This window comes from Balaenoptera physalus (assembly GCF_965194825.1).
Source record: "Balaenoptera physalus genome assembly, chromosome: 2".
Lineage (NCBI taxonomy): Eukaryota > Metazoa > Chordata > Mammalia > Artiodactyla > Balaenopteridae > Balaenoptera > Balaenoptera physalus.
In genome coordinates, this window is record NC_138883.1 from 73,625,602 (window position 1) to 73,691,760 (window position 66,159).

At 53.9% G+C, this 66,159-nt stretch overlaps 8 protein-coding genes and 1 long non-coding RNA gene across 23 annotated transcripts in view; 5 read left to right on the top strand and 4 right to left on the bottom strand.

Annotated features, from left to right (window-relative positions):
* The first annotated feature begins 363 nt into the window (after positions 1–363).
* Positions 364–4,810, top strand: RIPK3 (receptor interacting serine/threonine kinase 3). Its single transcript, XM_082450051.1, is given in 10 exon segments — positions 364–572; positions 807–1,404; positions 1,905–2,050; positions 2,176–2,222; positions 2,425–2,511; positions 2,514–2,591; positions 2,702–2,787; positions 3,023–3,382; positions 3,526–3,586; positions 4,142–4,810. Coding segments are annotated over 10 exon segments (1,707 nt in total). The 5' UTR covers positions 364–552; the 3' UTR covers positions 4,366–4,810.
* Positions 4,811–5,456: 646 nt separating this feature from the next.
* On the top strand, positions 5,457–21,027 carry ADCY4 (adenylate cyclase 4). Of its 4 annotated transcripts, none has more exons than XM_082449981.1 (26): positions 5,461–5,570; positions 5,863–6,067; positions 7,746–7,943; positions 8,057–8,218; positions 8,737–8,982; positions 9,426–9,574; positions 9,651–9,762; positions 10,492–10,619; positions 10,755–10,913; positions 11,091–11,301; positions 11,499–11,672; positions 14,188–14,231; positions 14,367–14,453; positions 14,632–14,701; positions 15,026–15,123; positions 15,795–15,879; positions 15,989–16,126; positions 16,775–16,885; positions 17,159–17,343; positions 17,543–17,627; positions 18,101–18,259; positions 19,178–19,324; positions 19,615–19,722; positions 19,840–19,954; positions 20,276–20,400; positions 20,485–21,027. In XM_082449981.1, the coding sequence occupies exons 2-26, from the start codon at positions 5,909–5,911 to the stop codon at positions 20,635–20,637; spliced, it is 3,408 nt and encodes a 1,135-aa protein (XP_082306107.1). In that variant the 5' UTR covers positions 5,461–5,570; positions 5,863–5,908; the 3' UTR covers positions 20,638–21,027. The 4 variants fall into 4 exon arrangements, with proteins under 4 accessions (XP_082306110.1, XP_082306107.1, XP_082306108.1 ...); XM_082449982.1 differs by having other exon boundaries at positions 11,169–11,301; XM_082449983.1 differs by having other exon boundaries at positions 5,462–5,570; positions 8,833–8,982; positions 11,169–11,301.
* Positions 21,028–22,250: 1,223 nt separating this feature from the next.
* Positions 22,251–31,975, bottom strand: LTB4R (leukotriene B4 receptor). Its single transcript, XM_082450004.1, is given in 5 exon segments — positions 22,251–22,999; positions 23,002–23,421; positions 23,424–23,768; positions 23,771–23,816; positions 31,914–31,975. Coding segments are annotated over 4 exon segments (1,062 nt in total). The 5' UTR covers positions 23,808–23,816; positions 31,914–31,975; the 3' UTR covers positions 22,251–22,739.
* NOP9 (NOP9 nucleolar protein) lies at positions 27,146–40,679 on the bottom strand. Of its 2 annotated transcripts, none has more exons than XM_082449992.1 (10): positions 40,424–40,679; positions 39,766–40,209; positions 38,597–38,707; positions 37,878–38,019; positions 36,937–37,129; positions 36,158–36,298; positions 35,622–35,747; positions 35,220–35,456; positions 34,901–35,006; positions 27,146–27,461 (listed from the first exon to the last, which is right to left on the bottom strand). In XM_082449992.1, the coding sequence occupies exons 1-10, from the start codon at positions 40,668–40,670 to the stop codon at positions 27,292–27,294; spliced, it is 1,917 nt and encodes a 638-aa protein (XP_082306118.1). In that variant the 5' UTR covers positions 40,671–40,679; the 3' UTR covers positions 27,146–27,291. The 2 variants fall into 2 exon arrangements, with proteins under 2 accessions (XP_082306118.1, XP_082306119.1); XM_082449993.1 differs by lacking the exon at positions 27,146–27,461 and adding an exon at positions 34,268–34,551.
* Positions 27,455–29,029, bottom strand: LTB4R2 (leukotriene B4 receptor 2; the record flags this gene model as incomplete). Its single annotated transcript, XM_082450005.1, has 1 exon — positions 27,455–29,029. The coding sequence occupies one exon, from the start codon at positions 29,027–29,029 to the stop codon at positions 27,962–27,964; it is 1,068 nt and encodes a 355-aa protein (XP_082306131.1). The 3' UTR covers positions 27,455–27,961.
* Positions 28,943–34,864, top strand: CIDEB (cell death inducing DFFA like effector b). 6 transcript variants are annotated; one of them, XM_082450041.1, is made up of 7 exons: positions 29,083–29,355; positions 29,609–29,681; positions 30,750–30,869; positions 31,956–32,100; positions 33,017–33,166; positions 33,405–33,595; positions 33,744–34,110. In XM_082450041.1, exons 4-7 carry the CDS (start codon positions 31,969–31,971, stop codon positions 33,874–33,876), a joined length of 606 nt encoding a protein of 201 aa, XP_082306167.1. In that variant the 5' UTR covers positions 29,083–29,355; positions 29,609–29,681; positions 30,750–30,869; positions 31,956–31,968; the 3' UTR covers positions 33,877–34,110. The 6 variants fall into 6 exon arrangements, with proteins under 6 accessions (XP_082306168.1, XP_082306165.1, XP_082306167.1 ...); XM_082450042.1 differs by lacking the exons at positions 29,083–29,355; positions 29,609–29,681 and adding an exon at positions 28,943–29,076; XM_082450040.1 differs by lacking the exon at positions 30,750–30,869.
* Positions 40,680–40,813: 134 nt separating the features above from the next.
* Positions 40,814–48,770, top strand: DHRS1 (dehydrogenase/reductase 1). The gene is made up of 9 exons (XM_082450010.1): positions 40,814–41,097; positions 41,553–41,726; positions 43,310–43,453; positions 43,597–43,676; positions 46,576–46,708; positions 47,022–47,168; positions 47,713–47,782; positions 48,117–48,197; positions 48,381–48,770. Exons 2-9 carry the CDS (start codon positions 41,577–41,579, stop codon positions 48,515–48,517), a joined length of 942 nt encoding a protein of 313 aa, XP_082306136.1. The 5' UTR covers positions 40,814–41,097; positions 41,553–41,576; the 3' UTR covers positions 48,518–48,770.
* A 1,692-nt stretch (positions 48,771–50,462) lies between these two features.
* LOC309655145 lies at positions 50,463–65,224 on the bottom strand. 3 transcript variants are annotated; one of them, XR_014260632.1, is made up of 3 exons: positions 58,419–65,224; positions 53,397–56,144; positions 50,463–52,662 (listed from the first exon to the last, which is right to left on the bottom strand). It is a non-coding gene; the product is annotated as an uncharacterized lncRNA (long non-coding RNA). The 3 variants fall into 3 exon arrangements; XR_014260633.1 differs by having other exon boundaries at positions 57,637–65,224; XR_014260634.1 differs by lacking the exon at positions 58,419–65,224 and having other exon boundaries at positions 53,397–57,624.
* A 140-nt stretch (positions 65,225–65,364) lies between these two features.
* Positions 65,365–66,159, top strand: part of RABGGTA (Rab geranylgeranyltransferase subunit alpha) — a 5,921-nt gene continuing 5,126 nt past the window's right edge. For 3 of the 4 annotated variants that reach the window (XR_014260630.1, XM_082449995.1, XM_082449997.1), the window contains exons 1-3: positions 65,365–65,464; positions 65,779–65,833; positions 66,012–66,122. Coding sequence is in view for 3 of the 4 variants with exons in the window: in XM_082449995.1 (XP_082306121.1) it covers positions 65,831–65,833; positions 66,012–66,122 (114 nt within the window). In the remaining variant the exon portion in view is untranslated. Of the gene's footprint in view, positions 65,465–65,489; positions 65,631–65,778; positions 65,834–66,011; positions 66,123–66,159 lie in introns of those variants that run through there. The other variant, XM_082449996.1, reaches the window with a different exon arrangement.

Below are 66,159 nucleotides of genomic sequence, written 5' to 3' on the forward strand. Positions count from 1 at the left end.
ATCTCCTTAGGGTTGATGTGAGAATTACATAAGCTAATCTATAATATGTACCTCCTACATGGTGAGCTTTAGACACGTGTTAGCTATGATCTTAAGGCAGCTGTGGGAGAGCGGAAGCTTAGGACCATAATGTCCTCCTCAGCACCATCTCCCCCCAATCCTCACCATCCCAGGCTTGGCGGTGGAGCTGGGAATCCTGTGGGAGAAGGGAGAGACGCCAGCTTAGAAGGCGGTTAGTTGTGGGTTCTAGAAGGTGAGGACTCCTTCCATGGCGCCCTGCATACCCAGTGACAATGAACCCGGCCTCGGCACCCGAGGAACAGCACTAGCTTCCGTTCTGCACTCCACCGGCACCCCCTTCCCCCTGCCCCCGAGGGCGGGACTGCAGAGGCTTCCGTCAAAGAAGGAAGTGGTTCAGGCAGTGTAGAGAAAGCAACCCGGGAAGCGGAATCCGTGCAGTGGCCTGGAGACTGACCCCTCTCCCGGCCCCCAACCCCTCTTCCATCCGTGTGGGCTCGCAACTTCCAGAAGCTTCTCGCACCTTCCAACCTGATGTCTTGTGTTAAGTTATGGTGAGTGGAGAGTGAGATATGGTTCCGCAGCCACACACACACACACACACACACACACACACATGGCACCCACTCACAGAACGTGCCAAGGCCAGGGCACAGTGGGGCTCATGGGGGAGGCTGGGGATTGAACTGACCAAGACGAGCTGAGTCACGGGGCCTGGGGGGTGGGCGGTGCAGGGAGCCGCCGGCCTTGGGGCCCTGGCCAGCGGGTGATGAGGCCCCCTCCCTCAGGCACAGCGGTACCTCAGCCCCGCTGGTGCCCATCGAGGAAGTGGAGAACCCGGAGTTCATGGGCAAAGGCGGATTTGGCGCTGTCTTCCGGGCACAGCACAGGACTTGGAGTTTGGAAGTAGCGGTGAAGATCGTGAACTCGTGTGAGTGCCCCGAGCTGCTTGCGGGCGGGTGTCTGGTCTGGGAGGCTGGGCGGAGGAGGAGGGGCCGCTGCGTGGCAGGGCCTGAGTGCGGAAGGGAAGGATCTTCCCAGGAGGGAGCTCGGCTCCAACCCTCTCCTGAGTGCCAGCCGGCGATATCCAGGGAGGTGAAGGCCATGGCAAGCCTGTGTAACAATCATGTGCTGCCCCTGCTGGGGGTCACAAAGAAACTGGAGTGGGAGTATGTGTCTGGGCCGGCTCTGGTGACTCAATTCATGGAGAACGGTTCCCTGGCGGTGCTGCTACAGGCCCAGTGCCCAAGGCCGGGGCCGCTCCTCTGCCGCCTGCTACAGGAGCTGGTGCTCGGGATGTGCTACCTGAACCGCCAGAACCCCATGCTTCTACACCGGGACCTCAAGCCCCCCAACATCCTATTGGACTCAGAGCTGCATGCCAAGGTCAGCGCATCCATTACGCAGCCCAACCCCTGGACGAGGTCCTGCCCCAGAGCTGCTCCAGCCCCACCCACTGGACAGAGGACCTGCTGCAGCCCTGTCTTCTGAATACCCTCAGCATCTCCCTCTGGACACAGGGCTGCCCAAGTGTCAAGGCTCATCCAGGAGCTTTAGCCCCTGCCATACCAGGTGATAGAGGCCTTGGCCAACATGGTCAGTTCCATGGGTCCACCCAACGGGGCCCTCCAAAGACCCGTGGCTGACCTAGTCCAGGAGACTCAGACCTTGACCCAGCCCCATGGAGCGGGGACCCAGACCTCCAACCAGGAGCCCCACTGGTCCTACCATTCCGCTAACCCTCCACACCCCCTTTACAAGGCTGGGACCATAATATCTGTGCAGGCACGGAAGGGCCTGCACCTTCTGTGGGGGAGAGGAAAGGATTCTGGAGGCTGCTAGGCCCTGTCCATCCCCTATCTCCCCCTTCTTATCTCCTTTTGCAGCTGGCCGATTTGGGCCTGTCCACGTTTCTGGGAGGCTCACAGTCAGGGGCAGGATCTGGGGAGTCAGGGTGCACCCCAGCTTACTCGGCCCCAGAACTGTTGGCTGATATAAACTGGAAGGCCTCCATGGCCAGTGATGTCTACAGGTAAGGCACCCACTCCAAACATACATCCCCAGTTTCTACACCTCTCTGGGTCCTTCTAAGGGATGGTATATGGAAAGGAGTCTTGTCAGCAGTTGGGTCAGGCCTCAGCTTTATGTCTCCTGCAGCTTCGGGATCCTAATGTGGGCAGTGCTAGCCGCAAGAGAAGCTGAGAGTAAAACTCTAGGCAGACTCTGGGATCCTTCACCTCAGGTGCCCCCTCCCCCAAACCCCCAATCCCCAAGCCCTCCTCTTCCTGTTTACCTGCTCAGATGGCCGTACTCCCTCCTCACATCTCCTACACTCCCTGCCCCTTTCCGTGATGGTGCAGGTGGCCTTCACACTCTGATTGCCTTCTCCTCACACCCACACCCCAGTAGTGGGCCATAAATCATTGCTGCGGGAAGCAGTGTGTGAGAGGCAGATCCGGCCTGCATTGACTGAGCTGCCCCAGTCTGGCCCTGAGATCCTGGCTTGGAAGTACTGAAGGATTTAATGCAGCACTGCTGGAGCCACGAGCCCCAGAAGAGGCCCTCCTTCCAAGGTGCGCTGGCCATTTAGCTGGCAGTTGAGGTAGGCCTGGATCTGTCAGCAGGGGCTTTTCGCTGGAAAAGAAGTTTTGCTCACCTGCCACCCACTCTGCCTTCTCTCCAGAATGTCGACCAAACACCCAGAAAGTCCTCGATCTGGTAAAGAAAGGAGATATATCCGGTAAAAAGATGAATGCTGCAGTCTCCACAGTGAATGCCCAACACCCTCACCCCACCTAGGAGCTGGGCAGGATGGCACAACGTGGCTCCCTTGGCCACCCAATGACTCCCCACTGACCACTGTTCTCTAAGCCTTGACTCTCGTCCCCAGTGTCCCCACCCCATCCCTGAGTTCCCAGGCAACAGATAGGGCCCAAGAGACTCCTCCCTTGGGTTTGCTCTGGCTCTCCCACCTCCATGCCCAGCCAGCTCCCCATCCTTGCAGGTAAAGGAGTTCCTGTCTGAGCACAGGGGCAGCAACAGGTTGTTGTCTGTCCTCAAGCCAGGCCTGGAAAGTACAGAAATGGATGGCCCTGGGGGAACCACAGGAAGCCATGATTCCATGGTTTCTGAAATGATGAACCTGAATCTGGAGGGGTACCCCAGGTCTGTTCCTGAAAAATGTACAAACCTTCCTGAGAGCATCAGGACCCAGAGAGGGCAGGTTCAGCCTGCCTGGACAGCAGAGACCTCTTCAGATTCAACAGCCCAACCTCCTCAAAATCCAGAGACCTTACCTGTCAAAAACCAGAAGCCCAGCCCCACCTCAGCTTGGACCCCAGGTCCTGGACCCCAAGGGTATCAGGTGAGACATTGGTAGGACTAGGGGATGCACTAAGACTCCTGTGAATCCTGTCCCCTTGCTAGGGGAGACTTGGGGCTGAGGGGGTCTGCAGTAGGGGAACAAGGCCCAGGACAGGGGGCCTGAGAGCCCTGTGTTGTTTGCAGGGGGCTGAGAGACGTGACACCAACTGGCCTCCCAGGGCGCCAGGGCCAAATCCAGTACCAGGTACTCACTCCCCACTCCTTCCTCCTTCCTTTCCCCTGCTCAATTCTTCCACCAGCTTCTTCCTCAAGACCGAATATAGATCCAGGGTACTTGGGGAGGGGAATGAGAAAGGGCTAGAGGCCACCTAACCCAACTTTCTCATTTTATAAATGAAGAAACTGACATCTACTGAGGTCACACAGCAAAGCCTGGATTTGCCCCTGAGCCTTCTGACTTTCCCCAACACCAGCTCTGTGAACCCCTGAATTCCATTCCATTGTTGCCATGTATGCCCAGAGGGTTTCCCATCAGAAAAGACCCCAAATATCAGAGTCTCAGATGTTAGTTGCCACTCCTCTTGAGCTTCTGCAAACCCAATTCTGAAGGTGCAGCCTGAAGAGGAAGGCTGAAGGCACACCTTGACCCAGTCACTGGCAGGCCCAGAGACCCCATACTTGCATTTCCCCAGGGTGAACACGAGGTGCCACTGCCTCTCCACCCTGCTGCTCCTCCTCACTTTGAGTCTCAAGAGCGCTTAACCCTCCCATCCCATCGTCATCACTCTTTCTCTTAAAGGGCCACGGTTTCCTACCATACTTCATAGCCAAGGGGTACAGATTGGAAACAACAACCATATGATTATACAAGGAAGAACTGCCTCATCCGTGCAGGGCCTGGCACCTCGGGGCATGGATAGGGGCCCCCAGCGCACCCCCCAAGGAATAGGTTCAAAAGAAGGACGGCAAGAACCCGAACCCTGGAGTGGACCACAGGGCTGGTATCATAATAGCAGGAATTGAAGCAGCTTCTAAACTGCCTCCTGGACTTGAGGCAGCTAGCCTAGACTTTCTCTGAGGGCCATCAGGCCTGCACCCGAACTGTCTTTGTGGCCCCAGGAGTCAATAAATGGGTGGAATTTTAACCAAAGCACCACGAATGAGGCTAAAGCTTCAGCCAGGGATGGGAAGGGACGTAGATGAGAGGCGAGGGAGCTGACATCGAGGGAGTAGAAGGCACTGCGGTGTCTGGCTAGGGCCGGAAGCGGGATGCTGAGGGCTGTAGGTGGGCAGAGTTGTGGCACACAAGGTCAGGGCCCAGCTGGCCGCGGCAGGAAGGAATCCTGGAGGTCTGGCTCCTGGGCAGCTCTAATCTCAGGGCAGAGCACTTCCTGTAGAGCAGGCCCAGACCCCACCCTAAACCAAACCCTGAGGACAGAGGCTGTGGTCCTGCCACCACATTTTCTCTGGTCTGTGGAGACTTGGCAGTGGAGGCCTGGGGAGGGGGCTCGCCATGGGAATTCACAGACCCCAGCACACCTTTGCCCTGCATGATGCCCCTAGTCTCTCGTAGGTCAGCCCCCATACTACCACCTCCCTCCGCTGCATACACCCATGCACACATTGCTTCCGTGGAGGCACTGGAACCCTTTGATTCTCAGCTGGTGTCTGGGAGTGGACAGCGACGGCTCCACAAAGCTACACGCAGATGTGCCCCTCTTCTGGAGCTGGACACCACTGGAGTATGGACCACTCAGATATGGCCACAGCGCTGCCATCTAGGCTGGAGGGGCAGGGAATGATCGCCTCCCATCCTGACCTACAACCTAGCCCCCAAATGGCACCATGTTCTTCTTGCCTGCATCTTTGCCAGCCTTCGCTCCAGCCCACCCTCAGTCTCCCCACATCCAAGGTTCTGAACCCATTTTGACATTTGACGCTTGGCTCAGCCCATCCCACCCCTTACGTCTCCCCCGTGGTCCGCATTCCTCTTCCTTGAGGGGGCAGATGTGGGGAGGCTGTGGAGTCAGGAGAGACAATCAGAGCGGGGGAGGAGGCCTGCGGAGTCCGGCTAGGGCACAGGAAGGGCCGGGCTGTCCCACCGGGGAAGTGGGAGGACGCCGAGGCGCCGGGAGGGAAGTGCCTGTTGCCCGGGGCTCAGAGCTAATAGCCTAGCAGCCCGTGTGACTCCAAAACCTGCCCTGGGGTTAGCCCGTTCAGCTGCGGCAGTGAGTTGGGGGAAAGGGGGTAGCCGGGGCTCCTTTGCTTCAACCCTAAATCCTGTGCCCCTGGCTTTTGCTAGAGCACCTCTGCAGTCTGGGTTTGAGGAAGGAGGAGCAAAGGATTGAGCAGTCCCTTCACTGCCAACTGGGAGAAGGCAGGGAGGCCACAGGGAGTGCCTGGGAGGAGGTGGGATAGGGAGGTTGGGAGATCCGGGCGCAAGTGGCTTGGACCCGACGAGAACGGCACAGCTGGGGCTGGCTGGGGCCTCAGACAGTAACCCACCGTGGCCCTCCTCAGCCCCAGGGGTCACCCCAAGGCGGTGTAGCTCTGGGCGGGGGAGACCATGGCCCGCCTCTTCAGTCCGCGGCCGCCTCCCAGCGAAGACCTCTTCTACGAGACCTACTACAGCCTGAGCCAGCAGTACCCACTGCTGCTACTGCTGCTGGTGATCGTGCTCTTCGGGCTATTGGCGCTGCTCGCTGTTGCCTGGGCCAGCGGCAGGGTGAGTCGGCGTTGGGGGAGGGAGTGGGGCTCTGGTGCAGGGTGCCTCCTCGGGGACAGCGGGAGGGTCACTGCCTCAGGGGCATTTTCAGGGTTGGGACTTGTGGGTCTTCTTTTCTTTTTTTTCCGGCTGCGCCTTGCAGTGTGTGGGATCTTAGTTCCTGACCAGGGATCAAACCCACGGTCCCTGCATTGGAAGCACGGAGTCTTAACCACTGGACACCACCAGGGTAGTCCCACGTGGATCTTCTTTTCAATGTGCTTTCTTGGCTGGGACCCGGGAAACAAGTGCTAGACCTTGCTAGGAACTGCAGTGACCCTGCACAAGTCACTCTGCCTCTCTGGGCCACAGTCTCCGGTTCTACACAAGGAGATAGCTGAGCCCTCGATGCTTCTAATTTCTCTGCAGGTACTGACAGACCTCAGACCTTACAAGCTTCTGTGATCTACTGGTCCTAGAATAAATCCAACACCGGAATTTCCAGTTTTCCGGCGCGGGGTGGGGGAATTACACTGGGCCCCGTGGGAATCTGCTTCCTGGTTTTCTTTCCCTCTTAGGGGCCGTGGGGCAGTTGTACCCACAGAGTCCCAGAAGACACTTTACATCCCACTCTCATTTAGTTCCAAAATGAACCCGTTTCCAGTTTCTTTTGTGGGGGGAAAGGGGACCTTCAATTCCACTTCTGGAAGTATCCTGCTCCAAGTTTTCTTTTCACATTTCGGAGGCAAGGTGGGAAAACCACTGGATGTGACCAATCCTTGCCCGTCCTCCTCCAACTCCAGGAAGAGGTGGGGACAAACGGTGGAGACCGGGGTGGGAGTGGGGGGCTTCTACGCCTTGAGGTGATGGCGGGATCCAGCTCCCAGGCAGGCGAGGGAGGTTCGGACGCCCCCCTGCCCAAGCTCTGCTGTTGGTGGGGGGGGCGGGCAGGGCCTGAAACTCCGAGCCTTGGCCCCAGGCAGGGAATCTCCCCAGCAAATTGGCCAGATTTGGATACACTCATGCCTAAGTGCCTTCTGTGAGCTGGAATTTCTCACTTGCTTTGGGATCCCAGGTGGGGGTGGGAGGGGTGCTTTAGTTCCGATTTGACAGGTGAGAAAACTGAGGCTCAGAAAGCTCCTGGATTCACAAATGGCCAATATGAGGTTGGAGCCAGGTCTTCTGGGTAGATGGCCCAAGGTTCAGTCCCCCTGCAGCATGCCAGTGAGATAGTAGGTTGAATCACAGGAGACTGCTGGCTCTCATAGCACAGGGAGATCAGCTCGGTGCTTTGTGACCACCTAGAGGGGTGGGATAGGGAAGGTGGGAGGGAGATGCAAGAGGGAGGGGATATGGGGATATACGTATGCCTATAGCTGACTCACTTTGTTATACAGCAGAAACTAACACAACATTGTAAAGCAGTTATACTCCAATAAAGATGTTAAAAAAGAAAAAAGAGAGAGCGGGAGAAGGCAGCATCTTAAACTCAAAAAAAAAAAAAAAAAACAGATTATCAGCAATTTCATGTGGTTCAACCTAATATGAATGGCAAGTGAAGGTGCCCTACCTGCTTTTCTTACTTGGGTTTGAAACAGTTTTCAGAACGGGTCTGAGGGACTACCCACTCCTCCTCTCCTTGGACAAGCTCCCGAAACTCCACACCCCAATCTTGCCTCATGTACCCCCTCCCCCGCAGGAGCTGGCCTCAGACCCGGGCTTCCTGACCACTATGCTGTGTGGGCTGGGCGGCTTCTCGCTGCTGCTGGGCCTGGCTTCCCGAGAGCAGCGACTGCAGCGCTGGACGCGTCCCCTGTCGGGCCTCGTGTGGGCAGCGCTGCTCGCGCTAGGCCACGGCTTCCTCTTCACCGGGGGCGTGGTGAGCGCCTGGGACCAGGTGAGGCAGGCCGAGCAGTGGGGAGGGGACTCCCGGGCCTCCAACGCGCACCCAGGCCCCGAGGAGCAGCGCAGCAGTGTAAGCGTGCAACTTCCCGCGCCCGTCTCCCCTAGGTGTCCTTTTTCCTTTTTGTCATCTTCACCGTGTATGCCATGTTGCCCTTGGGCATGCGGGACGCCGCCGCCGCGGGTCTCGCCTCTTCACTCTCACACCTGCTGGTCCTCGGGCTGTATCTTGGGCCTCAGCCGGACTCACAGCCCGCGCTGCTGCCGCAGGTGAGCACGCACGGAACACAGGCTGCGTCCGCGGCTGGCTCCGCTGGGCGCTACTTGCTACCTCTGGGCATTCACCAACCGTTTGATGATCTGTGACTCCAAGGCAGGGCGCAATGCTGGGCGCAGGGCACAAACACAGGCCCCGACCGTGCCCTCGTGGAGCTGGTACACAGCGCAGCGCGATGCCTGCAAACGCCAGAAGAGGGCTCTGGGCCCACGGGGAAGGGAGTTCGCCAGGGGACCGGGGTGGTGGGGACAGATGGGGATGACGGAACCATCACAGAGAATGTAAAAATTGGAGCTTGAGTAGTGTTGTGCTGCGGCGCGGGTGGGGATGGTGGAGTGGTATTCCCAGCAGAGGAAACGTACGTGCAAAGGTTTCTAGACCTAAGAGGCCGTGTTGGTGCAGCAGCCAAGAGTCTGCTTGGGGCGGGGGCGGAGAGGGAGGAGAAGTGCCCCCTATGGGTCCCACAGTGTGGCACCCGTCGCCTCGAAATACTTCGGTCTCTTAACTGCAGAGTCCTCCTCAGCCCTCTCAGAGACCAATCCAGCTACTCACAATAGCTCCCCGACCCCGGGGTCCAGCGCCCTCTGAGGCTGACCCTTCCGCACAGCTGGCGGCAAACGCGGTGTTGTTCCTGTGCGGGAACGTGGCCGGAGCATACCACAAGGCGCTGATGGAGCGCGCCCTGCGCGCCACGTTCCGGGAGGCGCTTAGTTCCCTGCACTCCCGCCGGAGACTCGACACCGAGAAGAAGCACCAGGTCCGCCGGGCCCGGGAGGCCGGGAGAGACCGGGGCTCGGGGAGAGGAGTTGTTTAGATCACACAGCCGGGCTCTGGAAGCTGAATGACTTTGGGCGGGTCGCTTGACCTTCTGTTTCCTCCTTTGTAAAATGTGGCTATCACCCACCTTGGAAGGCCGCTGTGAGGCTCAAGCAACCTGAAGCTTGTGAAAGCATTTTAGAACGTTGTGATACTAAACGAAGGGCTCTAATTCCGGTATTGGTGCTGGAAGTTCAGTCCCTAAAGGTGATCACTGCAGGGCAGGGGTGGAGCCCGGCTGTAGGTGGTGGGGAGGACCTGGGCCAGCGCCCTGGGGAACACCTCTGGGGCTGGGGAAGTCTGTGGGCTCCTAAGGGTTTGGGGGGGCTGAGGCTCCTGGTTTGGGGGGGTAGGAGTGTCGGTGCTCATAGTCACCTCCCCCAGGAACACCTTCTCTTGTCCATCCTTCCTGCCTACCTGGCCCGAGAGATGAAGGCGGAGATCATGGCACGGCTGCAGGCCGGACAGGGGTCACGGCCAGAGAGCACCAACAACTTCCACAGCCTCTATGTCAAGAGGCACCAGGGAGTGAGGTATAAGGAAGGATGGCAGACGGGAGGGAACGCGGGCAGAGACGCCAGCCCCACTGATGCGGTCTGCCCTGCCCAGCGTGCTGTATGCTGACATCGTGGGCTTCACGCGGCTGGCCAGTGAGTGCTCCCCTAAGGAGTTGGTGCTCATGCTCAACGAGCTCTTTGGCAAGTTCGACCAGATCGCCAAGGTCAGAGGGGGCTTCCTTCCCCACCTTCAAACTCCCCACCCTGGAGAGCCCCTTCCGAGGGAAAGTCCTGCCTTATAAGATCCCAGTCCCACTTCCAAGTCCTTGTGGGCTCCCAGATACTCCACTGCAGGTAGGAGACCCTCTCAAATATCCCCAGGTATGGAACTGCTCACTGCACATCTCAAACCTGGAGGGACCTTTCAACATCCTCACAGATGCCCCAACCACAACACCCCCAAACAGGCTCTGAGCCCCAGCATAGGTGTCTCTGGACACTGCAACCAAATCTAGATAGATTTTTCTGATGCACTAACATTAGGAGGCCCTTCCAAGGGAAATCTCTGTCCTCTGCATCCTCAGCCCAGCTACCTTCTCAGTCCCCAGGGATGCCCCTAAGCAACTTAATCTTGGGTGTCCCCCCCAAAAAAAATCCCCTCAATCCTGAGGTGACTTTCATACGCTCAAATCTGGATACACGCTACACATGCCAAAGCTGGAGAGAGTCACAGACATCCCAACCTTTCAGAAGCCCTTCTGAGAAAGACACCCACATAGGAGACCTCAGCCAGCCCTGTATCAAGTTAAGAGCGTCCCTAGACCTGACATAGACAATCCCAACCTCAGAAGTTCTTCAGGAATACCACATTTGCTCCCACTTTTCCCAACTCCCTCCTGCCTACTTTGGCCACTAACCAGGTGCCCCCCTCCCCCTGTACACCCTTCCCCCAGGAGCATGAATGCATGCGGATCAAGATTCTGGGAGACTGTTACTACTGTGTCTCCGGGCTGCCGCTCTCGCTGCCGGACCACGCCATCAACTGCGTGCGCATGGGGCTGGACATGTGCCGGGCCATCAGGTCAGCTGGGGTGGGCAGGATGGATGTGGGGTGGAGGCAGGTAGGGTAGTGGAAGTCATCCTGGAGAGAGGGAGGGGTGCTGCGTGGGTAGGGCTGAAGGCAGCACTCAGACTGTTCTCCACACACTCTGCTCAGGAAACTTCGGGCAGCCACCGGCGTGGATATCAACATGCGTGTGGGTGTGCACTCAGGCAGCGTGCTCTGCGGGGTCATCGGGCTGCAGAAATGGCAGTATGATGTCTGGTCCCATGACGTCACTCTGGCCAACCACATGGAGGCGAGTGGAGTGCCAGGGTGAGAGCTGGGGCTCTAGCAGGCTATAGCAAGAGCCCAGTCAGGTCTCCCACATGCCTGGTTTTCATAGTTCTTTAAAATGGGCACGTTCCCAAGTGGGAGATCAGGGAGATCCTGGGGTACAGGGAGGGGAGCTGGGAGACACCTCCTGTAGCACAGGGCCTTGCTTGAAGTCAGACCTCCAGGAATGATCCTCGAAAGAAATGAGAGATTTGGAAGCCCTCCCTCCTGCTTCCCACTGCCCCCTCCTTCCAGACGAGTACATATCACAGGGGCTACGCTGGCACTGCTGGCAGGGGCTTATGCTGTGGAGGATGCAGCCATGGAACACGGGGACCCATACCTTCGGGAGCTAGGGGAGCCGACCTACCTTGTCATCGATCCCCGGGTAAGAGCCCAGCCTGGACCCCATGGGCTGCCCACCCTAACCATCCACAGCCAATGGGCCTGATCTCTTCCGTGCCAGAGATGGAGCTCCTGGGTCCTGAAGTGTGTATCGTGGGGGAGGGGACACAAGCCTTTAAAGGGTGTGGGGAGAATGGGGAAGGGTCTGTGATCTTGACTCTCAGCCCTCATGTGCCCCAGGCTGAGGAGGAGGACGAGAAGGGCACTGCAGGCGGGTTACTGTCCTCTCTTGAGGGCCCCAAGATGCGTCCATCACTGCTGATGACCCGCTACCTGGAGTCCTGGGGTGCAGCCAAGCCTTTCGCCCACCTGAGCCATGTGGAGAGCCCTGTGTCCACCTCCACCCCTCTCCCGGTACGTGCACCTCCTTCATGAGCCCAGCACTTACGTAAACCCACCCCCATTGCCCACTTCCAGCCCCTCCCGCCACCACCACCAGTGAGTCACTTGACATCACAAGGTCCCGAACTTTCTGGTCACCCTAGTTACTGGTTCAGGACCTTCCTTGCCCTTCTTTCCAGAGAAAGGGCAAAAATGACTGCCCTCTGAGCTCAGCTCAGAGAAGACCCAAGATCCCACAGACACCATGTCCCTTGCTCCCCAGCCTCTACTCAGGAAAGCCCCTTCCCCTGGTACCATACTTCCTCCTCACTCTGAGGCCAGTGCTGCACACCTATTCCCACCAGGAAGTGTCTCTGTTTAGCTCAGTCCTGCGACTGCACGCTCTCTTCTTCAGTCCCCCCTGGGACCGGGAAGGCGGGGCCAATCGCTTGTTGCCCCAACTCTCCAACACTTGTACGCAGATAAAATGAGGTGACAGTGAAAATCTCTCATGGCCTTGAAGAAGGAAATCACCATGAGTGGGCGGGATGGGGGAGGGAGAGAAGGGAGCTGGCCTACCCCTCATCTGGGGAAGTTAGGGCAGGGCCAGTTACTGGCTGATCTATGCATAGCACTTCAAGGTAGTCAATGATTCACCAGCTGCTGGAGGAGCCTGGATCTCCTCCACCGGCCAACTCTTGAGGTTGGTACTTGATGACAAGCAGCCAGAACCCTCTCATGCAGGGACCCAGGCCATGTCCCTAAAGGCTTGCCCTGGGATTAGATTCCTCAGCCCGTTCTCCTCCATTTTACCCGATCTGCCCAAAACCTGTTCAGCATTCCCAACCACCTATCCACAGATCTTCCCAGAATCTTCTCTACTAGGTAGACCTGCTTGAATCTATGGGGTGACTACAGAGTACCCTTTCTGTGTCCCATCCCCACTCCTCTCCCATCCAGCAGGAAAGCAGGCCAGGGATCAGTGAACAGCGGGGAGCGGGGAGGTGGGGGGGACCTTGGCAGCAGTGGCTCAGTGGCTGAGTGCTTAATTTCAAGGCTCAGCATGGGGAAGGGGAGCAGTCAGAGGGCTAAGCTGGCAGGATGGAGAGGAAGAAAGAGCCCAAGACCCAGCTGACTATTGCAGGATGAGACCTCCCAGTGGGGGTGGGGTAGAAAGGGGTTTGCCGGGAGCCCAGGGGCTGTAAGACAATATTGGGTGCAATCCCCGTGGTGGGAATGCCCCCCAGAACCCATGCCAGGACTCCCCAACCCCCCACTGGCATGCAGGCTAAGAAGTTCAGGGCCGAGTGGGAATCCCTTGCTCTAAGGTATCTCCTGAGGCAGGACCTCACCAGCCCGGAGACTCCCTTCTCAGCCCCTGATATCCCAGGGTCTTATTCAAATGTTAGGAATCCTGAGAATCACACTTAGCCTACTATTAAACAATGCGGAACTTTGGGGTGGTGGGATGGTGTTTGTATGGTGGCTAACATCCATCCATCCATCCATTCCTTCCTTCCACCATCTTTGAGCACCTACTATGTTGCAGGTACTAGGTTAGCTCTTGAGAAGACAGAAATGAATAAGATGTTTTCCCTGCCCTCAGATAACTTATAGGCATGGGGCCTGGGATGGGGGGCGCAGGTAGGTAGTCTGATAAAGGTGAGGATCAGGCATAGATGCATAGATGGCCCCATGCCTAGAACATACCTCTCAGTCGCTCTCTGTCTCTCCCTCTCTGCTCCTCTCACATACACAAGGTTTTGGTTTGGGGGATGATGTGGCCCCCTGTGACCCTGCTTCCTTCACATGAGCCAGGCGAGTGGGGAAGGACGGTCACCATACATCTTCGCCCCCTTCCTTGGCGCTTGTCTTCACCTGCTTGCGTGCTCCTTCTCACATCTCTGCACACATTGCATATTCCTTTCGGTGCAGAAGAGAGTGACCGTAACCAGGTTTGTTTCTCTTCCTCTTTCCCTTTCTTCTCCATTTTCGTTTCCCTCCCTCACCACCTCCCAGCTCAGCCTGACCATCACGAAAGGGCAGAGGAGATTCAGAGTGTTCTGCATCGCCATTCCAGTTTCAACCAACAGGGATTTTTTTGGCATGGGGTGATGGGCAAGTCACTGCCCTTGGAATCTGTTGCAGTCTTTAGGGAAGATGAGACAAGGAATCAACAGCCACTCATGCCTACAGAGGATCCAGGGTTGCCTCCTAAGTGATAGAAACTATGAGGAAATCAGAGAGTATAGACACTCTGGGAGTCCGAAGAGTCAGGAGGAAGCTTGAAGAAGTAAATGTGGTTCGAACCTTCCCTTGAGGGCAGGTGGGATTTGGTAGAGATAGAGATGGAGATGGAGATAGAAATGGAGATATACAGAGAGAGATAGAGAGAGAGAGTTCACTAGAGGCAAGGGACGCAGCCAGGTCAAATGCTCAAGTCAAGGCCGGGTGTAGATGATGGAATGCCTCACTGCAGAGAGGCTCCACCATGGTGGAGGACGCTCACCGTCTTTCGTCTTCCCCCATCCCTGTGTTTTCCCTGCAGGAGAAGGCCCTGTCTTCCTTCAGCCCCCAGTGGAGCCTGGACCGGTGAGGAGGCCTGAACAACTTTGACAGTGGGGCTGTCCCAGTGACCTACCTCCATCCTCCCTGGGGGGCTGCTCCTGCTTTGCCCAGGTGCTTTTGAGGATCTCCCTGGTGACAGGCTGGGCTCTCACTGTGCAGGAGCCGTACCCCCCGGGGACTAGATGATGAACTAGACACCGGGGATGCCAAGTTCTTCCAAGTCATCGAACAGCTCAACTCTCAGAAGTACGGAGAACAGGAGAGGGCTGGGAGGGCTGGAGGCCTGGGCTCATGTGGTAGAGGAGGGGTGGTAGGACCTGGCAGGAAGGGAGAACCTTCCCAGCTCTAGCCCTTTGGCTCACCTGACCACGCCCTCCTCCCTGCCCCTTCCTCTTCCGGGCTTACTGCCCCCACCCTCCGCCAGACAGTGGAAACAGTCAGAGGACTTCAACCCATTGACACTGTACTTCAGAGAGAAGGAGATGGAGAAAGAGGTAGACTGGGGGGATGTCACCATAGGATTTCCCAACCTCAGTTCTTCCACCCTGGGGAGGGAGCAGGCCCTGTGGTCCCACCTCCCCTCCCCAGGTCTGCCCAGTTTGTGACCCTGGCGGGTGAAGGGCTCATACCCATCTATTGAATTACTGGGTGGTGATGGGAGGGAGGAGGGCAGCTCCTTGGGGAACAGGTAGAGGCTACCTGGGGCGGAACTGGAGGGGGGACAGTGAGGCTGGGGACCCACTCCTTGCCTGGGACTGACACCTTCAAGGTGATGGGCAGCACTGGTGCCCCGTCTCCACCGACCCCCTCCCTTCCAGTATCGGCTCTCTGCACTCCCCGCCTTCAAATACTATGCAGCCTGCACCTTCCTGGTTTTTTTCTCCAACTTCATCATCCAGATGCTGGTGACAAACAGGTGAGAGACCCCTAGGCAAGGGAAGCCCTGATTCTCAAAAACAGACCCCCTGGCTCTTCCAGACCCCTGACCCACACTTTCTTGCCTTGCCCACTTCCCCTCGGCTCAGGGCACTGAGCCACAGAGGAAATGGAAATCTGTGGTCTGGGGAACTAGTAATCGTAGCCCTCATCTTACTATCTTACATCCTGTGGACTTTCTATGTACCCCAAGCGTTTTCACATACCTGTCTTTCAATTCTAACAACAGTCCCATGAAGGAGGTTTTGTTCCCATTGAGAAGTCCAAATCTCACAGCAAATGAGCTTAGGGAGGAGGTCCTCACTCCCGGTTCACTGCTAGGAGGGGCAAGGACTCATTCAAAACTCAGCCAGATGAAAGAGCTTCGGCCTGAAAGCGCAGAGACCAGTCTGATGCAGCCTCGGCCGCGCTTGTGAGCGCCCTGTCCCCTTCCAATATTGTCCCTACACTATCCCAGTACTGTCCTAGACCCCTCAGCTTTCCCAGATCATCAGCACGTAATGCCTTTCATCAGCCTAGACCTCATCGGCAGCCGGTTCAGATCCCCAGGACCACTTTTCCCCATGTCTCCCAACCAGAATGAACAGCACCCGCCTAGCGCACAGAAAGCCTCTTCTGGCTCTTAAAGGCCTCGCTCTTGTCTCTCTTTAGGCCCCCAGCTCTGACCATCACCTATAGCGTCACCTTCCTCCTCTTCTTCCTCCTCCTCTTCGTCTGCTTCTCAGAGCACCTGACGGTGAGGTGGGCCCCGGGGGCAGAGTGGCGAGCTGGGGCCCTGACCACACAACTTGGCCTACAGTGGGTGCCCCAGCCCCACGGCTAAGACTCCCATGCTCCTTCCACAGAAGTGTGTCTTGAAAGGCCCCAAGATGCTGCACTGGCTGCCCACACTGTCTGTCCTGGTGGCCACACGGCCCGGACTGCGAGTTGCCCTGGGCACCGCTACCATCCTGCTCATCTTCTCCATGGCCATTACCAGCCTGGTGAGAGAGAGGGGGCCCTATGCACCCCCATTAGGGCATGCTGGACCTGCCAGAGGCTGAAAGAGGACCCCTGGATTTGGGAGGACTGCTGGACTAAGGCCAGGGGATGCTGGAAATGTTGGACAAGTATAAAAGAAAATTATAGTCGCCCACAACCTACCACCTGGGCATAATCATTGTTAATAACACTTTGGTGGATATCCTTCCTATCTTTTTTCTATGTATGCAGACCTTCCTTACTTACCTGACTCACTATGATTTTGTAAGCTGAGTTTGGCTGATTTTTCAGAACTTAGAATCGTTCCTAGAATTCTATCCCTGAAAAGCACCTTAGGAATCATCCCCCATCCAAGTTACAGAAGCAGAAGCTGGGGCCCAGAGAGGTTAAGTGGCTGGCAAAAGATCACACAGTGGATCCATGACAGACTAGTGCTCAGGACACCCACTCCCCCAGTCCCTGCCCCCGCCCCGCCCCCGCCAGCGAGGACCCCAGCGCTGAGGCTCCCTCACCAACCGGAGATAGCAGGCTCCGCCCCTTTGGAGGAGTCTTGGCCACAACTCATCCCTGGGTCAGCTGCAACCCGGCACAAGCCACCACTGTGCCCAAGGAACTGCCTGCCCGCCTCAGCTCCTCGTCTCCTTCTGCAGGTCTTCTTACCGGCAGCATCAAACTGCCCTTTCCGGGCTCCCAATGTGTCCTCCACGGCTTCCAACCTCTCCTGGGAGCTCCCTGGGTCCCTGCCTCTCATCAGCGTCCCAGTGAGTATCCCTCACAGCCCTGAATCTCCTTCTCCAGAGCCTTCCTCCGCCCCTCCCCCACCCCCTTAGTTGAAGAACACTTCATCCTGTGGATCGGGACAGATATAAGTCACACTTGGTGTGTGTGTGTGTGTGGCCGACACCCTCTGCCTTCCTGATAGGACTGGACCCTGGGACGGGCAGGACAGGAGCCCTGGGGTGTCCCCCGCCCCTGCCCCTGCCCCTGCCCGAGGGGCATGCCCCACCTCCTGACCGCCCTGCCCGGGCCCGCAGTACTCCATGCACTGCTGCGTGCTGGGGTTCCTCTCCTGCTCCCTCTTCCTGCACATGAGCTTCGAGCTGAAGCTGCTGCTGCTCCTGCTGTGGCTGGCAGCCTCCTGCTCCCTCTTCCTGCACTCCCACGCCTGGCTGTCCGACTGTCTCATCGCCCGCCTCTATCTGGGCACCTTGGACTCCAGGTGCGCACGGCCGCTGCACAGGGGGGCACAGGCTGCGATGGGACAGAGCAGAACTGTTTTCATCTCTTTGTCTGAACCACCCACAGGGCAAAAGGAGAGGGAGGCCGAGGGCTGCGTGGGCACTGGCGCGGGAGGTGCGGGGGAGAGGCCATCGAGAAGGGGCAGGGCAAAGGGAAGCCCTGATCTGTAGCCTCCTCAGGCCAGGGGTGCTGAAGGAGCCTAAACTGATGGGAGCGATCTCCTTCTTCATCTTCTTCTTCACCCTCCTGGTCCTGGCTCGGCAGGTAAGTCTCCCAGCTCAGCCCTCTGGGGCCTCCCTAGGAAGGGTGAGGCGGAGTCCCCATATATGTGGCTTAGTCTTTCCCTTATTCTCTTATTCCCTTTCCCTTATTCTCACCTCTCCAGGGTTGAGCCCAAAGGGTGTGTCCCTTAGAAGCTTCTAAGTGAACCTTCCTGCTCCCTTTCTTTCTCCTTCACTCCCCGAGGGGAGCGCCCTCAAATTCTCCCCTCCCCTCCTCCCTCCCACCCCAATCTAGGACAATCATGCTTAAGAAAAACTCTGCTGCCACTACTGTCCTCGCTAGTTTGAATCTAGATTCAAGGCAGTCTCCCCAGGGATAGTTGCACCTTAAGCCTTTTCTCTAAACTGGGGGTGTGGTATGGTTTTAAGCGTCATGGAGTGAGGGGTGAACACTCAGGAGCTGGGGCTCCCCCTGTACTGTGTGTCTTCCCATGGCCCCCTGGTGACCCACCCCAGAATGAGTATTACTGCCGCCTGGACTTCCTGTGGAAGAAGAAGCTGAGGCAGGAGCAGGAGGAGACAGAGACGATGGAAAACCTGACTCGGCTACTCTTGGAGAACGTGCTCCCCGCGCACGTAGCCCCCCAGTTCATCGGCCAGAATCGGCGCAACGAGGTGACTCCCCACCCCCAGCTCCTGAGCCCCCGACGATGAAAGTCTTGGCTTGGGCCGTCCTTTCTGGACTCCTGTACCACGGGTTGGGTGGCTGCCCGAGCCCCTCTGCCTGTCAGGTGCCCCCGTTTTCACAAGATCTTAGCCTCTGTCTTTGGTGAGCACAGAATCTCCACATCCCAAGTTCTTACTTGGAAGGAGTGTCCTCTCTAATGGCCACTCTCTACACTTCAAAAGCCTTATCTCGTGTCAATGGGAATTGTGTGAATGGCTCAGGGGCTATGTCGCAGCCTTGTGCATCACCACATGCTCTCTGCTCTCAAGATCAGTAGTAGCTCTGCTTCTCCTGGTTTCTTCTCTTATAGACACTGGAAATCTGGTAACTGATCCTGTTTCTGTCTTCTCATTGGCTACTAGAAAGCTCAGAGCCAGAATCTAGGACTAATGAGGACTCCCCCTTCCCCTATTATTGCTCTTTTTTTTTTTTTTTTTTTTTTTTTTTTTGAGTTTGAACAGCAAAATCCTTTTCTCAAAGTTCTGGAGGCTACTATTGCTTCATTTTATCTTCCAAACTGTAGCTATCTTTGTAAGCTTACTTAACTGACTTAACACTTCTCAGCAATAAGATAGGATATATGGATAATTCCCATGGACATGATCCCAGTTCCAAAAGAGACTCCCTTCATGTTGCTGTCAGGTGATCTTGACTCTGAACCTCTGTCTCTCCTGGAATCGCAATGAGACCCAATCTTTAACTCTTGAGTCACATCCCTGGGGTAACCTGGCCCTACCCCTCTCCTTCCTTCCCGATCCTTCTTAAAGCAAGGCGGAGGAGTGTGGACACAGGGAGGAGGACCCATGTAGACCCAGAAGGGGGAAGAACGTGGCACAGCCCCTTACCCCAACCTCCTGCCCTCCCAGGACCTCTACCACCAGTCCTACGAGTGTGTTTGTGTCCTCTTCGCCTCAGTCCCAGACTTTAAGGAGTTTTACTCTGAATCCAGCATCAACCACGAGGGGCTAGAGTGTCTGCGGCTGCTCAATGAGATAATTGCTGATTTTGATGAGGTGACAACTTGAAAGGTCCCCCCAGACCTTATGACCTGGATTCTAGAATTTCCCACCAGTCCCTCCTTCCACTTCGCTTTCCTGGCCATGAGGCCCATCCTCCCTCCCCAGTCCTCCTGCTCCTCCTCTGAACCCCCAGCTCTGCCCTCCCAGGCAACTCTGCCCACTACCAACTCTCCTCCTGCCACCATCCGTGACCCCACAACTGGTCCTTTAGCTTCCAAAATCCTGGGGCTGGGCTTCTGGGAGAGAGCAAGAGAGACTGGGGACACAGCCTCCTTTCCGTACAGCTGCTCTCCAAGCCCAAGTTCAGTGGGGTGGAGAAAATCAAAACTATCTGCAGCACCTACATGGCAGCTACAGGCTTGAACGCCACCTCCGGACAGGACGCACAGCAGGTACAGCGTCCCTTCATTACCTACTAACCCTCATCTGGGCTCTCATTGGTGGGCCCATAAGTGGGCCTTATCCCTGTGACCTCATTGATCCATCCTGGTGGGCCGGTCCTTTGCCAGGATGCTGAGCAAAGCTGCAGCCACCTTGGCACCATGGTAGAGTTTGCCGTGGCCCTTGGGTCTAAGCTGGACGTCATCAACAAGCACTCATTCAACAACTTCCGCTTGCGTGTGGGTGAGGACCCTCCCTTGCTGGGACAGTCTGGGACCTCCTCCTCACTTTCCCAAGCTCTCCCTCTCCCAAGTCCTTTGTTAGCTGCTCCCCAGCTCACCCTGGGAGCCCCCTCCAGACTCACCCCTTGGGATGGAGCATGAAGCCGCTGGGCCAGAAGCTATGAGATTCATCCAATTCTTTCCCTAAGCCGCACTCCTCCAGCCCCTCCTCCTTTCCTCCAAGGCCCCTAGGCCCTTCACCCTAGTTCCCTGAGCTTCATCTTCCCCTCCCTTGCTCGAAATCCCCCCCCTCAGGGCCCCTCTTTACCATACCTCTTGTCAGGGTTAAACCACGGACCTGTAGTGGCCGGAGTGATTGGGGCCCAGAAACCACAATATGACATCTGGGGCAACACAGTGAACGTGGCCAGCCGAATGGAGAGTACAGGCGTCCTGGGCAAGATCCAAGTGAGGGAGCCACATTGGAGGCATGGGGCCAGGGGGATAGGGATAGGGCCACTCCCACATTCCCTCACTCCCCTCCAATTGCAGGTGACCGAAGAGACAGCCTGTGCCCTGCAGTCCTTAGGCTACACCTGCTACAGCCGGGGCATCATCAAGGTCAAAGGCAAAGGGCAGCTCTGCACCTACTTCCTGAACACAGATTTGACACGAACTGGACCTCCCTCGGCCACCCTAGGCTGAGAACCCCACCCCCTCCTCCCACCTATAAGATCCTCAATAAAGATACTCTGGTATGTCTGGGTTAGAATTGATGTCAGAAGCTACTAGTATATCTGGGGAGCATCTTCTCCTCGCCTCTCAGTAGTATGGCTTCTTCTCAGGCCAGACTGAGTGTTTGTGTGCGTGCAAGTGTGAGCATGAGTGTGTTAAAAAGGAGTGATTCTTTCTCACAAGCTCAGCAAGACGACTGCCTCAGCCTCCCTGCCTGCCTGCCAACGTGATTCCAGTGTTTTGTACCCTTGGAAGCAGAAAGGATTTTATCCACATGACTCAAAACAAAGACTTGTCCTTTCCTGCTCCCCATCCACAAATACCGGAAAGAATCTCCAGTAAAATATCATTTGATCTTTATTCATTCAACAAACACTAAATAAGCACCTGTTATGTGCTTACTGTGTAGCATGGGCGGGAGGCCTGGGAAATAATCTATTAGGTCCCTCCCTGTTTTGGCTGCTGTTCTCAAACGGACCCACCATGCTTTCTAGCAAGGACCTGTAGACAGTTTGAGGGTCTCCTGTTCTCAGGTCACTCAGATTCCCCCCTGCTTCCTTTTGCATCCTTCTGCACAGTTGCTGATATTACGTGGGTCTTGAAGCATCCAGGGCTCCTTCCCACTTGCTCATATTTTGGGGTCCATGGAAGATATATTGACACCCTAAGTTTGTTGCAGATGTTGCACGTGGATTTGGGGGTTTTCTCCTAGTTGTCTTTCTTTTTTTATGGGAGACATTCAAAAAGTACACTACCGCTACCATCTTCTATTTTTTTTTAAACGAATATCGTATATTTTTATTTTATTTATTTATTTTTAATTTTTGGCTGCATTGGGTCTTCACTGCTGCACGCGGGCTTTCTCTAGTTGTGGTGAGCTACTCTCTGTTGCAGTGGGCGGGCTTCTCATTGCAGTGGCTTCTCTTGTTGTGCAGCACAGGCTCTAGGCACACGGGCTTCAGTAGTTGTGGCACATGGGCTCGGTAGTTGTGGCTCGCGGGCTCTAGAGTGCAGGCTCAGTAGTTGTAGCGCACGGGCTTAGTTGCTCCGTGGCATGTGGGATCTTCCCGGACCAGGGCTCAAACCCGTGTCCCCTGCATTGGCAGGCAGATTCTTAACCACTGCACCACCAGCGAAGCCCCTACCATCTTCTTAAAATGCTGTCAGAACAGAGCCAGTCCAAGACTCTCCAAGACAACAGTCATCCCTAGGAAAGAATGACTCAACCTTCTCACTTCTGCAAATCTTCATTTCCTGAGGGTGACCACATCACAGAGGGCCCTCAGCTCCAGCCTGCACCAGAGCGTTTTAGGGGCTGGCAGAATGCTGATGTGCAGAACTCTAGGGGATAAGATCTGATGACTTGGTTCTCAAGTGAGGCCTTCTTGGGAGACAGAGGGAAGGCAAGCCACCCCCTAGGACATCTCCCACTGAGAGGACAAAGATTACTGGTAGGAAGTTGGAGTCCTGCTAATAAAGATACCCATCACAGCCTTCAGGGCAAACACCTCACAGCAGTGCTAAGTGTTCTCAGAAGGTTAGCTAAGTCAGGGAGTGAAGGTCCGCTGGTCAGGGAGTGAAGGTCCGCTGGGTCGGAGAGTCTGGAGTGATGAGCCCACATGGGTGGTCTTCCTTGGCCAGCTCCTTCAGGGGTCTGCAGCCCTGTGTTGTTCTCAGTATGATCTGCAGACCACCTGCCTCAGAAGCAGTGAGGGAAGGAGGTCTGATTTCTATGTCTGTGTCTCTTCCAAAACTGAAAATCATGGGAAACTAAAGGATGTGCCTCTCAGCTACTGAGAAGGACACCCATAAGGGCAACCAGGAGCACCAGAGTCCGCCATAATACACATGCCCCACACACAGGGTTGACCCAGTTTCAGACTTCAGTTTTAATTGCAAAGCTGCCCGTGGGGGCCAGGCTCCCACTCTGCCCTGACTTGCCCTTCCCCTCCCTCTCTTCCGCTCCACCCGCCATCTGGGTAAGAGGAGGTTGAAGAATTGGGTCAGGCCAGCGTGGGCGTATTCCCCCAGGAGGAAAGCGAGCGTCCTTCCGCTGCCGCCACCCCGCAGGCCTAGTTGACTTCGCTTCGCTCCAGAGGGTTGGTGGAGGCAGTGAGGCTCTCGGCGGGGCCAGGTTCGGGAGAGGCGGGGGCGCCCCTCACCGTCTGGGCCAGGGTGCCACCGCGGCGGCTGCTGGACGCCTCGGAGCCAGTGCCCTCCAACAGCTTGGCGACGAGGGCGATGCCGGCCGAGCGCAGCAGGCCGCCGGCGGCGCATGCGTACAGCACGGGGTTCACGCTGCTGCTCAGGAAGGCCAGCGTTATGAGCGCTTGCGGGCCAGGTGCAGCCGCTGACTCTCGGGCCCGGACCCCATTGTCTTGCCCGCCAGCGCGCGGAGCGCCTCGGCCAGGTTCACCACGTGGTAGGGCAGCCAGAAGGCAGCGAAGGCCAGGATGATAAAGGCCAGCAGGCGGCCGGTGCAGCGGCTGCGGCGGAAGCGCCGGACCCGCAGCCGGCGCCAGATGTCGGAGTAGCTGGCCACCACGGCCAGGAAGGGCAGCAGGAAGCCGGTGACCACCTCGAAGAACAGATGGAAAGCCCTATGTGCTTCACTGGGGTACTTCGGGAAGCAGATCAGGCTCCTGTTGTCCGGTCCCAGCGTCACCTTGCGGTACAAGATGACGGGCGTGGCCAGCAGGACAGACACCACCCAGATGCCTCCTAGCGCCCGCCAGGCAACCGTCTTGGTGCGAGTTTCTGGGACGCAGAGAGGAGGGCCACCGCCAGCGAGCGGTCCAGGCTCATGGCCGTGATAAGCAGGACGCTGGCATACATGCTGACCCCGCAGACATAGTGGAACAGGCGGCAGCCAGCCAGTCCAAAAGTCCAGGTGCCTTGGGCCGTGTAGTAGAGGAAAAAGGGGGCAGTGAGCAATACGGCCAAGTCGGCCAGGGCCAAGTGTAGCACCAGCAGGGCAGTGACAGAGCGCTTCCGCATCTTTACCAGGATGCGCCACACCACAAAGCTGTTGCCAGGCAGCCCCACAGCCAGTGCCACTGACGGTACGATGATAACCAGCAGAGACATGAACATGACACCTGGTGAGGAGGTGCTTCAGGAGATGTAGTGCTCGTGGCCATTGCAAGGACCTGGAGAGCGAGGGCGGACACGCACATGAGGGAAGGGACAAGGGTTTCCTGACACCCTGGACACACCTAGCCTGGGTATTCTACTCTGTCTCCAAGACCAGCAGCATCAGATGCACCTCCGCAGTATACTGCCCTCATCACTGCCAACTGACCTGTCTTAAGGGGATCTGGCTGAGTAGAAAGACTAATTTCCTCACTGGGCCACAGGGCCCCTTCCTGCCCACAGACCCAATTGCAAAATATATAGCAACAGCAGAAGCAGTATTTCCAGACCCTTCAGCCTCCTTCCCTCAGGAGACCCTGAAACCCAGAACCAAAGTGGGGACTTTCCTTACCAATGCTGCACCCCTCAAAAGGCTAGCTCCTTTTCCCCCCACCAGGCCCTCAGCCCTTCAGTCCCACTGACTTCTTCCAACCACCTACCTACTCGCCCAAGAGATGCCCAGGGCCCACCAAGAATAACAGGGATGGGGAGGATTTCGTAGATAGGAGACAAGACTAAGTCCTCCCAAGTCATTTTACCACTGGTCAGGCTTTCTTTGGAAATTCCTTTGGACCTTCTCTTATGGCTTCACACTGCCCCCCGCCCCGCCTCCCCTACTCCCAGGAAACTTACTTAAGGCTTTGCCGAGCACTGGTTGGAAGCTGGTGTCAATCCCAGGGTGAGAACAGAGTGGTGTAGCCTATCCCCAGATCTGTCCCAGTGCCAGGGGCCTGGCCTGGGGTCCAGGTTCTATCAGCTAAGTCAGCCAGAGAGGAAGTACCACAGAGCAGGGGAGGGAGAAGACACATCTTCCTGAGGGTGGGGTGGAAACTCCTACCCCCTCCCTTCACTAGATGAGGTGGAATATTCTTCATGTTCCAGAAGAGCCCAGCTGGGAGGAAGACTCCTCAGGGGTGGGGCCAGAAAAGAAGAGCCCCGGAAGGGGCAGTGAGAGAGGAAAGAGGGGTGAGGGGGTGAGTAGGCTGGGGTGTGGCCTCACATGCAGGTCTAGACTGAAGAATTGAACAAAATAATAAATTGCGTCATACAGGAGAAGGAGGGAAGGAAGCCAGAGAGGGGAAATGGACTCAGATTGAGAGGTCAGAATGTTGGGTATCTTTATATTTTCTGTGAACGATGTCGATTTTTAGATTAATAGGAAGTGTAGGTTGACACCGTGGCTAGGTTCTGGGTTTGGCTCAGGTGACGTCAAAGAGGACAGCATTCTGTGTTTGGCTTGGATTCAAGCCATGACCGGGATTTGGGGGAGAGGACCCTCTTCCAGCACCCCTATCCCTCTCCTCACTTAAAAGAACTAGTTCCATTCTAGGTCGATCTCCATTCTCTTTGGTAGAAGCCAAAGTCCAAATGGTCTCTCTAGTATCACACAGAATGACAATTTCTTCCCCTTCCCGAACCACCTGCCTTGTGTTTGCCCATGTGGCTACCCTGCCACATGAATTTGGACCCAAGATCTGGGCGCTGGGCAAGGAAGTCAGCACCACCTCTTTCCTACCTTCCCACAGCTGACTGTTCTGTCCCACCTTAGACACACAGAGAAAGCAGAGGTGAACACAGGGAGCAGACATGAGGGAGTGAGGGCAGTGATGCCTTATGCCTGCCCTGCCAAGAGGGGAAACCAGGAATGTGGAAAGGGGAACAGCCCCCAGAAGGGTCACTCTTCCGGCCCCCTGGAATGAGGACAGTCTCCTCTTGAACTCTCCTGCGAAGCTAAGAACCAAAAAGTCTTATCTTCCATCTGACCATGAGCCTTCCTGCTTCCCTTCCAAGTCTGCCTCTTCTCAGGAAAGATGCACAGTGTAATGGTGGTCATTGAGGTCCCTTATCCTCTGTAGTGCCCCTACCTTTCCTGCTTTGAGAAAAGCCAGAGCAGAGTTGACCCAGCAGTTATCAGGCAGAGGATATGGCGAAAAGAAATGGGCTGAAACCGCAGCAAGAACTGAAGACAGAGTTGAGGAAGGGCTTTCTGACCACAGAGGGTGTGTGAGAAGGGGAGTGTGTAACAGAAGTTGGGGAGCCTCTGCCCCAGTGCGCGAGGACAGGAAGAAGCCCATGAAGTTGGTGTTTGGGGATAGAAGCTTCCAGCTCAGAGCTCCAGGGTCAATCAGAAGTCCCTTCTGACAGGAACTGGGTTGTCTTTGCCACCTCTCCCAAACTGCTCCCCACCTCCATTTCTCTCAATGGCCTGTCTTCCTCTGCCCTAGACTAGACATTCTAGGCATACTCTCTGTCCCCCAGGTCCGGAGCTCCATCCCAACCCCAGTTTTGGTGGCCCTGATGTGACCCTGAGAACTGGATTTCCTTTGCTCTCTCTCTTGGGCTCTGCCTGGGTGGTGTGAACAGTCACTAAAGCAGAACCAGGGTGATGGTCAGGGTGACCTCTCAGGTAAACAACCATCTAAGTTTGCCACAGACTGAGGGGGCTGGGACAAGAGACTTTCAGTGCTAAAACTGAGAAAGTCCTGGGCAAACGGGGATGGGTTGGTCACCATGGTGACCACACGTGTGTGCACACAGACATCCCCTAAAAAGGACCCCATCCTACATCCCCGAACTCAAAAGTGTCAGGATCCAGAACAATTTTGAGACCTAGAGATAGAAAGATTCCAAAAGATGGGGGCTGAGCAGTACTGGGGGAGATGAGGAACAGCTAGCAGTCTTGGGAGGAGTCAAGACTTGGCAAAGAGGAGAAAGAGAGAAAGGAGAGGTGGCACCTCCCTGAAAAATTCCTCCTGTCTTCCAGATATCCACACCACTCCCCATACCCATCATCCCCAGCCCCCAGAGGGCCCCTGGGTGAGTGAATGCCTGTTCCTGGGCTCCTTTTTGAGTCAGGTGACCTTTGCAGGGAGACTTAGATTCAAAGAAGGTAAGTCTCAGACTCCCACGGCCCCTCCCCCACTGTACCAACCACAAGACAGACAAGAAAACTTTCCTTTCAAACCCCACAGATTGACTTTCCCCTTCCAGAGCCAGTTTCCTCTCCACTCAGCTCTAACAGACCCCAAAGAATGGATCCCATCACCACCCCTCATCCAAGCACTCATACCTTTCCTTCCTCTTTCTCTCTTTATTTCCAAAGCGGTTCTATGGGTTGGCTTGGGGGAACCAGGCCACCTGGGCTGGGGAGGACAGGTCATGATGCCACCGAAGGCTGGCATTGCCCAGCCTTGGCCTGACCCAGCAGGGAACTAGGTGACTTCGGTATCACTCAGGTATGATGAACCGCTGGAGGGAGCATGCTTAAGCCATCGTGTAATTGTTGCCAAAAGCTTGGCTCCCTGTCCACCAATGCCGAATAGAAATACGGAGACAAAGTCTGGAGGAAATAGAAAAGAGTAGCTTTATTCCTTTGGCCAGGCAAGAGGGAAACACAGTAGGCTAGCGCCTCAAGAACTGTGCTCCCCCTCTCCTGGGGGATTACAGAGGGTCTTATAGGTGGAACTCGAAGTCCAGGGTAAGTGATAAGGATCAAAGTGGTGAAGGTTTTGCATTCTTCTTCTTCTTGCAATATTTTAAAACGGCCACAGCTAGCAACAGGCAACCGGGTCTGGTGTCCTTGAAGTTATTGGCACGTGACCTTCTTTTAATGCTGTGAGAGAGTGTAGGGGGAGAAGAATGCCAGGTGCAGAGTATAATTCCTATGGAATCAGAGTAATTAGCTTTGCTTAGCTTTGTGAAGGACAAGTCTAGCTACAAGTGTTTGTTAGTAGTAACAGCTAAAGAGTAACCAAGATTGCTTAACTCTTTCAGGCCTGTTTATGCTGTTTCCCCAGCCTGTTCATTGTTTGCTTATTTTCCTTGCTTATCAGAAAAGTCTCATTTCTATTTTTGCTGCAACATAACGGCCACCCAGTGTATTTCACAATAGCTTCTGGCAACGAGTAAGCAGCTCTGGCACCTGGGCACATGCCAACCTGCAAGTACATGATACTCTGTAACACGGACCACCACCACTCATAGTCCCTCAGTTTGAGGAACCTGGGCCTGCCCCAGATGTAGGATAATTCTGCCCAGACAGATCCAAACTATGGTCAGAGAAGGATCCCCAAACCGTCCAGAGTGGTTCCCTGAGTTCTGGAAGGCGATGGAAAGGGATAGGGAAGAGCAGGCCCGGTTGTAGGGTTTGACGTCAAGGGTCTCATCCCTGACTGTCCTTCTCCGCCCCGCCCCCAGGGTCTCCATTGCCACGGCCCTGCCCCAGCACTTTGAGCCGAGGGGTAGCTCGGAGCTCCACGGTCCCCTCCCTAGAGTGGTCGACCCCTCGGGCCTCTCCGGAGCCCTCAAAGAGCCGCGTGAGGAAGCGGGGACCCGCCCGGGTCAGTAGATCCCCGGAGGTGAAGAGGTAGAGCAGCGGGTTGACGCTGGAGCTGAAGAAGGCCAGAGCCGTGGTTCCGGCTCGCGCCGCCTGGCTCGCCCCGCCCAGCCTCGCCAAGGCTCCTTCGGGCGGAGCCAGCGCGGCGAGCACCTGCAGCACGTTGACAGCGTGGTAGGGGGCCCAGAGCAAGCCGAAGGCCAGCACGATGGCGCCCACCAGCCGGCCCACCCGCGCCCCTTGCCGCCTGCCGCCCCAGCGGGTGCCCCGCAGCCGCGCCAGCGTCACGCCGTAGCAGCCGAGCACCAGCCCGAAGGGCAGCACGAAGGCGGTCAGGGTCTCCAGGCTCAGGTGGGCGGCGGCGTGGGCGGGCGACGGGTGGCACAGCTGGCACACGCGGTCCGCCCAGAGGTGGCGGTAGACGGCGGCCGGGCTGGCGAGCACCAGGGCGGCCAGCCAGACGGCCAGCAGCAGGCGGCGGGCCAGGGCCGGGCTGCGCAGCCGGGGCGCCAGGAAGGGACGAGTGACGGCGAGGCAGCGCTGCAGGCTGAGCAGGCTGGTGAGCAGCACGCTGGCGTACATGCTGAGCGCGCACACGTAGTACACGGCCTTGCAGCCCGCCTGGCCCAGCGGCCAAGCCTGCCGGGTCAGGAAGGTCACGAAGAGCGGCGTGAGCAGCAGCACCGAGCCGTCGGCCAGCGCCAGGTGCAGCACGAGCGTGGCCGCCAGCGGTCGCCCCCGTGCGGGCCGCCAGCCCGCCAAGCTCCACACCACGAAGCCGTTGCCAGGCAGCCCCAGTAGCGCCGCCAGCAGCAGGAAGGCCGTGCTTGTGACCCGCGAGGTCTTCCAGCTCAGCAGCGTCTCGTTCCCCGGGGGACCGTAGCAGACCGACATCCTTAGGCGCCTACGGGAGGCTGGAAGGAGCCATGGAGCACTTTCAGGTGGGGCAAAGGCCCACGTTACGCCTGATGCCAGTGAGAAGGGACTGTGCCTCCCTCACTCCTCTGCAGCCTGCCTCTCTTCTGTCTGGGAGCTTCTGTCTCCTCCTCCAGGACCCCAGCCTCAGCTCAAACACTGCTTCCTGGAACCCAAATCCTCTGCTCTGGGTCAGCTGACCTCCCCAGTCCTGACTCCCAGGCTGTCACTGCCTCCACCTTCCACCCTCCTAACCTGGCCTCTCCTTCTTCGTCCAGCCCTGTTGCCTATACCTCAGGGCAAAAGTGAGTGGAAGGGAGTATGGTCTCATGGGCAGATCTACTTACCCAGCTGGGAGCGAGCAGGGTTGGGGGCCCTCCAGGGGCCTGGGGAAGCCCAAAGGCAAAGGAGCAGTGGGCCAGGTGCCTAATCCTGTCCTGTGCCTGTCAGGTTGGCAGAGGGTGAGGCGAAAACAGGGAGGGACAAGGTGGGGCTCCTCTCGGGCCTTTCCTGGGGCCCCTCCCTCACCCTGCTGCTTCCCATCACTAACATGTCCAGGCGTGTGAGAGCCCGCCTCCCCAGGAAACAGGATAAGCTGAAGGGGTGCAGATAAGGTCCCCTGGTCGTGTGGGTGAGTAGGGACACTGCCGGATCCTGCCCCTGGGTCCTGCTTCTGCGCTCATCCCTCCCCACCCCCTGCCCCCCACCCTCTGGTCCCAGTCCTCCCACCCTGCAGCTCTTATGCTGTCTGGCCGCTCTTGCCTGCACTCAGCAGAGAAGGCGTCCCAACTCCTCATTCCCCCAGCTGCTCTACCTTTGCCTGTTTTCAGACTCCTGACCCTGCTGAGCCCCCTTTTTCCTCAGCTTCCTACCTACCCCTCTCACCTCTTGCCTGGGACCCTGCCCCAGTCATTCCGCCCTCACAGCTCTCAGTGGGCTGTCAATGACAGCTTTCAGTGTAAAGCATGGGCTAAGTTCCGGGCGGAATGGGAGATGCATGGAAGGGTGAGGGGCTTATAGCCTGGTTGAGGAGTCCTAACTCACAGCCATGAAGAGGCCACACTGCCAGGCTGCACCAGGATACAACGCAAGGAAAAAGGAAAGGGCACAGTGTAGAGACTTATTTCTCTAGGTCGTGAGGTTGGGCAAAGCTTGGAAAGGAAGAAATTTGGTAGATTGATGAAATTTAGGGAAAGGGAAAAAAGGCTTCTGCCCAGTCAACAGCCAGAAGGGGGTTTCTTGGGAGCCAGGACACCAGTCTTGTCTCAGTTTGGGTTCCCTCCAAAGCAGAGCCTGAGTCGAGGGCATGGGTACAGGTAATCTTGTATTTGGGGGGTCAGGTCGGGAAGCAGGAGTGAGGGAGCAGGGGAAGAGAGGGAAGAGGAAAGCCAGTAAGAGTGTGTTATTGAGTTCCAATATTCAGTGGGCATCAGGAACCTCTGAGTGCACAAAATAACTTCCAGAAAGACAGAAGATGGGCGTTTATGGCCAGCTCACATTCCCCATTGTTTAAGCGTTGTCCTAGAGGCATTAATGCCCTTATACACACTTGCAGCCTGTACTTGTCAGGGGGCTGAGTGGGCTGCTACAGCTTCAGATAAGACTCCTGGGCAGGAAATCAGAGAGACTTATGCTCATGTGAGGGATTCACTGACAGTGAGAGTCTGAGCTTCCTCACAACTGTTCATCACAACTGCAGCTGAAATCAGAGATGGGACACGGGGCACCGAATGCTAAAGTCCTGATGCCATCAAAGGACCCATCCCCTCTTCCGCCATCCACATCTCCTTCATGCCTATAAAGTGGCCAATGGAGAAAGGTGAGAGAATGACTAATCCAGTGCAGCTGAAGCAGGCAGTTCTTCTGAAGAGAAGTGTTGAGCCAGCCCCTCCCCTAGCCCACAGAGGGAAGAGCATGAAAGCAGGAAGGCCAGGGTCCCAGACAGGATCCTGGTGATTCTGGATCCATGGATCAAGACCCATCCTCCCCTCGCACCCCACCCAGGCGCACTGCCTGGAGGTGTCCTGTTTTCTCCAAGCCCTGCCCATCCTCAGCACGGCCTCCCTGTTCCTAAAGCTGCAGTTCATGGCTTTTTCAGTAGGTGGCAGCACATACAGAGCAAATCACATAACCAGCTTCACACAGATTGGGAGCCAGAAGAAATTGGCCCTAGAAATTACCTCGATATAAAGAAACACACCGGAGATCACATTCCATCCAATTACATAGTTCCCATTTACCCTCACATCACACGCTGCCACCAGAGACACACACACAAACTTCCATGGCTTTTGCTGGACATATCTGGGCCTCGATCCTTCCTCCACGACCCCACTTGGCCCTTCCCCTCCTCCCTCCCCTTGGACTTTGCCCTTCTCGCTGGCCAGGCAGGGGGGCCAGAGTCCGGGCTTGACTCATACCCCACCTCGCTGGGGCTGAGATCCCAGCTCCGTAACAGAAAACACCACCACTTCAGCTCCAACCCCGTGGAGAACCACCCAGCCCAGAACTCCCGGGAGAGGCAACTCTCCTGCTCCTTCCCTCCACCATGGAGTACCTCTCTGCCCTGGACCCCAGCGGCCTGCTCAGGTGATTTCTAACCCTTCTCTCCACTCTCCAGCTCTGGGGATATAGGCAGGGTGACAAAGCTGCTTTCAGACCCTAGAAAACTTTCGAATTTGTACCCCTTCCCCTCCCTGCCCCTTTTCACAGTGGGCTTGTCCAGCTCCTGAACTGCCCCCACCCCCAGTCCTTGGTCTCTCCCTCTCTCCCCGAGCTACTTTAATCTGCACACCTAGATCCCTCCCTCCCAACTTCCCTAACGCTCCAGCTATCCCACACCCATCACCCCCGCTGCACTCACCAAACCCCTCACTCCTTCTTGACCTTTCTTCCCACCTCGCAGGTCAGTATCCAGTATGAGCTCCGATTTGGGCCGTAAGGTCTGGACCTCGGCTCCACCACCCCGGCGACCTTTCCGTGTCTGTGATCACAAGCGCGCCACCCGGAAAGGCCTGACAGCTGCCACCCGCCGGGAACTGCTAAACAAGGTGAGTGGGCCAAGTCCCTGGGTTCCAAGAGCAGGGGCAGCCAAGGGGCTAGGGAAGAGCATGAGCTTGGAGTAACGAGCAGGAAGGGCTGCGGCTACATGGGTGCCCCTCCCTCTGAGAGCTGAAAGCAGTGGGGTGAGCCCAGTGGCTTCGGCTGCATTTGACTCAATGCACTTTTTTTTTCCCCCAAGGAGTGGGCTTTTCTTTGGGGGCGGGAAAGGGGTAGACAGGGTTGAAGGGATAGATTTCAGAACTCAGTATGGAACGGCAATTTGTATGACAGATCAAATTCAAATCCTGATTCTGCCGCTTCCTAGTGTCGAAACTTGGGAAGTTATTCAGCCTATCAAAACCTCAGTTTCTTCATCTGTAAAAAGGGAACAGTAATACAACTACCTCCTAGGGCTGCTGAAAGGAGTAAAAGCGAATAATGTATGTAAAGTGCTACATAGATACTTGACACTAGTGAAGACTCAAAAAGGTTAAAAGTTATTATTACTGAAAATAGTTCTGAAGAACTCTGTGAGGGTCGGGGAGAGTGAGGTGGGACACTGGAGATAAGACCCCATCGTGACAGGCCCCGTCAGCATAATGCCTATACCCATTCAAGAGAAACTGGCTAGCTTTTCAATTCCTAACCAGTAGGCATGGCTTGGAGGGAAGCTGAGAGAGATGACAGTGACATGGTAGGAGCAAAGCAGGAACAAATAGGAAAAGGACAGCCCCTAGTGAGGGTCCCCCAACAACTAAAGAACACCGTGAGCTAGAGCCATTAGAAGGGATGGCAAAGCACCGGGAAGGAGAGTTGGGATATCAATCAGCATCTAGGGTCAACCGTTGGGTGCCGGGCAGCTGGACGGGGAAGGGGCATGGGATAAGCTCTGCCCCTTCCCTCCTACTTCTTGCCACTGGGCAGGCACTGGAGACTCTGATGCTGAGTGGAGTGCTAACACTGGTGCTGGAGGAGGATGGGACCACAGTGGACAGCGAGGACTTCTTCCAGCTGTTGGAGGATGACACATGCCTGATGGTGCTGGAGTTGGGACAGAGCTGGAGCCCCAGCAGGGTGAGAGGCCCACACTGGGGCTGCTTAGGCCACTGACCCTTTCTGTCTCTCCCGAGCCTCTTCTGCTGCCTAACCCTGATCTTGGGGGCAGAGGCGATGGGAGAGGTGAGGAGTTGTCGATGACTCCTTATAGCGGACCAACAGTCCAGGCAAGGGTGGGTCTGTCCCAGTGCTGACGGGGATTAGTGGTGGGTGTCAGTATGTGAGGGTCCATTGCACCGATGGGGGGGCCCTACAGGGTGGGGTGCTGTCGTATGGCCTGGGCCGGGAGAAGCCCAAGCACAGCAAGGACATCGCCCGCATCACCTTCGATGTGTACAAGCAAAACCCTCGAGACCTCTTTGGCAGCCTGAACATCAAAGCCACGTTCTACGGGCTCTACTCCATGAGCTGTGACATTCAAGGACTCGGCCCAAAGAAAATACTCAGGTCAGAGACCAACATGTCACAGTTCCCCATCCCTACAGCTGCACTCCCCTACCCTGTTAGCTCCCCTGTGGAAAACCCCCAGACCCCAGCCTGTGGCCTCCTCCCAGGTTCCCCCACCCCGTGACTTCCTCTTGTCTCTGCCCTTCAGGGAGCTCCTCCGATGGGCCTCCGCACTGCTGCAAGGCCTGGGCCACATGCTGCTGGGAATTTCCTCCACCCTTCGTCATGCAGTGGAAGGGACTGAGCGGTGGCAGCGGCAGGGTCGCCTCCAACCCTACTGAGAAGGGGCTCTGAGCTTCTGCCCCTAGACTCATTCCAAGAGACAGACTGTAAGGACTGTGACAGCGTCAAGTTTGGGGCCTACACACAGTGCAGGCTCACTAACTCGCTTGTTTTCCCCAGTCTTCTGATCCCATAGTGACAGGCCCATCAGCCTAACGCCTTCCACCCCAGCCTATACCCATTGCTGAAGAATACTATCCATTCCTAGCCATCTTTCCAGCCTCCCACTTACCCTGCATCTGGATCCCACCCTGATTGCTGCTACATCTAGAGGTCCTTACCACTCCCCTCCTGTCCCTAAGCTCCCCAGTGCCCTGAAGAGAGCCCTCTCTAACTTCACCTTGAGATCTCTATTTCTTTGTACCCTTCCCCCCCAAAATAACAAAGGTGTTTCCAGTAAAAATATAAAAATGTTTATCAATAAGACTTTTGACTCCAATTTAAACTAGGAACAGGACAGGATAGATACTCCGTTTCCCCCTGCCCCATCAACACCCAGTCCCAGATCCAAAGGCCTTAGTCTTCAAGTATTGAGTTCAAGGCCCGCCTCCGCTTGGCCACCGCCCCCTGCTGCTGTTCCCAAGCCTCTCGCCGCTTCAGGAAGGTAGTCAGGGCCACGTTTCGAGCTACATGGTGGCCAAAAGGGTCCCTTATCAGCTCCTGGTTCCGCGGCCCTGCAAAGGGAACCATTCATGTTCAGTATCACCATGCAGTCACCCACCCATCCTTGAAGAGACTCTACTTGGGGTGAAGGTCCCTCCATTTTTTTGGAACCCTGGGTCTGCCTCAGGATAGAGTTAACACCCCACTGTCCAAAGAAGAGAAGTCAGGAGGAGGGGTGGGAGCACAGGGCTGCACCGTCCGCCGAGTGGCCGGGGAGAGCAGACTGCCAAGAAGCCATGGCCAAGACCACCCTTTGGAACTGAAGTCTCTGCTTAATTTAGGTCCATTCCCAGCCACCCAGCTCTTTAGAGTGAGGAAAGGGAACATTTGGAAAGGTCCAAGATCGGTGCTGGTACTCACCCAGCTCAGCAGCAATTTCCTTCCGGGCCCCCAAGGCTGCCCCACTCCAGATGGCATCAAGCACACGGCTGCCGTGGCGACTACAGGCCAGAGCCACATATTGTCCCTGCATTGAGACAAGCAAGGTAGGGCCCTCTAGGGCAGTCCACAGAAGTGTGTTGGGTGGGGGTGGGCGTGAGGGCTGAAGTTAAGAGGCTGAGGTGAAGCAGTCTAGGAACTACATATCCTCTCTGGGACTCCAAAGGACAGTCCTGGGGGAAGCTCACATTCTCTAAATGGAGGATGGCAGAGGAGTCAAAGCAGAAGCCAGAAATCTAACCTTTAGGGTCTTCAGCACCCGGCGGCGCTGCTTGCGTGTCACAGAGGGGCTGGTCAGGACAGCATCAAGCACATGGGAACCAGCAGGGCTCTGGGCCAGAGTCAGAAGCTGTGGTCCTGTCAAGGCGCCCAAACTTCGAAGTATAAGACCAGGACTGGAGAAGTGCAGTAAATGCTGGAGCAGTAGAGACCCAAGGACTGTCACTTCCCCCAGGTCCCTGGCGGTGGCCATTTCTACCTGGAAGGACAGAGACAGGGAATTAGGAGGCAGCCACCAAACTGCCACCTTCACTTGGATGAAGCCAGAGATCTCACCACCCTCACCTCAGTGGTGAGGGGCTTCCTAAGCCCTGGGAGGCCTGGTCCCCAGTTAGTCACAGGTTTGGCCTCTCCCCTACCTCACCTGGTGCTCCGCGGGCACTGCCCCCTCCTCCTCCACCAGTCCATAGTACACCTCATAAGTCATCAAAGTGGCAAAGAGAGGCACACAGGCCACTTGCCGGGAAGAGGGCTCTGCACAGTGGAACGCCTAGAAGGGAAGACAAAACATGAAACTGAGAACTAACCTCAACTAATTCATCCCTAACCTCGACTTCCCAGACAGGGGAAAGCATTCAGGACAGATGAGAATGCCTAACTCCACAAGAACATAAGCTGCATGCGGACAGGATCTCATCTGCCTTGCTGTATCCACAGCCTCCATATATGTAGCAGGGACTGAATAAATATTTATTCCTTAAAACTTCTCTCTCTGTCCTGGGAGACAATTCTCATTCCAGGGCCATGAGATGGTTTTGGCTTCATTTCCCCCTGTATCTGTGAACTCCCTGGGCACTAGACCTCTTGGGTCCACAGATACAACGACTGAAGATTAGCTAAGTCCTAGCAGGTGGAATTTGAACTGAGGGCATAAATGGGTTGCGGGTAACCACCACTCACCTCCAACAACAGCTGTAGGACCTGGGCTTGGTGGATCCCAACTCTGTGGCAGGCCCCGACCAGGGCAATGACTACCCCTGGGTGACCCTGAGCCAGCACAGCTTCCAGGGCAGGGCTTAGCTCCTCAAACACGGGGGACAGCTGAGGGGAAACATGGGTTAAAGAATCTGGCATTCTGGTAACAGTGGGCTGAGTTATTCAGAGAAATCTTCCTGCCAAAAACAACTGAACATGCTAGATAAAACATAAAAGCATTGCCAATAACAGGACTTTGGTTTGGACGGATAAGGAAGGTCCAGAACAAAGGGGCAGTCTTAGAGGTGTGGCCTCCCATGGGGAGGGGATTGTAAATGGCCATACTCTCAGGATAAGGAAGGACTAGAATTAAACCTCCCCTTCTACCCTAGATCTCAACCCATGAGATCCCAGGGAAGCATGCCTTGGCACTAAGCAGCAAAGGAAATGAGAAGCTACGACAGCAGCTCCAGTGCTCATATGGATTTGTAGCCAAGTACCCAGAGACTGAGCGAGCCACGGAAGCGCAGGCTGAGAACTTGAATTACGCCAGTCCCCTGCTGGCACTGGCACCTGAGAGAAGCCAAAGCAAATCCTTTCTGGGAAGAAGGCACCTTCACCCTAAGCTCTGGGAAGCCTCCAGGAATAACTTCTCAAGGGGAACGGCCAGCACACTGCTGAAAATACAGAAGCAGGCATACAATAAAGCAAGTCCCAATGAACAAGAACTAACAGACACAGACTCAGCCAAGTTCCTGACTCACCAGCTCGGGAGTGGTGACAGCATCCAGGAAACGCTGCAAAGGGAAGTTAGCAATAGGATGTGCAGCCAGGGTCTGCAGCTGTCCTTGGAAGTGATCCTCAAAGAGGCTCTGGAGCTGTGGGGGCTCCGACACCAGCAGCACCTGCTCCAGGAGTCTGGAGCTCGTCTGATCGCGCAGAAATAGCAGTAGGGGACTGGGGACGAGGAGGGGGTGATCAGATAGTCTCCACTTCACTTCATCCAAAATAACCACATCACTGGACTTACCATGGTGATCATTTTGAAGTGTACTGAAATAGCAAATCATCACGTTGTGTGACAGGAACTAATACAGCGTTGTAGGTCAATTATACTTCAAAAACAAACAAACTTATAGGAAAAGAGATCAGATTTGTGTTTACCAGAGGCAGGGGCCCTGGCGGGAGGGGGAATTGGCGCAAGGCGGTCAAAGGTACAAACTTCCAGTTATAAGATAAATACTAAGGATGTAACGTATAACAAGATAAATATAACTAACACTATTGTATGTTTTACATGCAAGTTGTTAAGAGTTCCCATTACAAGGAAAAAAAATTTTTTTCCTACTTCTTTAACTTTGTATGTAAATGAGATGATGGATGTTCACTAAACTTATTGTGGTCATTGTTTTGTGAGGTAAGTCAGTCAAATCATGCTGCACACCTTAAACTTACACAGTGCTGTATGTCAATTATATCTCAGTGAAACTGGACAAAAAAATAACACGGCTATATACATATATATCTCATATATATATCTCATGTATATATCTGATATATATATTTCATATATATACATATGTACACACATACATACACAGAATGAAAACCTTTGTCTTTTAAAACAAACAAACAAAATACCTACATCATGTCATTCATTTCACACAGCCCACCACCTTGGTCAATCCTGAGGCCCTGTCCATACCTGCCATCTGCTGAGGAATTGCGGCTACTCAGGTAGCCCATCACAGCATTGCAGAGGTGGGCACAAAACTGGGGCAGCTTGCGGTGTAAGATCTGTAAGGCCACTTGAAGGCAGAAGCTGGAGATCTTGTCAGTGATAAACACTGTGGGGGAGGGCAGAAATAATAAAAGCGGCTTTCCCAAAATCCAGACAACCTGTAAAACCTCTGACCTCAGGCAACAAGGTTCAAGGGACTATGGACACAAATGGTCTACATAGGGCCTTTACAACATCAAACCAGATAAGATTTGAAAAAAAGAGGGATAAGACTGATCAAAATAAGAGCCTTGGGCTTCCCTGGTGGCACAGTGGTTGAGAATCTGCCTGCTAATGCAGGGGACACGGGTTCGAGCCCTGGTCTGGGAAGATCCCACATGCCGCGGAGTGACAGGCCCATGAGCCACAACTACTGAGCCTGCGCGTCTGGAGCCTGTGCTCCGCAACAAGAGAGGCCATGATAGTGAGAGGCCCGCGCACTGTGATGAAGAGTGGCCCCCGCTTGCCGCAGCTGGAGAAAGCCCTCGCACAGAAACGAAGACCCAACACAGCCAAAAATAAATTAATTAATTAATTAATAAATTAAAATCTGGATATTATTAAAAAAAGAAAAAAGAGCCTTGTTTGATGATAATCACCTCCAAAAAAGAAGATCCTAGATTTCCTCCTATTTCCCTCCTTACCAGCAATGTCCTTCAGAAAGCAGGAGCTCAGGTTCTGAAGACAATTCAAGAAGGTTTCAGGGACCTCGAAATCGGTTGCCTTACATTCCCGATATGGGGCCCTTTGTGCTTCTGAAGGAAGATCAAGAACGTATGCAGTGGTGAGATCACAAACTGCCATCCAGGAGGAAGAATAATTCCATAGTTGAACAAGGATTCGGCTTGGAGATGCAGAACACATACAACTCAACTGGTACAACTCAATGTCTCGTCTCATCTGGATGACTGAACTGAGACTACATTTCCGTTTTAATTTTTCTAAGAAACTTCAACCAGCTCCCCCATGGTCCATAGGAGATAGTCCAAACTCCTCAGTCAGGAATTCGAGGTGTTCCAAAATCAGGCCTCACCTAAACTATCTTATTTCCCAGTGTTTTTCAAACTGTAGGTCCGCTGCCTAGGAGTGTATTATGAAATCAATCTAGTGGGTCTCAACAAGCTTTTTTTTCTTTTTTTGGCCGCACTGCATGGCCTGTGGGATCTTATTTCCCCAACCAGAGATCGAACCTGCGCCCCCTGCAGTGAAAGCGCGGATTCTCAATCACTGGACCTCCAGGGAAGTCCAAGCATTTTTTTAATGTAACACACAAAATAAAATGAAAATGGAGGGAATTCCCTGGCGGTCCAGTGGTTAGGGCTCCAAGCTTCCACTGCACGGGGCACAGGTTTGATGCCTGGTCGAGGAACTAAGATCCCACAAGCCGCGTGTGGCACAGCAAAAAAAAAAAAGGGGGAAAGAAAATATCAGAGTGGGTTGCATGTAGTAAGGGTATTGTTTCCTGACCTTTTGCTTGAATCCAGTATGTGTATATATACACATATGTATGTCGAGTCATGTTTAAAAAACTTTTCCATACTGTGAGTTCTGGTTAAAAAAAAGTTTGAAACGCAATGCTCAAGAGAATCATCTCTTCCACTTGCCCCCATTCTTCTAACAGCTGTTCCCTAAACACACCTATGCATCCTCACCTCTGGGCCTCTACACACACTAATCTTTGGCCTGCTATCCCTGACCTAATTTCTCTGCTAATTCTTCAAGGTCATGAAGAAATCTTCTGCTTATTCTCTCCTTCTGAACTTCCTAAACTCTCCTTCCCTCTGGGTCCATATCCCTTTCCTGTAATACTTACCAGGTAACTGGGAGCCACGGTGCCTGCCTCTCTCAGACTCCAGAAGAGTCCCTCCCAATACCTGCAGCAAAGTTCTGACCACGAAGCTGCCATGTGTGTCTCCACAGTAGAAAAGAAAATCATCACACACCTCAGCGGCTAGTCCCAGGCCCAGCTCCTCCAGGGTCTCCAAATGACCATCCTTCCCATCCTCCTCCTCCTCCTCCTCTGCAGGGCTCCCTAGCAATCGAGGCAGCTGCAGCAAAGCACTTTGCAATACATGGACCCCACATCGATGACAGGCCACAAAGCGCAAGTTGGGCCGCAGAGCAGCCCATACTCGACACAGCGGTTTCAGGGGACTGAACCCCAACAGTTCCTGCAGCATCTCACTACCAGCCCTGTTTGTGGCCAAGGCTAGGGCCTGAGCCTCCACTTCTTTCAAAACATTGTGCACCATCAGCTCTGGAAAAACAAGAAAAGAAATATATTAAAGAGAATGAGAGGAGGCTACGGTTATGTTCCATCACTTAACCAAGGGGTGGGGAGGGAGGAAGGGGATATAGGAGATGAAACTAAGTCCTCACACCCTGGGGATCCACGAAAATGTCCTTACCGGTCCTGGATTTTATGCCCAAATAAGTGCCTCCCTTGATCCCACCCCAAAGTTGCTCCCTACCTCGTTCTTCTCCCGTCTCGGGGACCTCTTTCAGCGCGGAGAGCGCCCGGCGGAAATACCCCAGAGCTTCTGGGCTCAGGTGAGGGTGCGCATCCGGAGGCGGCTCGGAGCGCCCATCCGGAGGCGGGCAGGGTTGTCGCTGGCGGCCTGGTGGGGGGCGCCCCGAGCCCTTGGCTCCGCGCCCTCTTTTGCCGCCAGCTGGGAACCGGCGCCCCGCCTGGTGGGGGGAGCGCGGACCCAGCCCCATGAGTGTTTCGGCGCCTCTCCGCCAGCGAAAGCTTCCTTAGCCGCAGGGTGAACCTCACGCAGTCGGGTGCTGGCCGGGGCCGGGCAGAGTTTAGCCACGCCCGCGCGCTCGGGGCGCCGCGTTACACGTCATAGCCCCGCGACTACCGCCCCGGGGCGGGCTTGGCTGAGTCTCAGGATTGCCCTGCTCTCGCTTGCCAGTCCTGGCCCCCACCGGTAACTGCCCCGGACCCGCGGGGTACTCTTTGACCCTCCCCTCCGCGTCGCCAGCGGAAACTGGGTCAGAACGCTGACTTCCACCCCAGCCTCGTACTCTGACCCCGTTGTTGTCACCTCGTCCCGCTCTCGCGGCCAAAATTAAAGTCCTCGATTTCGAGAACTTTGCGAGCGAGGCGGCGCGAGAACTCCAGCGGCAGCACAGGTGGCAGGTAAGGGGCGCGAGCTCCCTCCACTTCGGGCTCGGGGTCCCTTGGCCTCGCGCCTACTCCCGACCCGGAAGTCTCGCCTCCGGACCAGCGGCCAGAGCTCCAGAGAGCTCAGGACTCCCCGTGGACGCACTGAGAGGGACCGTCCCGCTACAGTCCCCCACCCAGTCAGCCCCACTCAGAAAGTCTCAGTAGGTGGCCCTCCTGGACAGCCCCACTTCTTCACTACTTGGCCTCCCAAAAGTTACAACCAGCCATGTCCTGGGGCCTGCACTAGTTATTCCCCTTCTTCACTCCTTGGCCTCCCGAAAGGGACAACCAGCCTTGTCCTGGGCCCTGCACTGGTTATCCCCTTCTGAAATTTCTCTCCCATCAAAGGATCTCAGCCTTGGCTCCCCTTCCTATCACTGTCAAGGTCCCCTCTCTGCTTCCCTCAGAGCAAGTCCTTGCTTCCACAGATTTAATCCTTTCGCTTGTGAGTCATGCCAGCTCCCATGAAGGGCCAAGTGTGCGTGGTTACTGGTGCTTCCAGGGGTATTGGCCGGGGCATCGCTTTGCAGCTCTGCCAAGCAGGTGCCACAGTTTACATCACTGGCCGCCATCTGGACACGCTGCAGGCCACTGCTCAGGAGGTGAGTGCTTCTGGGATCCCAGGGACAGAAACCACCTCAGGGAGCCCTTCCCATTAAGCAGTCCTCTTAACCTCTTACCTGAAACCAAAATATTCCTCAGTAAACATGAACATTTTTACTCAAAGTGGGATAAGTAAACCCCATAAGTAACTTCAGATCAGGTCATATTTTGCCACTGAGTGAATTTTATGAAAAAACTTTCTGTTTGAGAGCTTCAGGGATTTTGGAGTTGCATCTTAAGAGTTGTGGACCTGTGCTTTTTCTTTGTTTTTGTTAAGACTTTATTGACTTCTACATTTTCACTTGACTTTTCTACTGAATTTCAGTTAAATAAATACTGGGGTGTGTTTGATATGCTAGGCATTGGGTGAAGCACTGGGGTTACCTAAATTAGTAAGACATAATTTCTGCTTTTAAAAGAGAGTCCAGCAGGAAGTCTAAGGCAAAAACGGATCATTTCAATGTAATGTGAATACAGTAAGTGATAAAAGTAATTAATATGAATATGGTAAGTGATAAAAGTAATTAATATAAATATGGTAAGTGATAAGTGTGCCCAGAATGCACTGGGAATATGGGTGAGCAGTTAGGCAGGGAGGTCAGAGGGTGGGACCCAGAGCATGGATCTGGAGAATATGATGATTGTTCTTGAATAAGGTATTCTTTATCTGAAGTTAGAGGATGGGGGCACATTTGTAGAGGGTGAGGCAGAACAGGAAGTAGAGATAGTTCATGTCTGAGAGCTTTGATTTCTCATTTACTAGGCAGAAGTGTTGGTGGAGTGAGGGTAAGAGGGCTGTGATTTTAAGTCGGGATTCCACATGAGTGGTGAAGAGTGGGAGCTAAGGGCACGTGAAATGGAAATGACCAAGAATGAGGAAAAAGATAGATACTCATTTCTCAAGAGCAGCCTCCAAGGGCTTCCCTGGTGGTGCAGTGGTTAAGAATCCGCCTGCCAATGCAGGGGACATGGGTTCGAGCCCTGGTCCGGGGAGATCCCACATGCCACAGAGCAACTAAGCCCGTGTGCCACAACTACTGAGCCTGTGCTCTAGAGCCCGCGAGCCACAACTACTGAAGCCCGCACACCTAGAGCCCACGCTCCGCAACAGGAGAGGCCACCGCAATGAGAAGCCCGCGCACCGCAAGGAAGAGTAGCCCCCGCTCGCCACAACTAGAGAAAGCCTGCGCGCAACAACAAAGACCCAACACAGCCAAAAATAAAATAAATTAAATAAATAAATTTAAAAAAAAAAAAAAAAAAAGAGCAGCCTCCAAGCCTTGTTTGTCCCTCATCCTCCACATGCAGAGTACAGTGCCTTGCACATGGTAGGCCTCCGTAAATGTCTGTAGATTTTAAACCTGGGATCCCCATCCACCTTACTCTACAATGATAGGACCTAGCATTCCTGAAACTCCTCAAACAGGCACCAGAGGGCAGTATTGCCCACCATGTTCCTTCAGCTGCTGGCTGTGAGTCCTATGATTGCCTTCTCAGCTCCCACGCTGGGAGTTGAGGGGAGCTGTGTTATGTCTCATACTATGTTCGATGGGAAGGTCATATCCTCTCTAACCCCCTCCAGGCACAATCCCGAGGGGGCCGGTGTGTGCCGGTGGTGTGTGATTCAAGCCAGGAGAGTGAAGTGCGAAGCCTGTTTGAGCAAGTGGATCGAGAACAGCAGGGGCGTCTGGATGTGCTGGTCAACAACGCCTATGCTGGGGTCCAGGTGCTCTTTGAACTTTGACCCCAGCTCCACACTCCTGACCTTTCCCTCTGACCTGAGTCCTCATCCCCACTCATTATCCCTTCCATTACCCAGCCCCTTCCTGCCTTCGAAGCGTCCTATTCACGACTCTCCCTGTCTTCCAGGCGATCCTGAACAACACTAAAAAGGCATTCTGGGAAAGCCCCGCCTCCATCTGGGATGATATCAACAACGTCGGACTCAGGTAGTAGGTGCCTCCCCTGCCAGCCCGCTAAGGGCCTGGGCTCCCCTCACTCACTCATCCAAGCTGAGGGCCCAGACGTTTCCCCATGTGCCCTCTCCTCTTCCCTCTGATCTTGTCTCTTTCTGCTCCCTTCTGTCCCATTTGTCTACTAACTTCTAAAGAAGTTTAATCCAGGTGAATCTGTACCTAAGAATGTCAACTTTTGCCTTGTTTCTGTCAGTAATTTTCATCTGAATTTGCCCTTGCCCTCCCTCCTGCCTCATTTTCAGCCCATCCAAATGCATGACCCAGAAGGGAGCCTCTTTCCCTCAGTAAAGCATGCCACCTGTAGTCAGTATTTCCGAAGATGGCTAGAGGAAGAAATTGTTTTGTTTTAGATCAGAAGAAGGTCAATAAGGAAGAATGAGTGCCAGCTATCTTAGCCTTTCCCTCTTCACTTCAGACCCACCGGCAAGGGTACTCCCAAGTCCAGGTTGGGAGGGCAGGGGTGTCATGGGGTTACACATACATCTGGCAAAGGAGTGAGATGAAACACAGCATTCAGAGTTCACCCAGCATGACATACATCAGTTAGGTCTGCGTTTATTGTTGGAAAGAGGGTACCCTCTCAGAAACTACACTGCATGGATGTGATGAGCCACCTGTGGGAGTCACCAAGAGATTATATGCAAATCTACTTCTAAAGCGTCTAAGGACACTCACGGCTTCTAGTGGCAATCCCAGGGAAGCAGGATTAGAATCCACTTGTCATTTCCAAAGTGGAATAAAGGTTGTGAGGACAGAGGGGGATGGTCAGCCAAGAATCAAGAAAAGAAAACCCGGACTTCCCTGGCAGTCCAGTGGTTAAGACTCCACGCTTCCACTGCAGGGGGCGCGGGTTCAATCCCTGGTTGGGGAACTAAGATCCTGCATGCTGCATGGCGTGGCCAAAAAAAGAAAAGAAAACCCAAAGGGCTAGAAGTTGGCAACACCCATATCCTTAGCCCTCCAGAGAGAGGGGCCTTCCACACTCTCATCTCCTGCTGGTCAGGGTTTTGAGCCTGTGAAGCAAAGGCCTGGACCTCAGACCTGGAGCCATGATGAATTCTCCAAGGTGAAGGTCACTCTGTGAGCCTCCTGGAAGTGCACCAACACCTCCTTTCACCTCCCACACACACATTCACACTTACTGTGCTTTTCCTCTGCGTTGCCTGGGGCTGGGCTTCCTTTTGATACCATACTCTACTTGTTTTCATTTGGAGGGTCCTGTTTCCCATGCAAAAGAAATTTCTTTCTGGTTACCAGGTATGTGTGTGTTATTTTTTTAAAATATACTGTGAAGACCAGTATAATCTTATTCCCCTAGTCACCACCGCTTCCTCTTTTGCCTGAGATATAGCTACTGTTAATAGCCTAGTATATATTCTACCATTCATTTAAATATTCCACTGGGAAGAGATACCATAATTTATTTACCTAACCCCTTATCTGTTGCAACAGTGGAAAAAAATTAGGTCAAAAAATATGACTTCTTAAAGATTCTAATAAGCATTATCAAACTGTCCTCTAAAAAGACCCCACCAATTTATAATCTCACAACAGTGAAGGAGGATATCTGTTTCCCCGTGTCCTCAATAATACTAGACAATATCACACCACGAGGTCAGGCAAGTTTTGCCATTCTAATAGGCCAAAGATATCTGAAGGTGTTTTTTAATTTACACTTCTCTATTATTTGTGAAGTTGAGCTTTTTTTTTCATTTTTTATTGGTTCTTGATTCTTTTGTGAGTTGTGTTACTAAGTTATTCTTTTCACATCAATTTATAAGAGATCTTTGTACAATGGATTCCTTTGATGTGTGTTTTACAAATATCTTTCTCAACTTATTACTCATTGTTTGCATGTATGCTTTCCTCAGCTATCTATATGTACTTAATTGTGTACACATGTATGTATTTGTACATCTCTATATGTATATATGTCTTACTGTTAAGAAAGCATGTTTCTATCTAGGTGTGATACTGAAACAAGTTTTCCCTACCTCAAGTTTATGAACACATTGTCATGCTTTCTTTTAGTGCTTTTGTGCACTCATTTTTTTATATTCAAATATTTTGGGAATGCATTTTAAAACAAATGAGGTAGAGAACCAATCCCACCCACTAAATAACTGACCAGTTGTTCCAAATCCATTTATTGTGTGGTCCATCTCGCCCCGTTGGTTTGAAATGTTCTGTTTGTAATTCGCTGAATTCTCCTTTACACTTGGATTAATTATTGAGTATTTTGTTTCATTGACTTACTTATGTATTGTCATGCCAGTCCTGCATTTTTTTAACTATTATGTCACTGTGCATTTTAACGCAGGTTGGCGGGGTGAGGGGAGCATATCCCCCTCACCCACATGATATTACTCTTCCTTTTTCAGAATTTTCCTGGCTATTCTTACACATTTATTCTCACTGAGCTTTAGATTGTTTTGTTGATTTCTCCAGAAGTCTTATTGAGATATAACTCAAATTGACTGAATCTGTGGATTAGTTTAAGTAGAACTGATGTTTTACATGTTGATTCTTCTAAACAAATTATGTCTGTACTTGTTCTTTTGTATTAAGCAGAACTTTATAGTTTTTCTTTGTAGATCCTATACATTTATTATGTTTTATCCCCTGAGCTATTTTAGCTTTGTTATTGCTGTCATGACAGAGTGCTTTTCTTCCATTACAGTCTTCTAAAGATTGCCGTTTCTTAACCTTCGGTGGTTAATTTTACCCGTGTCCCTCTCAGAATGTGGCCTCAAGCCCTTGATTCACCAGGTTTGCAGCCTTCTCCTGGATCAGAAGCCATTAGGGGGCAGAAGAAACTTGCCGAGACAGCCCTGAACGTGGTTCATTCCTTCTTCTTTGCCCCACCTTCTAGAGGCCACTACTTGTGCTCTGTGTATGGGGCACGGCTGATGGTACCAGCTGGCCGGGGGCTCATCGTGGTCATCTCCTCCGCTGGTGGGCTGCAGTATTTCTTCAACGTCCCCTATGGCGTGGGCAAAGCTGCGGTGAGGACCCACTGGCACGGGGGTTGGGGACAGTCGTGGTACCCATAGCTCAGGAGAGGCAGTCCCCGGTAGTCAGAGTGGTGAGGCTGACTGGCCCTCACCTCTTCCTCTGCCCCTGCACGGATGGTTCCTTTGCCGGGGCTCCTCTCAGCTGGCCAGGCTAGGCAGTGCACTGGGGAAGGTGGACAGCTGAGACAGGGCTCCTGGGAAGGCCAGGGGGTTGGGGCATCCTCGGTGGAAGCGGGGAAGGCAGGGGAGGGAGGTGACGTGACCAGGTGCCCTGGCTCCCACCTGGCCTTCTGTCCCTCTGCAGTGCGACAGGCTGGCTGCTGACTGTGCCCGGGAGCTGCGGCGCCACGGGGTCAGCTACGTGTCGCTTTGGCCAGGGTTGGTGCAGACAGAACTGCTGAAGGAGCACATGATGAAGGAGGAGAACACTGCTGATCCCCTGGTTGAGCAGGTTGGCAAGGGGAGGGCGAGGGTGGCAGAAAATGGGGGTATCAGCCGCTCCATCCCCAACGGCAAGACAGTAACAACAGAGTAAATACCCAGGTGCTTGTCGCGGCAGGCGCAGGGCTGAGCACTGACACACGTTAGGTCCTTTTCTCCTATAAGGGAGACGGTGTCTCCATTTCACAGACGGGGAAACTGAAACTCAGGGAGGCTAAGAAACTTGCTCAAGGTCACATGTGCCATAAGTGGAAAGATTATCCAGCTCCAAAGCCCATGCCCTTGACCTATGCTCTGAACTAATCTAGAAGGCCCAGACATAATTGGCAACCCCACATCCTTCCACTTAGGAAAGGCAGTGGGTCCTGGGGATCCACTGGGGTACAGGGCTCACTGGATGTGGGGAGGAATGATTCCCGTACCTTCTGAGATGCTGAGTCCTGCAGGTGCAGTGATGAGGGCCTCTGTCTCCTGGACAGAAGCTGAAAGCAGGGAAGGGACTTGGGCAGTGCTCTTGGAAATTAACCCTTCGCTTCTCTGCCCCTGTGTTTCAGTTCAGATTTCATTTCTCATCTGCGGAGACCACAGAAATGAGTGGAAAATGTGTGGTGGCCTTGGCAACAGGTGAAGAGGTTGGGGGCAGCTGGTAACAGGAAAGGGCATGGAGGATCTGCAGGGTGGTGGCAGCCAGTTCAGGGTCCCGAGCCAGGAATACACCCTTCTTTTCTCTGGCTTCTGGAGACCCAAAGGGTCCGATGCCCAGTTTGAGATATGGGAACCTCAGGAACTGGATCCTGGGAGATGTGGCCAAGAGCCAGAGGCCCGGGAACCTTCCTAGAAACAGAGAGAAACAAGTCTGGGTCCCTAAGCCTGTCTCGGTAGTGCCCTGTGCCATTGGGCCCAAGCCTTGTCACCCTGGGCCGCACCCGGGCCGTCTCAGCTGTCTGTGTGCCCACAGACCCCAATATCCTGAGCCTAAGCGGGAAGGTGCTGCCATCCTGTGACCTGGCGCGGCGCTACGGCCTGCAGGACGTTGATGGTAAGAGCTCTGGCCCAGCAGCCAGCCTGGACCTCTCTTCCTTCTGTTCCTGGCTCACCCCTTCTCCCTCTCTCTCTCCCTGTTCCTTCCTCCCTCACCTTCCATTCAGTCTCCTCAGCCGGGGTGGGGGTGTCTGAGGAGTGGGAAGCAAGGGTCTAATCCTTCTTTTCCTGTGGTCCGCAGGCCGCCCCGTCCAGGACTATTTGTCTTTGAGCTCCGCTCTCTCCCATGTCTCCAGCCTGAGCTGGCTGGCCTCCTACTTGCCTGGCTTCCTCCGAGTGCCCAAGTGGGTTATGACCCTCTATGCTAGCAAGTTCTAACCCTCCTGGCCTGACACAGTTCTGCTTCCCTTTGGGCTGAGTGGTTGGCCTATCTCAGTGGAACAAGGCCTCCTTTCCCGCCTACCTATTGCATACCCTTGATCTGAAGAGAAGGCCTCTGCCATGTGCCCTGGTTGAGCCCTAGGGGCCTTTGTAGGTCCTTCTTCAGGTCTTCCTTGCCCCTGCGTTTTACTTTTTGCCTTAATATTGAAAAATGTTCTGGGGGCTAATAAAGGTCTCGTTTCTCCTTCAACTTATTTTCAAGTGCTGATTCTATGCTCAGGAAGGTATTAAGTACTTGAGAGAAAGACCTAATGGTATGCAAAATGTGTAGGTTCTCAAGGATCTCTATCCCCAGGACAGGCCCCTTTCCTCCACATCTGTTCCTCCTCTTCCCTGTAGAGCTGCCCATCTCAGGAGCACCTGCCCTTTGGCTCCCATGCCGCAGCTGGGGAGCAGGGTCCCTCCACAGCCAGAAGCAGGCACGTCCCAGTCCCTCACTGCTTTCCCACCCCCTCATTCCGCCATCTCTTCAGGGATGCCTGCTGCCTTCTAGCTGGGCCTGATCCCTGGGTGAGGCCCAATCCAGGAAGGGCAAACTCCCTGGTGTTTACAATTTCCTGGAATTCGGGAGGAAAGTACTATCCAGATCCAAGTGAGAGGCAGAAGAGTAGTTGATGGCACCGACACACTCACATTCTCCCTCTTGGGATGGCACCACCTGAACTGCTTTCTGAAGAACTGACTGCAAGAACCCTTTAGGGCTGCCTTTCCTGCTTGGGGGGGGGGATCTGTCCCAGCCCGAGGCAAGGCAACAGGGTGTGTATTCCAAAGAGGAGCTGAGGGCCACTCTGAGGGCACCTTCCCACCAGCAGCCTCGATGGCCATCAAGGTAATTGGATGGCTGCTGTAAATCAGAGTGGCATAGATAATTTCTAATCTTCAAAAAAGGCAGGGTGAGAGCTGAGGCTTCCCAACGCTCCCCATAGAGTCTGCAGAAGCTGTGATCTTCCTGTGGCTTTTTGGGGACCGCCCCCGGTTACTATTCCAGTGGGTGCTGGGGTGGCTCACTGGCTGGTAAGAGCTGATGATGTGCATCTCTTCCAACCCTGCAATCAGTGACTTGACAATGGTTGCTTGAATTCAGCTATGGTGCGAGTATATATGGCACAGGAGTCCACAACTGCTGCCAATCAGGGCATTTTTTAAGAGAGAGCCAGCTTCTCAGCGTGTGACTGGAACTGCATACTTAAATTCCACCATTTGCCCATTTGCCCAGCTTCTCAGCGTGTGACTGGAACTGCATACTTAAATTCCACCATTTGCCCAGGCACCCCATTTAGATCGCAGTGATCAGATTTCCTCACCACCCACTCACTGCCTTCCACTCACCACCCTAAATTCCCCTAAGCCTAAGCCTAAGATTGGTGAGGGGCAGCAGCAGTTGCCTATATGCTTTAAGAAGAAGGACAAGCACCTCAGGATCTCCTCCAGCCTTCCACAACCATCTTTAAAAACCATCATTGGAATAAATCCTTTTGTGAGGGCCTTGTTCCCTAAACGCCACAAGGTATCATGGGAAGAACATGGGCTTCAAAGTCATACAAATCTGTGCACAAATCCTAACCTCACCACTTTGGAAAGTAAGTGAAGTAGCATATATGCACCAAGCAACATGTAGCCACTAAAGTTGTCAGTTCTTTCTCTTGACAAACATTTAAGAGTGTGCTGTGCACCAGGCACCCTTCTTGGCTTTGGGAGAGCAGAGAACAAGACAGACCAGGCTCCAGCCAGCCCACAGAGGACTTTCATTCAGCCCTGGAAGACCTTAGAAGTCAGCTAGACCTTCGACTTACCTTAGGAAGTGAGTGAACGGGGTCCCCAAGAGTCTACACCAACGCAGAGTTCAGCCTCATCCCTGGTTATCTCAGGAAGCCGGAGGGAGCAGTGTTCTTTAAAAGACACCACACTGCCTCCCTCCAGCAAGACTTAGTTAATCTTAGAAGCATAAGCAATGGAGTAGAGCTCTGAGAGAGTGAAACATGGACAGAGAGTGTTGATGGGAGGTAGAAGAGATTCAAGATCTGAGAAGCCCAACAGCAGAGTCTTAGGACATTTGGGGGATCAGTATTCATTCAGAAAACATTTACTTGACACCTGCATTCTGCCCAGCACCATACTAGGCACCAGGGAAGACTAGTTCAGTTTGGTGAGATGGGTGCTATAGTAAGTTTACACAGTACCCTGACAGTACAGGAGGGAGCAACTGGCTCCATTAGGAGAGTGAAGGAAGTAATGCTGACCAGAGACTTAAAGAATGGGAAGAGAGAAGGTGGGGGGGGGGGGTCATTTTTTCTAACTAAAAAGAAAGGCAGGTACTGAGACACAAAATGGTGCAGGACAGCTAGAAGTTGGTATGACTAAGTGTAGATGTGGTATGGGATAAGTTTCCAGGGAGAAAGGAGATGAGTAAAGATCAGTGATTAAGATTTAAACTGGGCAGTAGGTTTCCACCCGAGGGAGTCATCTTAGACGCTGAGTGACTATTAAGCAAGTGCTCCCAGGGGAGCTGGGTGGAGGCGGAGAAGCCAAGCAAGAGCTCCAGTTCAGCCGTGGAGGGTGGCTTCCCTCAGAGCCCAGGGGAGAGCACTGGAGTGTAAGGCCTGGGACAAGGGAGCCAGGCTGTCATTCCCCACCACCACCACTGAGCAGTCACCAGTCACACTTTGGCCCAGGTCGGGGCCAGGCAGGGCAAAGCAGCTCCAGGAGGTCAAGGGCAGCCTTCCAAGAAGAGCTGCAGGTGTCGACCTTGAAAACACATTGAAGGGGGTGTCATGCACAAAAATGGAAAAGGGCATCCGAGGGGATCTGGGCAGAGCGCTAACACTGTAAGCTACAGGAGGGTCTAAGCAAGAGAGGAGTGTGCACCGATTTGTATTTGAGGGAGCTCACTGGGGCTGAGGTGTGGGGAGGATGGGCCAGAGGGAGGACAGGCAGGCATCAGAAGAGCTGCCTGGAGGCTGGCCAATATCCCGGATGTGATGGCAGCGGACGTGTGGGCTGAGGAGAGGTTGTAGGAGGCAGAGTGAACAGACAGGACCTGTAGGAAGGGAGGTGGGGCTGGTGCAGGAGTGCCATGCTGTTACCGCTGGCGTGCAGGCCATGAAAGCAGCAGCAGGCACAGAGAAAGAAAGAATGTGCCGGAGTTGTGAGGGAAATCAGCCGTGGTGAGACACAGGGGCTGGCTGAGATGCAGCCCCTACCCCTACCAGAGCAAATCTAGGGACTTGGCCGGTCCCCAGAAGATGCTTAATCCCCTAAGGGAGCCCAGGGAAGGATGGAGAAGAGATTTTTGATTAGCATTTTTAAATTTACATTTCTAAAAGGTGACATTCACATGGGTCATAATCCAAAAGGTATATAAAGGTGTACAGTGAGAAGTCCCCCCTCCTATCCCTGCTCACTAGTGCCCAGTCCCAACCCAGAGGCAGCCAGCACTACCATATTCTTCGATAGCCATAGAGAGAGCCCACGCCTGTACAAGCAAATAGCTAAGCATATTTCAGAGAAGAGATTTGACTGCGTGCAAATCTGGGCCTCTCTTTCTCCAGCTAAGGGGTTGTATTTTCCAGTCTCTGAGGCCTATTCTGGCCCTTGTGTTCTACACTTCTAAGCAAGGAGCAACCCTGGCCCAGAGACCCCACCCCTTCTCACGTTGTTATGCAGGTGCTCCCCTTACCCAAAACTTCCCTACCCCACTAGCAGGGAGGGTAAGAGAAAGAGCAACTGAGGGCCTAAAGAATGGAGAAAAATGGCTGCAGAGAAGCAGTGGCGGTGCCAAGGAGCCCAGCCTCATCAGCCTGACCAGCCCTGGCCTCCTCAGAAGTGGACCCACACTGCACCTGTGAGATGCACGTCACACCTGAAGTGGATTCCTCTTTCTAGGGCAACTGCCCAAGGGTTAGGCGTGCCAAAGTGAGGCCAACCATGGAGCTTCTGTTCCCAAGGAGTCCCCAGGGATGTAGCTCTGACCAATTGGCTGACACAAAACAAGGTGATGGAAGCAGGCCTGAACCATGGCATCTCAGATGCCAGCTTCCGGGACGAGTCACGGAGGAGGACTTCCCATCGGCTCCTGAAGGTCCCTGTGGGTGATGTGAGTGACAATGGCGTGAGGATTCAGGCATGGGGAATGAAGAGCACACACAAGGCCCCAGAGGAGCCCAGCCCAATAGACAAATCAAAGTGAGGTGGTCGGGCCCAGACCCACCCTTTTTCCCTCCTCATCCTGGCTCCTACCCACCCATGGCCCCCACTGTCTTGCATGTTGCATGAGGTCCCTTCAGCTCCTGGTCTCCCTGTCACTGGGGAGGGCCCCCACCATGACCTCAGAAGTTGCTTCGCCGCAGCCTGTCCCCCGTCCCATCTGGTCCCTGGTCCTCACCCCCTAGGTTGGTCCACACTTCCACAAAACCCCTCCTCCCCGGACCTTCGGCCTGTGTCCTCTCCGGCCTCCCATCCTTCCACTGCTCCTCCTAGCCCCTTGGGGCCCCCTCACCCGCCCTTCCCCCTGGGCCCTCCACACAATCTTCTCCCTCGCCTTCCATCTCCCAGTCAGCTGGCTTTTGTTGCAGCCTCCTCCTTGCCCAGCCCTGGGCAGGGAGGGGCAGATGGGCACAGGCAAGCTTTATAAGACAAAGGTCTGGTTCTCAAAGTGCTTTCAGTTATCACCGTGAAACAATTAGACAGCCATGATGAGACCCAGGGTGGGGACTCAAAGGAGCAGGAGGGCTGGGCAGCCAGGCTGCTCCCTGGGCCACAGACACAACTCTTGTTCCTTTCAGGTTTCACCTTCCTGGGGGTATTAGAGCATCCTTACCCCTGCCTGTCTCTGCAAAACCTCGCCTCTGCCTCAGTTCCTGCCTCCAGCAACCAAAGGCATCCTCGCCCATCTCGATCTGTCCTGATTCCCTCTGGGACAGTCACCTTGGCCAGCTCCCCTACACACACACCTTTCTTGGGTGCCCCCGCCCAGGGATCATCCACAGAGCTTTATCACCGCCTGTTTAACCAGGCTGGCCTGGCTCATGTTGAGCTGCAGGGGCAGGTCTGAGCAGGGGCTAAGGATGGGCACAGGCGGGACCTTCTCTGGATGGATGGATGCCACTGCCCTCTGCACAGAGGCATCTGCAGAGCTCAGAAGTGGGCCAGCTCCCACCAGGGCCCAGTGCAGGCTCGCCGGGAACAAGGTCAAGGGGTCACAGGGCCTGCCTGGCAACCTGCGTGCCAGAAGAGGAGAGGACCTGGAATCCGGCTGTGCTTAACTTGATAATGGGGGAATCTGGGAAAGAAAAGGACCCTTCCTTAAGCCCTTGAAATGGAGGAGCCTGCGAGGAATGCTGGGAAAGAGGCAGAGGGATGAAGTGGGGTCAGCTTTGTGCCATTTCTGTTACAAGTATGAACATATATGCTCCCATCCTCGACAGGCAGGTCTTGGCTCCCCCTTCCTTGGAGAGGTGGTTCCAGAAGAAACAGTCAAAGCTGGAACTCCGCGAACAGATACTGCTCCAGCAGCCCTGGAGGGGCTGGTGCAAGAGAAGGAAAGGCAACTGGGCTCCGGGCTTTCGCTGTCACTCTAACACAGCTGAGCCAGCCAGAGACTCGAGGCACTGTAGGGGCCGAGAGAATTCGTGTTTAATGAGTGCAGCAATGACCTAAACACTCTGCCTAGGTCAGACTTCATCTTTTTCATCTGCCATATGAGGTACGTACTCTCTTACAGCTGAGGAGACTGAGGCTTAGGAAAGTTGAGGTACTTGTCCAGAGTTGCAGGTCTTTACGGTGAGAGAGTCTGGATTCAACTAAATACATGACTCCAGAGTGCGAGCTCCTTCCCCTGCACCATGCCGCCTCTGCTGCTTGTTTTTTTGGTTTATTTTGTTGTTGTTGTTATTGTTATTTGGTTTTGGAGGAGCTTTTCTTTTTTGCGCAAAGGGTTGGGGATTGGGCGGAATGGTGAAAGCATTCCCAAGTTCACTCAGCCCAAGGACCCCTCTGGCCAAATACAGAGTTGCCCTTCTCTCATTGTGACATTTCCTTTCCTCTGCACGTTTGCTCGAGTTGTTCTGGTCCCTGGCTTGCCACCCGCTCCCTTCAACAGCCCCAGCCCCATTTCCACCTGCCAGAATTCTTCCCACAAGACTCATCTCAGGCTTCCCTGGTGACGCAGCGGTTAAGAATCCGCCTGCCAATGCAGGGGACATGGGTTCGTGCCCTGGTCCGGGAAGATCCCACATGCCACGGAGCACCTAAGCCCGTGAGCCACAACTACTGAGCCTGCGCTCTAGAGCCCTCGAGCCACAACTGCTGAAGCCTTCGCGCCCTAGAGCCCATGCTCTGCAACAAGAGAAGCCACCGCAACGAGAAGCCCACACACAGTAACGAAGACCCAATGCAGCCAAAAATAAATAAATAAATACATTTAAAAAGAAAAAAAAAAAACTCATTTCAACCTCCTAGAAACTTCTGGTTTCTTCTGCAATTTCTCTTGCCCCTTTTCGGGAACCTACGACATTCACTTGGCTCTTGACTGGTATTAGAGCCGTGGATGTCCTCGTCGGGTCCCCTAGATAAGGTTGAAAACCCCCTACCCCACCACAACCCCAGGACAGGAGCTGGGTTTTGGCCCCTTCTCCTCCTCCCCCTACACAGCTTCACAGAACCTTTGAACCCTGCACTCAGAACAGAATAGTGCTTAGAGTGTCCAAGCCACCCAGGGTGCAGCTGAGCTCACAGGCCCAGTGGGACCCAATGGTGACGACCCCTCCCTCCCTCCCTGAGGCGGGTGGGCTGAGCCAGCTAACGGCAGTGTCTGCGCCCCAGGTCTCACACTCCCAGAACTGCAGCCCCACGTATTCCTCAGTCCTTGGGCTCAGCCCCACAGGCTACACCTTGATCTCGGGTAGCTTCAGCCTGAAGCGGCTTGGAGCAGGATTTCGGTTCCCCGGCCAGAGACTAGAATCAGGCCGCGGCAGTGAGAACACTGAATCCTAGCCACGAGACCACCAGGGATGGTGGCCAGTGACAAGGCCCCCGGCCTGCTGGCTGTGTAGAAGTGAATTCCCACAAAGATATGGAAAGTAGTGAAACAAGTAAAGTGTTTATTAGGAGGAAAAAAGGGTGCATGTGAATAAGACTCACATGGGTAGACTCAGAGAGAGAGTCGCACCCTCGTGGTAGTTTAAATCACTTCTATGGGGCATTTCTTCCGGGTTTCCTTTGGCCAATCATCTTGCTTTGTCTGGCTCTGAGTCCATATTTGGTTTATCTCAGGGTCCTCCCGTGTGTGCACGCGCATCTCAGCCAAGATGGATTCTAGTGAAGAGGCCTATGGGTAGACTGACATCACCTACTGTGGGGTGATGCCCCCTCCCTTTTTGGCCCCCAAGGAGCCTTTCTGCACATGTGTAGTTGGAAAGGTCTCCTTGACCTCGAGAATGAGAAATATGTGGTCTCTTCATCTCCCATCTGGGCAAGGCTCAGTTCTTCTCTACCCCTGCCATTACTGTTAAAGTGTCTGCCAGAGGCAAAGTCCAGCTCTTTACCCCGTTCCTGTTGTTGTTTTTATCTGGAAGTGAAACAGGAGGGAAGGGGACAGGGCACAACCTTTAAAAGAATGACATAGCCATAGGACATGACAAAAACTGGTTAGAACCAACTAGGTCCAAGATGGCAGAAGATTTGACTTCCAGTAGACCTTGAGCCTCATTATATGCTCATTGTACTACATTAGCATATGCTAAATGACACACCCACCAGCGCCTGTGACAGTTCCAAGGCTGACCATCAAAGATCAAAAAGTGGGCGGTGGCCCAATTCCTGGGAATCTCTGCGCCTTCCCCAAAATAATTGGAATAATCCTCCTGCTCATTAGCCTATGAAACTACCCAGGCCATAAAAACTAACCACCCCATATTTCGGGACCTCTCGCCTTCTGAGATGGCCCACACTCTGTCTGTGGAGTGTGCTTCTCTCTAAATAAATCCACTTCTTACCTATCACTTTGTCTCTCACTGACTTCTTTCTGCAAGGAGACATCAAGAACCTGAGCTTCATTAAGTCCTGAAACCAGGCGTGTGATCTCAATTAAAAGACTGTGGGTTCAGGGGCTTCCCTGGTGGCACAGTGGTTAAGAATCCGCCTGCCAATGCAGGGGACACAGGTTCGTGCCCTGGTCCGGGAAGATCCCACATGCCACGGAGCACCTAAGCCCGTGAGCCACAACTACTGAGCCCATGTCCCACAGCTACTGAAGCCCGTGTGCCTAGAGCCCATGCTCCGCAACAAGAGAAGCCACTGCAGTGAGAAGCCCACGCACCTCAGCTAGAGAAAGCCTGTGTGCAGCAACAGACCCAGCGCAGCCAAAAATAAAATAAATAAATAAATTTAAAAAAAAAAAGACTGTGGGTTCAAGTCCCAATCTGGGTTTAGGCTGGGTTTGAGTCCCGGCACATGCATTCAAGTCCCAATCAGAGTTACATGGTTTCAGCAGTGTAAACAGGAGGCTGGTTGTAAATGTCTCACCTGGAGCCCATCTATCTCCTGCCTCAACCTTAGCTCCCTGCCCCCTGCTCAGGGGCCTGGGTTCGGGAAGAGGACTGCGTAGCACGGCTGCCAGCTGTGGGAGCACTAGGGACCTCTGTGGGAGCAGGCCTGGGGAAACTGGCCAACCCTGCAAGCTCCCTGAACCTCAACTCCAGGTCCTCCCTGCCCACACCCTTCAGAACTCAAGCCTGAGTCATGCTGGGTGCAAAGGGGACATGGAGACATAGTGTTGCTTCTGTCATCAGTTCCAGGCATTCTCCTTCTTTACACTGAGTTCTGAGGCTCCACACCACTCCCCGTCCGCCTCCTCCCCACCTCGCCCCAAGCTCCCTGCCCTGGGTTCTAAGAGTCCCAGCTCGCCCTCCTAAGCCCCATCCAGCAGGGTGCAGCATGTGTTGCTCTGACCACCATGGCTTACCATTCATTCATTCACTCAGTCATTCTTTCCCAGGACCCCCTACGACCACCACCAGCTCTATCTCAATACCCTCTTTAATTTTCCTCGGGGCACTTACGACTTGATGAAATCGTCTTTTGTGTGTATTTGCTTCTACAGGGTCAGTCTCCCCAGCTTGAGTGTAAGCTCTACGAGAGCAGGGACCTTGGCAGTCTTGGTCAGTGCCGTGGGGTGAGCTGTATTGGTGCTCAGTGATTACTGCTCAAGGATTGACCGGCTGAATTATGTGAATGTTTGTTGAGCAACCACCATGGGGCAGGCAGGTGAGGAGACATGCGATCAAACCAGTCTTCTCGGTAGGTCATGGCAGGAGCAGAAGCAGAGGTGCTGTACGCCCACAGGATGGGCTGAAAGAGGGCAACACAGGCCCTGCTTCTTGAGAAGCACAGAGGAGATGTGTGTCTGAGCCCCAAGCCAGGGCTCCTCCCCCATACCTGCAGCCCCAGCTCCAAGCTCACGTCCCTGGGAAACCTCACCCACCCCCATAGGAGCTCACCCAGCACCACACACACCTCCCTAAGGGCAGAGCTGTAATTTTACATTTGCTTATAGGATTACTTGACTGCCTCTCTACACTGTTCCCAACACTCAGAGGGTTCTGTGCGACAGCCCCTCTCAGGACCATAAGCTCCATGTGTCTGTGTTTGGCCTCCGTGCCCAGCGTGATGTCCAGCACAGGGGCACTCAGTCACTGTTGAATGAATGAATGGAACAGGGAAGGGGTAAGGGCAGGGTCCTCCCCAAAGCAAGCAGCTCCTCCTTCCTGGGACTGTCCTCTGTCCGCTGCTCTCATCTCCCAGCCAGAGCATCCCTTCCTTCCCTAGGCCCCCACAGTCTCACCTTGTTCCAAGGCTTCTGTTTCTCATGCAGGCCTAGAACCTCAGGACTGCTACTTCCTGGCACCACTCACAGTGTATACGCCCCAAGCCCAAGGCATACCATGGAGTTGTACAGAGGAGGCTGCCACCCAGGCCCTGCCACACGGCGAGCTTCTTGGCCACATTCCCAGTCCCACCAGCGCTCTGGGCAATGCTGTCAACTTCACCAACCACCGTGCAGTGCAGAGACTCTAGTTCTGGCTCAAGAAGTTTTTCCAGATTTTCAGCCCCACTTCCTGGTTGCTTTCCCTACATCTCTTCCCCTAGAGATGCCAACCTGAGTCAACACCTGCCACACCCTGGGAGAGACAGGATGCTCTAGCGTGGGGACTTTCCCTCTGGGGCCCTTCTGTCTTTTGGGCCCAGACTTGGGGCCCTGCTGTTCCCTCTGACTGGCCAGTCTGTTCCTTCCTCTTCTCCAGTTATGGGTACCTGGTGGCACTGTTGTCTATCGTGGAATTTCCCCAACCCGGCACAAGGCACTGGGGAGCAGGAAGGAGAGAAAAAAAATCCAAGCACGCGGACCAAGTACAAAGGACCCCAGGACCCTGAGGAGGTGGTGAATATAGAGGATCTTCTTGGGCTTTGAGTCATTCTGGTTCCCTGGGCCATCCCAGGTGTCAGATTCCTTCATAACTTTGGGGAACATTCTAGTCCTTGAATGTTCTCTACCCCATTCTCACAAGGTTGTTGACCAACACATGCTTGATTACCTTCCATGATGGTGAGCTCACCACCACTCATTTAGGCCCATTCCACCTTTGGACAGCTTTAATTATAAGAAAGTCTTCCCCCATAACAAGGCTATATCTGTTCACTGGTCTTTGTTCTTTGCACTCAAGATTAACAGAATCAATGTGGCTTCTGTTCCAACTAGCAGCCCTTCAAGAGTTTGAAGACCACTATCATCTGCCCCTTGAGTCCTCTCCCCCAGTTCGACATTCCTTTGTCCTCTCTCTGGTTGTGGACTCTCCTCACCATCTTGATTGCTCTCTCTGGACCTTGCCGTTTGTCCCTGTCCCTCTTAAAATGCACCAGACACTCCCAACAGGGTCTGACCATCACAGATTTGGGGCCTCTGCACCCCATCATTCTGGGTCCTAAAGCTCTCTTCGTGCAGCTCAAAGTCAGGTCAGTGCTTCTGGCAAGGAGTCGACTCTTACCAGCCCTATGCCAACCAGAATCTCCCTGTCCGCACACATTGGTGTTATTCCATCGCCCACACATCATGCTCTTGTGCAGAGGACGATTTGAGGACCAAAGAACCCAATTGTACCTCTGTCACTATTCAGTGCCATCTGGTCAAATATGGGCCCTCAAATTATGTTTAGATCCAGATTCCATCATCCAGCATTCCTCCCAACTACATGTTAGCTACCTTCAATTATGAGAATGGCACTGTGTGCTCATCCAACATAGCACTGAAAAGTGCCACCACTAGGGACTTCTCTCCAAGTTGACAAACACACATTAACCACTATTATTTGGAGATGAATATCCTACCAGTTATATCTGCTATCCTATCATCCTACCCACAGTTAACCGTTTTATCCCTCAACATATCCTGAGATGGAGCTGATGGGTGTAAAAGCTCTATGATAATCACTGGGAAACCTGGTTTCCAGCCCTGGCTCTGCCGCCAACGTCTATGTGGTTTCATGTCACCAAGTATCTATGGGCCGCTGGGAAATGAACGGGAGCCAGATGACCTGTCGAGCCCTCTCCAGCTCTGATGTCCTGTTCTGTGGTGGTCAAGGTTAGAGAGAAGGTCAGGAAGCTGGGGGAGAGGAGGGTCCATGTTGCAAGAGGTAAGAAATGGGCACTTCCGCTCATGCATGGGAAAGCTTCAACCCCACCCTTCCTGCTGGGCGGCAAGTGCCAGGCTCTGCTCTTGCCCTTGCAGCTCCTTTACTTCAACTTAAGCTGACCCTCAGCCTTCCCAGCATTTGATTTCCTCTCAAATGCCCGGGGTGCCCCCATCCAAACATCTAACCACTGCTCACTTGATACCCTGCGGAACTATGGCCCCAGGAAGATCCAGACCATCAGCTCTGAGTTCCTCTGAGTGGAACTCCCTCCCCACCCGGGCCTCCAGCACACCCACCCCAGCTTTCCAGAAGTCTTGTGACACTTCCACACCCCCTCACTCTCCCACACACTCTGGGCCTCTGCCGGTTGCAGCAGAGCACGGTGGGCAAGCCAGGCGGAGGGAAAGTGAGTAAGAGTGTCTTCTGGAATCAGACAGCCAGGGTCAGTTGGTTTGTTTGTTCAATTTAGAGAAGTAGAAAACTTTACTGTGTGTATATAAAGGGTGATTTAGTTGTCCTCTGAAGGGCACCCTGCCTCCCAGCGTGAGACCAGGCTCTTACCACTTACAAGCTGTGTGACCTTGGGCAGAATTTCAGTTTCTTCTTATCATGGCTGTAAAGAATTTAGTCATTATTAATATTGGCTTCAAGGTCACAGAACCTCTCTTCATAGTCTGTTTTTTCCTTCACTCCCCCACTGAGGATTCTTCACCCCACATCCCCAGTCCTGCCCTCACCATGCCTCTACCAGAGCTTGTTTGTGGGTCCCTCATCTCTGCCTCCTGGCATCCCCATTTTCTGCTGGGTAGAATTACTACCCGTGCCCACACTGACATCTTCTGTTATCGACAACAGCAACTTTAGTCATCTGACTCTGGTTGATTAGTGTTCAATTAGCACAGGATCGAGGTCAGAGGGGACCAAAAAGGGAATAAAATTTTCGATAGATTAATCATAAACTTGGTAAGGGAACTTGGTTTTAGGGGGACTTGGTTTCCTCCCAGCTGTGTGACCTTGGGCAAGCGACTTAACCTCTGTGAACCCACTGTATGCATTGGTCCTCACTGTAAAATCATGATACCTACTTCACATAGGTAGTGAGAACATCAAATAGGATGTCTGAGGCTCAGTCAGTACTCAGTTATTACTTGTTCTTTTCTCTACATAGAAGGCAGTAAAATCCCTTCCTCAAATGTCATTCAGATTGTGGCCCTCAGACACCAGCATGGTTCCCACTTATCCCACACACGAGGCCAAATATAACTCCTGACACCTCCTTTTGCCTTAAAGCAAGCGGCTTGTCTTGTTTCCATTGCTCGTATCTCCAAAGGCACCTGGTTCAGCTTCTGCCTGCCTGACTGCCTGCCAGCTAAGTCTGTCACAACACATGCCTGAAATGCCCTTCCTGTCCTCTTTCCAAACCCAGGCCCCACCTTCTTGGAGGCAGATTTTGAGACTCGCTTCATCCCTTAAACCTGCTTGACTCAGACTTCCCAGTTTCAGGATTACTAATCACTAAAAAGTATTTCGTGCCTACTTCAGCCTTCCTCCGCCCTTAGTGACTATGATGTAAGACTGTATCTGGCAGATCTGCATCTGTAGGCACCTGTGTTCCCAGGTATCTGGCTGTACATGTGAGTGGTTATAGAGCAGGAAGCAAGAACAGGTGGTGACCAAAAAAACCCAACTAAACAAACAAAAAAAGCAGTTGGTGAGGTAGAGAGAGGTCTGGGCTAGATCAAACCCATGCCCACTTGACCACTTACTACATGGGTAGCACTTAGCAAGTTACTCAGCCTTTCTTTCTGAGCCTCTATTTCCTGGCATATTTGTCATGAAAATTAGAAAATTACTACTATAACTATCCACTGAGCCCTTACTCAGAGCAGGCACTGTCCTAAGCACTTTACATAGACTTTTACATTTTATCTTTACTTCAACCCTAGCAGGTAGGTAACATTATTTTTCCTATGCTACTGCTGAAGGAGTTGAGACACAGAAGAAAGTCAACACAGAGGTTAAGTGCCTTGCCCAGGTCACATATCTAATAAGTGGCAAAGCCAGGATTTGCACCCAGGCAGTCAGACCCCAGAGTCCACGTTCTTTTTTTTTAAATTTATTTATTTAATTTGTTTATTTTTGGACCTGTTGGGTCTTCGTTGCTGTGCGTGGGCTTTCTCTAGTTGCAGCGAGCGAGGGCTACTCTTCGTTGCGGTGCGCGGGCTTCTAATTGTGGTGGCTTCTCTTGTTGCGGAGCACAGGCTCTAGGCACATGGGCTTCAGTAGTTGCAGCATGCAGGCTCAGTAGCTGTGGCGCACGGGCTTAGCTGCTCCACGGCATGTGGGATCTTCCCGGACCAGGGCTCGAACCCATGTCCCCTGCATTGGCAGGCAGATTCTCAACCACTGCGCCACCAGGGAAGTCCCAGAGTCCACGTTCTTAACCACTCTGCACACTGCTTCCCACGTGTGATCCTGTGTGTGTGCAAAGCTCTTGACACAGTGACTGGCACAAAGACAGCCGTCAAATGGTGTAACTCTTTCCTCACTGGGACAGTGAGGAAGTACAGGAGGCCAGGACAAGTGTCTCTTTTCCCCTGTAACTTGTTACAGGGCCTCAGAAAGGACAGAATATAGAGTGGGCACTTTACACACATTTCCAGGGCCTGAAAAAGGTGTGGAAGAAATGTAAAGAATTTAAAGCCATATTTTCTTACCCAGATGTGTGTTATAAACATACACATGCTACATGGACACACACTTCTCACAAATAGAGCACACTCACACATACACACTCAGTGACCACTTTGAACCCATGAAGTTTCCATCAGGAAACCTTCCTAGGCTGGTCCAGGCCTCACAATCTCTCCCATCCCTGAATGCCAACAGCCCTCACCGTTAGGCCCAGCCAAGCCAGCCCTCACTATGCGGTGTTGTATTCATTCAAATAACTACCCAATAACTACTGAGAACCAGGGCCAAGTATTGGAGAAGCAAGACCAAAAAAAAAATATATTGTTCCTGGGCTTCCCTGATGGCGCAGTGGTTAAGAATCCGCCTGCCAATGCAGGAGACACGGGTTCGAGCCCTGGTCCGGGAAGATCCCACATGCCGTGGAGCAACTAAGCCCGTGCGCCACAACTACTGAGCCTGCGCTCTAGAGCCCGCGAGCCACAACTACTGAGCCCGCGCGCCACAACTACTGAAGCCTGCGTGCCTAGAGCGCGTGCTCTGCAACAAAAGAAGCCACCGCAATGAGAAGCCTGCGCACCACAACGAAGAGTAGCCCCCGCTCGCCACAACTAGAGAAAGCCCGCGCGCAGCAAGGAAGACCCAACGCAGCCAATGCATACATACATACATACATACATACATATATACATAAATAAACAAAATTAAAAAAAATATATATTGTTCCTGTCCTCCAGGAACTCTGAATCTCCTAGGCAATGTTAGCATACAAACCAAGACTCACCGTAGGCACAGCAGGGTAAGTGCTATCACTGACAGACTGGGGCATTTTAGAGAGCTTCCTGGAGGTGACACGAGTTAAGTTTTAAAAATGAACAGGAGTTATTCTGGCAAAGGAAGAGGTGTGGAGGAAGGAGAGTAAGGAAGCGGGAACAGGTTAATGTGCTTGGGAAACTGCAAGTCATCCTACCAGCTGTGATGAAGAGTTTTTAACAGGGACAGGCAGGACATGAGGCCATAGGGGTAAGCAGGGTCCAAATGCCAAAAGGTCTGATGTGCTGACCTGAGAGATTCAAAGTCTTTCCTGAAAAGATGTCAGGAGCCATGGAAGGGTTTGGGGCAGAGAAACAACATGATCAAATCTGCATTTCAGAAAGATTGATTCAGCAGCACAGAGGTGAACTGATAAAAGAGGGGACAGGGTGGAGATGAGGGGACATTGAAAAGACTTCCAACAATCCCAGGAATAAATGAACTTAAATTCTTAGTGCAGTGGGAATGGAGAGGGTATTTAAGAGATATCAAGGAAAAGTGGGGAGGCCATCCACTAAAATAGGAAACATAAAGGCCAAAGTTTATGCTGGAAGGAGGGGAGACAATGATACCTTTTGACTTTTGGAGTTCGAGGTGTCTCTGGGATACCCAGGTGATACCTAATAGGCTTATGAATATGTGTGTGTCTGCGACTTCCCTGGTGGTCCAGTGGGTAAGACTCTGTGCCCCCAATGCAGGGGGCCAGGGGTTCAATCTCTGGTGGGGGAGCTAGATCCCACATGCCACAACTAACAGCCCTCATGCCCCAACAAAAAATCCCACATGCTGCAACAAAGATCCAGCGTGCCACAACTAAGACCCTCTGCAGCCTAACTAAATAAATATTCTATAAAAAAATGTTTGTGTCTCCTGTGTGTGTGTACATTTGTTTCCATTATAAAAGCTTGCAAGACATCTGGGCTGGAGATATAAATTTAAGTGTCATCAGCTTACAGATGGCAATTAAAACCATGAGTGTGGATGAAGTCACCCAGACAAAGTGTGGGCCAGAAGATCTGTGGGCCCAGGACAGAGCTCTGGAGAGCTCCAACTCCAAGCAGTTGAAGGCTTGGATTTGTGAACATTCTCCCAAGGAAGCAGTGTGTGAAGTGGAAAGGAGTGAGGAAAGGGCTCTGGATATCACCAACATTTAGGGGAAGAGACGGTGAACAGATGAGAAGAGAGGGGCAAAAGTGCAGGAGAAGCCAGGACAGGGTGTCAAGTCTAGGGAAGTCAGCAGCGTCAAACGCTGCAGAGGTCAGTGGAGGTAAGGAGAGGAAACTCCATCAGTTAGATTTAGCAACTAAGAGGTGGCGAGTGCGGCCAGAGAGAGGTTAGTGGAGCGCTGAGAGGGTGGGCTTCCGGCTGTTGGGGAAACCTTTTCAAATGAAACGCCGTTTGAGTAGGTGGCTGGAATTGCACCCCGCGCTGCTTTCCCGCGCGCACCACAGTCACGCCTGCACACTCTTACACACCAGAGGGCTAACAGGGACTTGGCGTTCCCGGACAGGGCTCGCAGAGATCCTGCGCAGGCGCCTCCGGAGCCCGCCCGCTCTGCCGCGAGCCCCTCCCCAGGCCTGCAGAGGGCGCTGCGTCTCGGAGAGCCGGGGCGTGACGCCGCTCTAGCTAGCGCTAGCGCTCGGGCTCGGTGGTGGGCGCCGCAGCTCCGCGTCCCGCACGCCTCCTCCCAGCACAGGTGGGTCCGCCGGCGGGGGCCAGCAGTGCTTGGGAGCCGTGGGGCGGGCGGGTAGCGACAGCCTCTGGGCGCGGAGTAGTCCCCATCACTTAAGTGCCCCAGCTCGGGCCCGGCTCCGGCGGATCGGGCTGTGGACAGGGCTGCACGTGTGCAAGTCCCATTCCGGGTGGGTGCCTTCTGGACGTGCAGTGCCTGTCCCAGAACCCCTTAACACCCCAGGGGTCTCCGCCCCGGCTCGCCCGCGGCTTCCTGGGGACATCTAGGGGTGGGGCTACCAGGGGCGGGGCTCCCATGATTGACACGTCTTTCCCCAGGTTTCACGGGCACCACTTGACCCCTCCGCTGCCCTGAATCTGAGCCAGCACCATGGTGAGAACCCTGAGCCCAGCCCCTCACCTCCGCATGCCCACGCCCTTGCCCTTGCCCCTGCCCCGCGTGGGGCCTTGCCTCCGTTGCCCGATATAAACCTGGGGCTCCGCAGTGGGGGTTCCGGTGGGTATGCCCCTGCAAGGCAGCCTGCGCTCTTGCAACCCGCCCATCCCTGTAGCACGGGCGCCTGAAGGTGAAGACATCGGAAGAGCAAGAGGAAGCCAAAAGGCTAGAGCGGGAACAGAAGCTGAAGCTATACCAGTCAGCCACCCAGACTGTCTTCCAGAAGGTGGGGCCCTCAGAGGTAGTCCCCTCCCGCAGTGGCT

Bases quoted from the DNA above. Each gene is read 5' to 3' on its own strand.
- DHRS1 (XM_082450010.1), top strand. From the start codon at position 41,577: ATGCCAGCTCCCATGAAGGGCCAAGTGTGCGTGGTTACTGGTGCTTCC. The intron at 41,727-43,309 runs GTGAGTGCTTCT...AACCCCCTCCAG, and splicing joins TGCAGGCCACTGCTCAGGAG to GCACAATCCCGAGGGGGCCG. The intron at 47,783-48,116 runs GTGAAGAGGTTG...GTGTGCCCACAG, and splicing joins TGTGGTGGCCTTGGCAACAG to ACCCCAATATCCTGAGCCTA.
- CIDEB (XM_082450038.1), top strand. From the start codon at position 31,599: ATGGAGTACCTCTCTGCCCTGGACCCCAGCGGCCTGCTCAG. The intron at 31,640-31,955 runs GTGATTTCTAAC...CCCACCTCGCAG, and splicing joins GACCCCAGCGGCCTGCTCAG to GTCAGTATCCAGTATGAGCT. The intron at 33,596-33,743 runs GTCAGAGACCAA...TCTGCCCTTCAG, and splicing joins GGCCCAAAGAAAATACTCAG to GGAGCTCCTCCGATGGGCCT.
- NOP9 (XM_082449992.1), bottom strand. From the start codon at position 40,670: ATGGGGCTGGGTCCGCGCTCCCCCCACCAGGCGGGGCGCCGGTTCCCA. The intron at 35,457-35,621 runs GTGAGGTAGGGG...CTGTCCTTCCAG, and splicing joins CAGTGCCCGCGGAGCACCAG to GTAGAAATGGCCACCGCCAG. The intron at 27,462-34,900 runs GTGAGTACCAGC...CTGATTCCATAG, and splicing joins GGAAATTGCTGCTGAGCTGG to GAATTATACTCTGCACCTGG.
- ADCY4 (XM_082449981.1), top strand. From the start codon at position 5,909: ATGGCCCGCCTCTTCAGTCCGCGGCCGCCTCCCAGCGAAGACCTCTTC. The intron at 6,068-7,745 runs GTGAGTCGGCGT...CCTCCCCCGCAG, and splicing joins TTGCCTGGGCCAGCGGCAGG to GAGCTGGCCTCAGACCCGGG. The intron at 20,401-20,484 runs GTGAGGGAGCCA...CTCCAATTGCAG, and splicing joins GCGTCCTGGGCAAGATCCAA to GTGACCGAAGAGACAGCCTG.